The sequence below is a fragment of the Nuphar pumila genome, chromosome 6, assembly GCF_984573655.1.
Source record: "Nuphar pumila chromosome 6, dmNupPumi1.hap1.1, whole genome shotgun sequence".
NCBI classification, from domain to species: Eukaryota; Viridiplantae; Streptophyta; class Magnoliopsida; order Nymphaeales; family Nymphaeaceae; genus Nuphar; species Nuphar pumila.
Genome location: NC_143254.1, coordinates 19,740,945 through 19,813,033, shown reverse-complemented (window position 1 = coordinate 19,813,033; position 72,089 = coordinate 19,740,945). Strand labels below are relative to the sequence as shown.

Here is a 72,089-nt window from a genome sequence, read left to right as displayed (position 1 = left end):
GTTAGGAGAAATGGGCTACAAAAAGTAGCTTCAGGCACTTCTACATAAGTTGGATGTATTCATAGGCCATTTATGCCTTTGGAGATTTACTCTCTTGGTCACCGACCGTACTCTTAGGAGCGGACTCAGCTAGCTACTCGGGGTATCTAAAATACATGGCATAATAAACTCCCGGATTAGTCTCAGTTGTTTTTACGTGTCGGGCTTTGTGCATACCCGCAAGGTCAGTTAATATCGAAACAATAAATATCCTATTCAAAATACTTGTTGACTCAAGTCTTTTATGATTAATGTAATTGTTTATAATTTGTAATCTATGAACTGTTTACAACTTATGATTAATGTAACTACTTGTCTTATAGGCTACTTACATTTGTATGATTAATAGAACTGCTTGTGCAATTGCTTGCACCTTATGATTGATGCATCAACTTAATGTGAAATTGCGTATATCTTGTGATAAATGAACTCTTATCTTGTGATAGTTGATAACTCACTTGATTTTATAATTAATTGCTCACATTGAAAACCTTTATTTTGGTTTTATGCCTGAAAGATCAACTATGAAAGCTATACATCTTCTTAGACAACTTATTGAGAGATATAGAGAGGGGAACAAAGATTTGCATATGGTTTTTATTGATTTGGAGAAGGCATACGATAGAGTACTTAGGGATGTTCTCTGGTGGACAATAATGAACAAAGGTATCTCTCTCAAGTACATTAGTATAATTAAAGATATGTACGAAGGAGTAGTAACCAATGTCCGCACTTGTGGAGGGGTGATAACCAACTTTCCTATAACGGTTGGGTTACATCAAGGATCTGCATTAAGCCCTTTCCTTTTTGCTATAGTGATAGATGAACTTACGAGATCAATTCAAGAAAATGTGTCGTGGTGTATGTTGTTTGCTGATGATATTGTTTTGATTGATGAGTCTAGAGCTGGGGTTAATGTTAAGTTAGAATTATGGAGACAAACTTTGGAAGCAAGAGGTTTTACGTTGAGTAAGCGCAAGACAAAATATATGGAATGTCGGTTTAGTAAGCAACGAAGTAGTGATGAGAGTGTAGTGAAGCTTGGTGAGCAACAAATAGCGGTGGATGACTGTTTCAAATATTTGGGATCTATCATTCAAAAGAATGGAGAAATTGATGGTGATGTAAATCATAGGATTAAGGTTGGGTGGATGAAATGGAAAAGTGCAACTGGAGTGTTGTGCGATCGTAGAATGCCATTGCGGTTGAAGGGAAAGTTTTATAGGGCGACAATTAGACCCACTTTACTATATGGTACGGAATGTTGAGCTGCCAAGAGACATCATTTGCAAAAAATGAGTGTAACTGAGATGCGTATGCTTCGATGAATGTGTGGAAATACACTAAAAGATAAGATTCGGAACGAGGAAATACGTAAGAAGGTAGGCGTTGCATCCATTGAAAATAAGATGAGTGAGAATCGTTTACGATGGTTTGGGCATATTCGGCGAAGGCCTAATGATGCTCCGGTTAGAAGGATGGAGAAATGGGAAAATCTATTAACTTAAAGAGGTCGGGGTAGGCCTAAGAAGACTTGGATGGAGCTGATAAGAAAGAATATGAATGTTTTGAACCTCACCGAGGACATGACATTGGATAGAAATGATTGGAGGAGAAGGATTCATGTGGAGGACCCAAAATGATTTTCTTTTTGGTTCATATCGCCGACCCCAATTGTTTGGGATGAAGGCATTGTTGTTGTTGTTGTTGATTGAAAACCTTTATTTTGTATATTCAATTGTTCATGCTAGAAATACTTATTCATTTGCTTAATGCTAGACATAACTTATTACTTATTATAATTGTTTATTTCAGTTTCATATTGTCTCACTTGTGCACTTACTAGTTTTTCGTAAAACTAACTCATTTTATGGGCACATGTGATAATATATGGAGTGCGATGACACGATGACGTGATGAGATCAAAACGAGACTCTTTCTCTGATGTTTCGTTCTTGAGGACATTTCGGTAAATTTGCATAAAGTTTTTTTTGAAAATCTCTCCTTTGTAAAAGTCATAAATTATTAAAAATTGCATCGTCATAATCTATTTGATTTCTCAAATGTATGGAGTTTTAAATCTGTTTGTGAAGGAAAGTTTGCGCTGTAATGCGTCCAAGGTCCTTTGACTTGTTATTTTAAATATTATTTTTCGCTGAATTACCATTTAAAAACTCTGATAAACGAATGGTTATAAAGTTTTCAAACTTTTCAATTCTACATACAAGCCTTCATGCATGAATGGTACATATGCACCTTCATGCAATAACGTACATGTGAAGCACATGGTACATATGCACCTTCATGCAATAACGTACATGTGAAGCACACGTTAAGTTTCTAGTAAGCACATGGAACAACTTTGGAATAACACCATAAACAAGCATGTCGTAATAATTAGGCATGTGAAACCCATATAAATTTATACATGTATAGATGTTTTGTGAACTGGAGACATAGCACCCAAATTTCTAACATACGGGCTGGTCCTATTGAACCCAGCCTGCTGCACCTAAATAGCTGCAGCAGCCGCTGCCACCCTATTCAACAGGGCACACTGCATCTGCTGCGTTCAGCAGGGTGCAGCGCCCCACTGTCCAACCATAAGATGGTAACTGGCTGGGGGTTGGCAGACCCCAGTAGCCCCCTTATGTTGGCATGCTGCCAGGTGCAACAATAGCATCCAGCAAGAGTGCTATGCCTCCCACTACGTCCAGGTCATAGCCAAAAGAAAAAAAAATAGATTATAAAATTTCTGTTTTAACACCCCTGTTTTTTTTTTGAAGAATAAGATGCAGCCCCAGCCGAGCCCACTTGGCTGGGACCTGCAGGCCTAAGCCAGGTGTGGTAAAGAAGCATTTGAGCATTCAAAGTTATTTTTTTGACTGAGTCATTGTTTTCCCCTTGTCATTAATGCTTATAACATTGCTGCGTGTGTGTTTTATATACTCACCCGCATCCAATCTTTTCAGAAATTCTTGTGTCATACCTCTTACCAATAACCGTACCTATGTGCCATTGCAAACACATGTATACAGACAAACGCATGCAAGCACACCCATATGTTGTTTTTGATAAAACAAAATCAGATTTATATTATCACCTGCACCAGACCTTACAGAAGTGATTAATCATGGTCTGTATACACCAGACGGAATTTCACATCAAGTAATTTGGATGTTAACTATGAATCTATACAACATAGCCACATCAACCAACTGTCGGTTCTCATAAAGGCTTTGTAATAAAACGAATATCTTGATCTAAAGCATGTCTTGTATCAAATGGACCATGACTATCACACTTGTTACATAGAATCAAGGCAACATAACATATAGAAACACAAATATATATATACCATGCATCCAAAACAAAGCATAGACCTAGATGCCATGCACCTTTTGGCTCAATCAATAGAACATCCATATAGATAAAAAACTAACAAAGAAACCTTAAAAAAAATACTTTTACCACTAATAAAAATTCGGTTTTAACATGTACGAAATTTTATTTCATAGAAAGAATAGAAAAATTCAAGAATACCATCATGGAGGAAGATCTATGTATCATTCTTCGTGTGTATTTACAAAAACATGGTTTTAAACACCTTTTTCATAGATTTTCATCAAATTATTGCATGAAAATCCAATCTATATCAATTTCTCACTTGATTCAAGAGAGAAAACCCATACCTTGAATAAAAAAAATGAAGAAAAATAAGGGTGAAGGTTGAAAAACGTGGGTGGAGGGCTGGAGCAGCTCTCCTCCTCCTCTCCTTCCTCCTTCCGTGCGTAGTAAGTGATTGGGGTTTGTCCTGCATCCTTCCATTCTTCGCTCTTTACTGCACGCCTCTTAGTTGGATCAACAGATTGAGACACACAAAAAAAAATTCTTTTGATGTGATTTATGTGGAATGTAACTAGCCAACGCATAGGTTGATACTACTAGCAGTATTTGCAGATCACCAACACGAGTAATGGAGACCTGTACCTTCTCTGATAATTATACTCCATCCTTTGTAAGGTTTATTAGTGGAGAATCTTACATTGTCTGTGACGTGGTTATATTGCTCTTGAATCATCCTTTACAGTTTGATTTCTAATAACATTCACCGTTTTGCTTTTTATTATTTTGAGGAAGCAGTAGCAATCTTCATCCTCCCATAACATTGTTTATGCTGCGACCTTTTCCTCCATGCCATGTGTTCATCATCCCACTTCCTGACCATGTTGTTCCTTCTTCCTGCTACTAACTTGAGGTGCTACGTGATGTAATGGAATTGATTGCATAGCTTCTAAATTCAGGGAATTGAGGATGGAGCTGTAAGCGAGACCACTAGCACTTGGTAATTTGTACCCAAATTGGCCAAATTCTGCCAACGTGATCCTTCTCAGGAATTGACTAACTAATCAATGATGGCTTTCACTTGGTTCAAGTATTCCATAATGGAATATACATGGCACAAAATTCAGATAGACGCTTTGTTATTTGATTGTGGTTCTCTAGCCACCAATCTGTCCTTTACACCCACCAAGATCTTTTGAGAATGTATATAGAATATATGCGACCAACATCTTATATTTGTCTGATCAAAGTTCAGTTGGATGGATGGTCGTTGTCTCATCTCCTGCCTTGTTGACATTCTCCTCAATATATTGTAGCGGGCTAGTGTTATATCCATCAGAATGTCCCATTGACTTCATGCTTCTAGAAAGGCACAGGTTTGGCGCTTCCAAATTAAGGTAACTAGGAGTAAGATTTTCATAAACCAATTTGTTAGAATTTGCCACGAGTATTGAGGAGTTAAAGAATGTTTAGGAAATTAAAGAATAAAGAAAGAACACAAATGAAGACAAGAAACGAATTTGTAAAGGGAATCTTAGATATTCTTTCCATTGCTGATGACAATTGTTTCTTTGCAGATGATAAAGCTGATTAAGATGCGGGCTTGCAAGTGAAATAACTAATATGGGATCTTGGAGTCTTTTGTGGTTTTTTGCAAAGAGGACTGCCACAGGTGCATTAATAGGACTAACCATTTCAGACCGATTTGCAAGCATTGTCACAATCCATGGCCATTCGATGCACCCCACCTTGAACCCAGGCTCAAAAGCTTTTCCTGGGTCATTAACTGGTGACCTTGTTTTAGTGGAGAAACTGTGCCTCACCAAGTATAAGTTTTCACATGGTGATGTAGTGGTATTTAGGTATGGTTGTTGTTTTTATGGTGGTTCCATTTGCTTTCTTCAACTGATCACTTAATTTTCATAATAGAAGTGGTCTATATTGTTGTTTCACAATTCTGGGTTCAAACCCAAGGGAACCAGCTCTGTCTCCTAAAAAATATCAAAACATTTAGAAACGATAAAATGGATAGTGTCATTACTTTATTTACTCTTCTTTTATGCTTGAGATTAATGTTCTTGTTTTTTGGTTGTTGTTAAACTGACAATTACAGTAACCCAAGTAGCCACAAGCAGTCACTTATAAAGAGAATAATAGCTTTGCCTGGAGATTGGATCAGAATACCTGAGACATATGAAATATTGAAGGTTCCTGAAGGTCATTGCTGGGTCGAAGGAGATAATTCTGCAAATAGCACTGATTCAAGGTCTTTTGGGCCGGTATGCAGTTCTTGCTCTAGATGTTTTTCCTCCATATGCATTTACAATAGCAATTATCAAAGAACTTCACATCTTCTTTTGAATGATGAAAAAAATTTAAAAATGATTTCTTGACCAGCTGTATGTTTCAGAAAACAGCTCTTAACAACTGTTATGAAAGTTTTCCCCAAAATTTATCACAGCTTTTCTGTTAATACCAAAAGTGTTGCAGAATTTTGTATGATTGATGGGATGAAATGGTGGAGACTGATCATTTGAATTTGGCCTAGGTCATGGCTATTTCAGAATTCTCTGAAAATTTATGTTTGCTTTATATAATGTTCTATTTAACCCCTCTAGGAAACTTGTGGTATCAAGATTATCCCACTTATGATGAAAATCAACCAGTAGTTGCTATTATGGATGTTCAGAACATTATAGAAATGCACAAGCTGATTTGGCCTGTTTAATAACCACAAACTCATGAACCTTTGTGCAACTAACCTTATGTTCCTCAGTGAATCAGTCATTTCATTTTGAAATTTGTACTTCCAACAGTTTCCTTAGCATTTGAAGCATGTGATTGCAGTTCCACAAAGTCATCGACCTTTGTGCAGCTAACCGTATATTTCTTAGTGAATCAGCCATTTCATTTTGAAACTAGTAATTCCAAGAGTTTCCTTAACATTTGAAGCATGTGATTCCAGATCCCACTCGGGCTTGTCAAAGGGAGGGCAACTCATGTCATCTGGCCTCCACAAAGGATTCACGAAATAGACAGAAGAATGCCGGCTGGTAGGATTTCATCCCTTTGATATGGTCAAAATTTAAAGTCTGGACACATTTCTGCTCTTCAAATTCCTTGCTCGTGCTGATGTTGCGGTGCTTGTCTTGTATTTTCGTCTGGGTGACCAATGCATATGCATTTAATTTGAGATTGCAGACCAACCAACTTGCAGAAAGGATAATAATAATAGAGGATTTAGTCTCTCAAAAGAAATAGAGGATTTTGTTTGGTGACAGGTAGTGCCTTTTGTTCTTTATTGATGTAAAAAGTAGCTCCGGTCTGTGGAGAATGCTTTGTTGAACTCCCTTGGATTATATTCAACTTAAGTTGACAATGATTTTTGGATATTGCCTTTGTATCTCTTGATCTGTTTAGTCATGGTTCCATCTACTTTTCTATTGAAACCATTTTAACGGCGTATTCAACACATTCAGATGGATTATGAAGCTATTGATGGTGCCACGTTGTGGTTAGTAGCTGCCGTTGTTATTATTTATTATTAGTGATGATGGTGGTGCATGAATGATAGCTTTTGAATAGTAGAGGAGCAAAGTGTATCGGATGAACAAAAATCATTTTACCTTTTGTCTACTCTCATTGTACAGAATGAGACTACAACCAGGTTGACTATTCTCCTGAGTCAGCTTTAGTGTTATTCTATAGCTTCCTAATTTCAGATCATGATATTAAGTTTATCATTGAAAAGCATGTTATTAGTCTGTGCCTACAGCCCTATTTTGAGTTCCTGCTATCATTATTCGAGCTATTATTTCCTTATTGGCGTGATTTTATTAAGAGCTGATTTACATCCATCATGTCTAGTATAAAGGTATCGCAGCAGCCAACAGGGGTTGGTCATTTGATGGAAATTGGGGGGTCTTTATGACTTTTGGCATTCATCTTGATGTGGTTTGAGTTTTAGAAATTGTGGTTTTGATTACATGTTTCTTTTCCAAAGAAACATTTTACATGTTTTAACTAAAATTCTATTAACAATAATATAGTCGAGTAACGTGATATTTAATCACCTTTTTTTTTGAAAGGCAAGCTGGGATTAAGCAGACCCCTACCAGATATCATTAAAATGTGAATGTGAAAAAATACAGTGAAGCTATAATTCACCCTCAAAGGGGGTGATCCTTCCATGATTTTAGAACCCCCTCCTTTGCTAACTTAGCGAGACTTCTCGTAGTGAAATTGGAGTAATACTTAGATTTCTGAACATCAAAGCTGACAAAACTATAAAAAATTCGACCAATATGCTAACGAGAATTCTTGTTACTGTCTGCCATCCAGTAAACAAGTATTGACCATTATATCTGCCCTTTCTGACTCTAATACAATCTTCTTGTGGACTGATTAGAGTGAGTACCCGACCCACCGCCAGCGATATTTAATCACCTTTGCATACCCACATAGTGCACCGAGATTTCTTGTTTAATGTGAAAATTACTATCAAAGTAGGATGTCATGGTCAACACATGGTGCGGATTGTATAGAATCCTGAAATTTCCATTGGGATAAGCACATCCAGCCTGTGTTTTCCAATTTTTGGAATTCCTACCGAGTGTGAATGTTAAAAGCTACAAAGTTCTATAATTTTTCTCCTAACGACCCGTTTGGTTTGAAGATTTCGATCAAGGATTATATGAATCTTAGATTTTAAAGAGTCCTATGTTGTTGAACAATCCCTCAGCTCATTCATTCTAAGACTATTCAAAATCATTTAATTTTTGAAACTTTCACATTTAAAAATTGAATTCTTGAAATCAATGTTGTGAAAACCTTTGAGGTGAAGCAAGGAGCTAAGGTCCCCATGTGGCAATCCGTAGGCTTCAAAGTGCTGGGCTTATATATATATTGACTACACACGTGGGTAGGGAACCCCGAGTTGAAAACTATAATATTTGTTATTTTTTAATTTTTTTTCACATCTGACCCTCCAAATGTGATCTACATGTTTAGGTTAACAGAAATTGGTGTTTGGATCATGTTATTCCACTCCCATGTAAGACTTTGCAGGGATTGAAAAATCAACGGACTACACTGTACCAAACTTTCAACCCTCATAAATGTATATTTTTATGTCAATTCCTACTACTTTGGCCATGCTGAACACATCCATGGGGTTCCTTACCCACGAGTGTAGCAATGTTATCCCTATATATATCACAAATAATAAAAATCAAAATCAAATTTGATGTATAAGCTAATCAACAATTTATAAGTTATAAGCATAATAAATATTTATATCTGTCATGGTTATATCTTATTTTGTGATCCATATCTGAAAAAATTGTGTTGAATTGATGTCGGAGGTTTCAGTATAACGGATCTGTTTGCATCTCTCTCTCTTGTTTTTCTTTTTCTTTTCACCATCCTCAACTTTTCTTTTTCGAAAATTTCTTTTATGATCATTATCATTTTCTTATTTTTTTATATGAAAAACGATGTCTGATGTCACTATTTTAAAATGGACTAAGGCATTTATGTCTGCAATTCATCTTGTGGAAGACGAAAGGTTCCCAATCGGCAGCTTGATGAATTCATGTGGTCTGACTCATCATAAACGCCCTGAGCCAATCTAATCCTAATGTCTTTTCCTTTTTTTCTATGACGAAGAACCCTAGATGGGGCCAACGTCCACCCTGCCTTAAATGGCCCACCTCTAAACTGATGCCAGCAAGTTGACGCATGGAACCTGCCTAAAACATTGAAACAGAGGTAATTAACATGTAAATTGGTGTTAACTATGTTGCTGACTATACATTGTAAGAGTAACACTACGTGCTCCAGGAGCACCTACCACCACCTACTAAAAATCATAGTTGTATGTTGCAACTTCTCAATTAGACCTCATAGATGTACTTGACATAATTTATTTGATAGGAATCAAGTTAGTCCTACTCTCCCTTCTGTTAGGTGTAAGAAGGAAGGGAAGAGAGAATTCAAATATGAAACTGGGTTGTTTTAGAGAAAGTGGTTTTGATGACGTGGAATAGTCCCATATTGATTGTGTTTGAGTTTGTTGTGGGCTTTATAAGCCACATGTAAACTCTTACATTTGTTACTAAGAACAAGAGGTTGGGATGACTACCACACGCACGTGCGTGCGCCCGCCGTGCCGGTTCGGGTTCGGGTATTTGGGGTTCATTCCACTCTTTGTAGCCGTTCGTGGGTTATAAAAGCGTGGTTAGGTTTGAGGTTACGACAGATCTGAGACAAAGTAATCTCTGAAGAAGGGCTCTGCGATTTTCCATTTCTCTGTTGCTCTCTCTCTTTTTCCTGAGTTATCCCGAAAGGGGTTTTCTGCAACTTCAGTTCATGGAGGTTGTTTTCGAAGGACGATCCATCGGAGTGCACCGGTCTGATCGTCGAGGCTATTATATCCTGGGGGAAGGACGCTGGACCCTGTTTGCACTATATGTGGGGGCGAATCTTCTCTAAGGGGAGTACTTTCGTACGCCTTAGCCGTTTATACAGTATTAACATGCTTCTGTTGTTTATATTATGTTCTATGCATCTGCTTGTTCATATGTTGCTGTCTGGATTTTGGTATATGGTGGAACCTGACATGTTTGCTCCATGTTTATGTTTCGATCTGCTGAAAATCATGATTTGTATTCTGCTGCATATTATGATTTATATCATGTTTTATATCATAATTATGATTGTGAAACTGTGTGATCTGAAAATCGATCCAACAGTCTTAGAGAATATTCTAAGCATGTCGACCTCTTCCGCTTTTGTACCAAAAGTGGACATGTCCAGTATGCCGGAAAAGTTTGTTGGTCAGAATTTCAAGCGTTGGCAGCAACGCATGAAAATCTGGTTCACTACGATAGGGCTGTTGTCTATTCTGGAACTCGACTGCCCTTCAGTTTCTGATACTGAACCTGAACCTGATGCGGTCACTACGACAGTAGAGTGGAAAGAAAAGGATAGTATATGTCGTGGTTGCATACTGTTGGCTCTATCCAACACGTTGTTCGATGTATACTGTTCCTCGTCTACCACTGCTAAGGTTCTATGGGATCAACTTGACAAGAAGTACAATACCGAAGACCAAGGTCTTGAAAAGTACTCTGTTGCCAAGTTTCTGAAATATCAGATGGTAGAGGGCAAGTCGGTCACTGAGCAGGCACACGAGTTTCTGCTGTTGCTCTATAGTTTGGCTGAGGCTGAGATGAAACTTTTTGAGAAGTTTCAAGTTATGACCATCGTTGAGAAATTTCCTAAGTCTTGGGTAGACTTTGGTATGTCTCTCAAGCACCGTAGATGGAAGATTTTTCTGGATGATCTTATGATAGCCATAGCCATTGAAGAAGAGCATAGAAGCCAGAAACAGATCGTGATGCAAACTGAAAAGCCTAAGGTGAACATGATGACCAGATCTTTTAAGGGCAAGGGACAAAAACCGAAATCTACAATGAAAAACCAGTTTAAACCTAAGGCCAAAATCCAGAAAAAGACAAAGAACAAACTGTGCTGGAACTGTGGGTAGGTTGGGCACTGGGCTAATGTATGTCCTTCCAAGAAGGTCAAAGCTCATGGAACCACAGATGAAACGCCTCAAGTCAACATGGTGACTGAGGTCGTTGGGACCAGTACTGGGTATGTTTCTGTTAACCCGTAAATCTATCACGTTTATGAGCCAACTGAGTGACTGGTTGAAACTGGGGCTAATGTGCATGTTTGTGATGATAAGTCTGTCTTTGTCTCATACCAGGCTGCTGCAGGCAGATCCGTGACTATGGGCAATTCAACGGCTGCAAAAGTGTTAGGGATTGGATGCGTGGATCTGAAGTTTCCTTCAGGACAAGTTCTGTCTTTACACAGAGTGCACCATGTGCCTGTAGTTAGAAGGAACATTCTAAGTGGTTCATGTCTTGTTAGAGAGGGTTATGAATTTAACTTTAAATGTAATAAAGTTGTTATTTTACATTCTGGAACCTTTATTGGCAATGGGTATTTAGATGATGGTTTGTTTAAACTTAATGTTGAATATGTTTGCAGTGATAAATTAGAAAATGATATTTCTTTTGATTCATTATCTAATGTTGCATATAACATAGAATCATTTGATTTGTGGTATAATAGATTAGGTCATGTGAATTTCAATTCTGCGAAACACATGATGAACTTGAAAATGATTCCTGAGTATTCCATTGATAAAACAAAAAAATGTGAAATTTGTGTGCAAGCAAAACAATATAAGAAACCTTTTCATACGATTGTTAGAGATTCTGAAATATTGGATCTGGTGCACACATATATTTGTGAGTTTAATGGAGTGTTAACCAAAAATCATAAAAAGTATTTTATCACTTTTATAGATGATGACACTAAATACTGTTATGTGTATCTGCTAAAATCAAAAGATGAAACTTTTAATAAGTTTCTTATTTTTAAGAATGAAGCAGAAACATAAACTGGTAGAAAACTTAAAAGATTGAGGTCTGATAGAGGAAGAGAATATACCTCTAATAAACTCGATGAATATTGCAAGTCTGTTGGCATAGTTCATGAGTTTACTACTCCATATTCTCCTCAATCTAATGGGATTGCAGAAAGAAAGAATAAAACCCTAACTGACATGATAAATGCTCTACTTGGGAGTTCTGGATTACCTACCTATATGTGGGAGGATGCTCTGAATACGGCTTGCCATATTCTGTATAGAATTCCTCAAAAGCATAAGGATAGTAGCCCGTTTGAACTCTGAAAAAATAGGAAAGCTAGCTTGAAATACCTTAAAGTGTGGGGGTGCCTTACAAAAGTACTTGTCCCAAAGCACAATAGGAAAAAACTGGGTCCTAAAACAGTAGATGTTGTCTTTTTGGGTTATGTAGAGAACAACTATGCCTATAAATTTTTAGTAATTAAGTCTGAGATATCTGGCATAGATGTAAACTCTATTGTTGAGCTTCGAGAAGCTACATTCTTTGAGGATGTATTTCCCATGAAAGTTGGTATACCTCAGAATCTTCGTTCTTTAGATATACCTTCAACTTCTGGTTCTATTCCCGAACATGTGGAAAGGATGACAGATCTGGGAGTAGAACCATCTTGTTCTCATCCTAGACCCATTGAGTCTGAGGAAGTGGCTGAACCTAGAAGGAGCAAGAGACCACAGATTACCAAGGATTTGGAAAGTGATTTTATCACTTACCTTATCGAGGATGATCCTCCCATTTTCCGAGATGCAATGGCTTCACCTAAAGCAAGGCATTAGAAAGACGCCATCAAGAGTGAAATGAACTCCATTGTCTCTAATGATACTTGGGAACTGGTTGACCTCACTTGTGGTAGTTCCACAATTGGGTGCAAATGAATCTTTAAGAAGAAGTTGAAACCAGATGGATCCATTGACAAGTATAAGGCGAGACTGGTTGCCAAGGGGTTCAAACAAAATGAGGGAATAGACTATTTTGATACCTATTCTCCGGTTACCCGGATGACCATAATTAGAGTGCTTATTGCACTGGCTTCCATTTATGATCTCTCAGTCCATCAAATGGATGTGAAGACTGCCTTTTGCATGGCAATCTTGAAGAAGAGATCTATATGGATCAACCTAAGGGTTATGTGGCTCCTGGAAATGAATATAAAGTTTGTAGACTTGTTAAGTCATTATATGGACTAAAACAAGCCCCTAAACAATGGCATGAGAAGTTTGATAATGTTATTTTATCATTTGGCTTTATTGTCAATGAATATGATAAATGTGTTTATTGCAAAGTTAAAAGTGATGGTTGTATTATTTTATGCCTGTATGTAGATGATATTCTATTATTTGGTTCCAATATGAGAATTATGAATGAGACAAAGTCGTTTCTTAGTAGTAAGTTTGATATGAAGGATATGAGTGTTGCAAATGTGATCTTAGGCTTAAAACTGACTCGTTCGGCTGAGGGGATAGCTATTTCTCAATCTCACTTTGTTGAGAAAGTACTTGAGAAATTTGGCTATAACAAAGGGAGATCTGTAGCAACTCCATATGACCCTTCTATTCCTCTTCATAAGAATACGACTGGTGTTTCTGTGTCTCAATTAAGGCATTCTCAGATTATTGGAAGTTTGATGTATCTTGCAAACTGCACGAGACCAGATATTTCGTTCTCCGTGACAAAATTAAGTAGATACACAAGTTGTCCAAATCGCACTCATTGGAAGGCATTGGACAGGGTACTTAGATACCTGAAAGGAACTATTTCCTTGAGTTTGCATTACGAGAAATTCACTGCAGTTCTTGAGAGATATAGTGATGCGAGCTGGATAGCCATGAACTCTGAGAGTTATGGCGTGATAGGGTATGTATTTACCTTGGGTGGCGGCGCAGTCGCCTGGAGATCAGTAAAGCAGACCATCTTGTCTCAGTCTACTTTTAAGGCTGAACTCTATGCTTTAGATGTCACATGATTGAAAGTTGAATGGTTAAGGGGACTTCTTGAGGAACTTCCTTTAATGTGCAAACCAATTCCTGCGATATATGTGCATTATGACAATATGACCACAATAACAAAGATTAAAAGCACAAAATATAACCAAAAGTAGAGGAGACACATCCAAGTCAGAATAAAATCTGTAAGGGAACTAGTGTCTCAGTTAGTGGTTGCTGTAGACTATGTTGGATCCAAAGAGAACACAACTGATCCATTAACGAAAGGACTAGATAAGTCATTAGTCCTAAAATCTAGAGAGGGGATGGGACTGAAACCCATCAGTAGTTCATCTGCAGTAGCAACCCAACCTATCTGAGTGGAGATCCCACAAAGTAGGTTCAATGTGGTAATAACAAGCTGTAGGGTGAACTGGATAACACCTTATTTATGAGATACTATGTATCATTGTCTGTTCCCCTGATTACTCTGGAAAGGTGTTGTAGCTGCTAGTTAAGGAAGAGTTAAAACTCTGAATGGGTTCAAAGCCTTCTAGACGAGATGTTAGCAGTGCATCTCTGGAGAAACCCACCTATGTGAGTGTGACTGTGTGGCCGCAGTATAAGGAATTGGGTTATTCCTGAAGTCACTCATGAAACAAGATTCAGGCGCATGGTCTTTAACGCGCCGCCTCTAAAGATTACAACCAGAACCTTTATCATGTTGTTGCTAATGGACACTCCTACACCTAAGGTACAAGTTTAAGACTTCAGTTCACTTCGTTCCTGTGGGGGTAAAGTTAATCAACTAAGGTAGTGGTTCAAACCGGAATGTACCATTGCTGAAAGCATGATATGTCCTGTTGCAGATTGTCTTATCTTGCATCTTGGTTTCCTCCCGTTTCATTCTTTGAATTTGTGGGAGAATGTTAGGTGTAAGAAGGAAGGGAAAAGAGAATTCAAATATGAAACTGGGCTGTTTTTGAGAAAGTGGTTTTGATGACGTGAAATAGTCCCATATTGATTGTGTTTGAGTTTGTTGTGGGCTTTATAAGCCACATGTAAACTTTTACATTTGTTCCTGAGAATAAGAGGTTGGGATGACTACCACACACACGCGCGCGCGCCCGCCCGCCGTGCCGTGCCGAGCCGAGCTGTGCCGGGCTCGGGTTCGGGTAATTGGCCCTTTAGGGCCATATCCAATCATGACCAAAGTACCTTTTTGCCCAAAGTTTCTGTGGATATTTAGATTTTTCAAGGGGTATGAGAAATGATAACGTATCACGACTCCTCGAAGTTCGTGCCCGTTATGACTCTTCAGATTTCGTAACAGATCTCGACTCTTTGAAGTTCGTTAACGGGTCACGTCTCCTCGGATTTCGTAACAGGTTCCTTCCACGCTTTGTAACCGTTCGTAGGTTATAAAAGCGTGGTTAGGGCTGGGGTTACGACAGATCTGAGACGAACTAATCTCTAAAGAAAGACTCTGCGATTTTCCATTTCTCTGTTGCTCTCTCTCTTTTTTCTGAGTTATCCTGAAAGGGGTTTTCTGCAACTTCGGTTCATGGAGGTTGTTTTCGAAGGACGATCCGTCAGAGTGCACCGGTTTGATCGTCGAGGCTATTGTATCCTGGGGGAAGGACGCCGAACTTTGTTTGCACTGTATGTGGGGGCGAATTTTCTCTAAGGGAAGTACTTTCGTACGCCTTAGCCGTTTATACAGTATTAACATGCTTCTGTTGTTTATATTATGTTCTATGCATCTGCTTGTTCATATGCTGTTGTTTGCATTTTGGTATATGGTGGAACCCGACATGTTTGCTCCCTGTTTATGTTTCGATCTGCTGAAAATCATGATTTGTATTCTGCTGCATATTATGATTTATATCATGTTTTATATCATGATTATGATTGTGAAACTGTGTGATCCGAAAATCGATCCAACACCTTCCTGTATACTGGATGTGTTGTTTTCGTCTTCTCAGTAATACCATTTAAGAAATAGATAGAGAAATTAATAAGTTCTTATACTAGAAAAATGAGTCTTATAGTTGTTCACACCTTTTAAACTAGAATCAAGTATGCAAACCCAAGGATGAAGAAGGCTTGGGCATTCATAGCATTGAAGAGACCAACATTGCAGCTCTTACTAAGTTAGCATGGGTGATATGTCAACAAGTTACTCCATGGACTTCTCTACTCAAGAATAAATATCTGTTAGAGTTCATGTGGGTGCAGCCATATCACATCCTATGGAGTATGTTCTGACGCCTTGTCATTGAAAGAAGGGATAAGATGGGTTGTTGGAGAAAAGTGAACTATTGAAATTTGGTTTGATCCATGGATGTCGTGGGGTCCTTTGATTCTACAGTTGCCTTTCAACTTTCAACAAGTATTATACCATATTTTACGTAACATTCAACTCATGGATGTCATTCTCACCCCCACCAAGTTGATGTGAGATCTCAATTAATATACATGAGAGCAATAGAGCATCAACAATGGCAACTTGGGAAAGAATACAAGCTTCAATGGATGCTGACGAAAGAATACTCAATGAGAAGTGATGAAAACTCTTCAGAGAAAAATGTCTACAAGATCAAGTATTCAATAAAGTCTGGAACAACAATTACCTTATGCTTTGCTATCAAAGGAAAGTTGTTCACTCATAACCACCTACAAAAGTTGGGTTTTCAAATGCGAATTAGGTGTGAATTATGCAAAAGAGAAGAATAAACCAGACCTATTCCTAAGATGTTCTTGGGCAACTCACATCTGAGAATAAGTATTTAACATGTTTTGGAGGGATTAAAAACCAGGTGTCAATTTAAAGGACAACTTGACCAGGTAGGAAATTCAAGAAAAGAAATGTTCAAGCAAGTTGGGACATAGCTTAACATATGGTGATTTGGATGACATGGAAGAAAATAAATGAGGTAATCTTTAAAAGGGTTGCCAAGACCATGCTATATGTAATGAAGGATGTGATTAAGGAGTGCGAGAATAGGTGATGTGTATCCTTAAGCACTCTGAACACCCAGTGACAACTTCATGGAGGCACCTACGATACTGGGATCTCCTTTTTATAGAATGGATAAAAGTTAACTTTCAAGACAAATGATATATGGGGTATACGGTGTGCACTTGTGGAGGTCATATAGAGGTTGCAGGGTATTTTTTTCATAATGAAAATTTGGAAGATAGAGAATGGTCAGCATGGTGTAAAATCCTAAGCAATGCAAAAGTGAAAGAAGGTCATCATAGAAACAAGCATAATGAAAGTCTACCATAGAGTATCATAAGCCTTAGAAGGTGGGGGTCTAACAACGGAGTTACCTATAGAGTTACATACTTTGTATTCTTTTGATAGGGTTAACATAAGCTATAGATACTGTAAAGCTAATTTTTTTGGTTAAAAACCTAGGACAGTTAGCGAGAGCGAGAGAGGGAATGACAGACTTGGAAAGATCACCCTCGGACTGTCACCCATTGACAGAAGGATGATTTTTTGTTTAAAAATCAAAACAAATATTGGTTTAATGAAGATGCAGTGGTCTGCCTAACCCCAACTTGACTATAAAAAAAAAAGAAATAGAGAGTTTTGTCTATAACCCTTTTTCTGTTGCAATTATGCATTATATGATTGCTTGGTGTGCGGTCGTTATTGTGTGTTTTTTTGTTTCATGTGTTCATTGCAACTTGTCTAGTTTTTTCGATAGTTAAATTGAGGGATGACTCTCGTGGGATTCGAGCCCAAGACCACATTATGCAGCATAATCGTAACACTGTCTCATTCAACCCTTTTGAAGAGCCATTCTAGAAAGAACAGACACGAAGCAAGAAATGATGGAATTTCATTGGGCAAACAATGACATTGGGGGTGTATCCAGATTCAAAGTGACTAGCTCAGGGCACATTTTTTTTGGTCACAGATGTGATTCCCCAGCTCCTGATTCTCAACTGTGATTTCATAGCCTATGATTGTTGGTCACAGATTCACACTTGTGACCGACATTCACAGGAAAGGTTTCAACTTCACAATTGAGATTTCTACAGTGGCTGGCAACACTTTTTCATGGTTTTATAGCTTGTGATTGTTCTGGTGATCAAGAATCATGCTCTAGAAGCATGTGTGTTTTGGTCATAGGTGAGAAAATAGAAGCTTGAGAAAGTAGAAGATGAGAAAGTAGGTCACAAGGTCAACCTTGTCATCTACTTTCACTTGTTTAAAGACAAAAAAGAGGCTAAAAATCACAATCACAACTTTTAAGTTTTTCATATTCCACTAACCTTGAGAAAGTATGGTGAGCAATCACAGGAACCAAAAATCAAAGGGCATTGCAAACATGCCTCAAATGTGAAATCCTAGTGGCATGAGCTGCAAAATTAAAAAGACAAAATACAAAAATAAAAAATTATGGACTTACGGGTCTCACAAGTTTTCAGAATTGCAATTATCATATTTGTGTGGTAATTTGAACTCCAACAGTTGAGGGCCTGCTGTTTGTCTTGTTTTAGTGAAGTTGAGAGAAAATGTAAAGTAGAATTCTCGTGAACTAAACTCCCAAACAAGGAAAAAAAAAATAAGACGCCCAATGCGAGTTCTCAATTTTGAGGATTCTTACCTACATTTCCAAAATGCACCCTAAATCAAACAGGATGTATTTCTTGTTTTGTGTCATATTCCACAGAATATATACCAAAAGCACCCAAATTCACAAAGCAGAGGCAAAGGAAAAGATGCCCTTGAGAATTCTGCTTACACATGACGCAATTTTTTAATATTTTTATATTAGAAAATGTATTTTTATAATATTAAAAGGCATTAAAGATTATTACAAATATTAAAACAATAACTACATGTTGGTGTCCAATCATCTTGTCCACGCGTGTCTGAAGATGCAACCAGTGTCTAATGATAACCTTGAGTATCTTTTTCTCTCGTTTAGCAAGGATTTGATATTTAAATATTTTGTGCAACCTGGAAATAAAATCCTCAATTCCCAGAAATAGTATTCCCCAATCCACACCACCTTCACAAAGCAGCAGCGTATTCCAAAACATCTACGCCGCATAGACATGGGCACGAGGAGGACGCGTGACATGGGTTCGAGTCTTTTGACTCTTAAGATCGAGGTTTTTTGTTTTTGGAAAATAGGACACAAGGATAAGATTTTTTTAAAATTTTGTTAATCAATGAAAAATATTTTTTGATATTTTAATGTTAAAAATATATTTTTATTAAAATAAAATCTTATAATATTAAAATAGTATCTCAGTGTTTGTGTCCACGTGTCCGAGAGTCTCCTCTGGTGCCACCGAGGAGACTCCACCAAAATGGAGTGACCTAGCATAGCAAACCATCTATTCACTAATATTGATGATGAAGATAAGTTCCACAACATTGATTCCATTGAACTTATGACCAAAGTTCAAGAGGGTGTTTGATTCGTGGGTGAACTAGACAAAGACACCATATCCTTGTAGAGAAATGAAGATAACAAAAAATATTCGCGCGTAAGCAATATAGGATCTAACAAAAGCACAATCAAATCACAACACAAGGGTTTACGTGGTTTGGTCAACACGACCTACATTCAAGATGCACAGAGAGAAATAATCAACTATAATAAAAGTAGAGAGTACAATGTAGAGAGTATAACGTTCAATAGCTTGCCCAAAGCTAAAGAGAATAACAACAAATGAATCACAGGAAAAGATGAATACAAGATTACCTCTCGGGTGCACAACCCGAGTCAAATACCACACCACAACCAACACCTCTATCTGAGGATCAATACATGGTGACGAACTTTCTTCCTTCCTTTTCTTCTCTCTACTCTCTCTCTTACTTCTTTTCTCTCTGCACACTGTCACTCTACTCACAACACTCTGCCCTCCTACACATAGCACACAACCTTTGCACCCCGATTTATAGATGACATAAAGCCTTCTAGATGTGAGCCTTCTAGACTCATTACAAAAACTGAAAGGGTTTTATCCCTTCAACTTCTCCTGCATTAATGAGAGTATTGGGAGGTTATTTCACTTCCCTATATCATTAATGAGAGATAGAGCTGGACTCAACAATCCTATGCTATCCTATTCCAAGATAGTCTTGGACAAGGACACCAAAAGACACTTTTTTTTCAAGTGTCAAGGGTGTCATGTCCTCCAGTGTTCCAGGAGGGAGGGTGGAACTCCCTCAAACATGAAAAAGTGTCCCAAACAAATGTTTTTTTAAGGTGTCCCACCCATCTGTGTTTGCATGGGTGTGTGGAACCCACACATTGCACAAACAGTGGATACCACCGTCTGTTCAATCAAACGCGCCACAACATACCAATTCGTACTACTGATGTTCATATCGATGGGGATTGGATCCTACATGCATGGATCCAATGTGGATTTTACCTATAAGCCAGAGAAGAAATGCAGAATGGGATCCACATGACATTCATCTATATATTTAAAAAAAAATGCACCTTGCACTGCGTTCCCATCACAAGCTGGATTGATGCACCTTCCTGGACCCATCAAAGTTTCACAAACTTACTCCTAGTTGGTCAAACTTGGATATGGTTAGGTTCTTTGTAATAGGCATGAACTAGATCCAAGATCCAACTAAGATCTGGCCTATCCAGGTGCTATTGCATACCCAGCTGAGCATTGATCCAGACTCTGAGATGCCTAACCTAAGACAGTCCTGATCAGACTTGACCCAAATCCTGATCACGGTCCATCCAGCCGAAGCATTTGGATGGACACAATAAGTCTACATCTAGGTGAAAATGCGGGCAAATCCTAGCCATTGATTGGACGACTAGGATTCAATGTAGGATTAAACACATCCTATGTCATAGGACTGAATCCATCTTGATGACAAAACCACACGATGAGAACTGAGAAGGTTGCATTGGTGGCATTATAGATGTACTTGGACCTAATTTCTGTAATTCGAACTTGATCCAAGATCAGATATCGATATATCTAAATGGTGAAAAAGGGAATCTGGAATTAAACCATCCCAAGTGGACAATAAGCTCGCCGACTCATCATGGCATGGTCCAAGTGTTACTTGGGCCTGGATCTACTTTCTACATTCCTAAACTTGATCCATAAATGATCCAATATCCAATTCAGATCCAAACCATTTTTATAAACCAGAGAGAGAGAGAGAGAGAGAGAGAGATTTAACAAGGTCTGTTTCTGTTTACACCCTGATATGGACTGCTAGGATCCAGGAGTATGGGAGATGAGAAACGCCATATCCATATGTACCCTGCCTGGATCCAGAACCGAACCATCATCATCACTTGATAGGTCAGCTTACCCAGCCAGAGCCGGACCCTGTATTGGATCTGGGTTGGATCCGATCCGTTATCAGCCCAAAAAAAAAATGCCATTGTCGTTCGTGGGGCCCGCGTGCCACCATTCCCTGAACCCTGCCCTCAAAACTAGTCTGCATGTTTGTCGTCCTCCTGAAATCTCTCAGGCACGTGCGAGCTAACACCCGTTCACTACTCTCCTAGTCGCTCTCTCAGAGCGGAGAAAGGAAACCCTGATTTTTTTGGGGTGGGGTGTCTGGCATCGGGAGTTTTTCCTGCCTGGAGTAGAGAGTTTTCAACGGGATGAGTGGTGGGGATGGAGGTCGGAGCACAAGAGACCTCCTCTGCCACGCCAGCGCCGGAGCAGCGGCAGGTTCGTTCCCACAAACCCCTTCAAATTTCCCCTTATTTCCCCTCTTTCGATCCGTGTGTAGTAAGTGATTTCAGTGTTTTTGGGAGACCATGGATAGCAACATGCAACTGAGGTAAAAATTCTTCATGGGGTTTGTCATGCATCCTTCCATTCTTCGCTCTTTACTGCACGCCTCTTAGTTGGATCAACAGATTGAGACACAAAAACAAAGTATTTTTTCTTTTGATACGATTGGTGTGGAATGTAACTACTAGCAGTATTTGCAGATCACCAACACGAGTAATGGAGGCCTGTACCTTCTCTGATAATTATAATCCATCCTTTATAAGGTTTATTAGTGGAGAATCTTATATTGTCTGCGACGTGGTTATATTGCTCTTGAATCTTCCTTTACAGTTTGATTTCTAATAACATTCACATTTTTGCTTTTTATTATTTTGAGGAAGCAGTAGCAATCTTCATCCTCCCATAACATTATTTATGCTGCGACCTTTTCCTCCATGCCATGTATTCATCATCTCACTTCCTGACCATGTTGTTCCTTCTTCCTGCTACTAACTTGAGGTGCTTGGTACCTTAATGGAATTGATTGCATAGCTTCTAAATTCAGGGAATTAAGGATGGAGCTGTAAGCGAGACCACTAGCACTTGGTAATTTGTACCCAAATTGGCCAAATTCTGCCCAACGTGATCCTTCTCAGGAATTGACTAACTAATCAATGATGGCTTTCACTTGGTTCAAGTATTCCATAATGGAATATACATGGCACAAAATTCAAATAGACGCTTTGTTATTTGATTGTGGTTCTCTAGCCACCAATCTGTCCTTTACACCCACCAAGATCTTTTGAGAGTGTATATAGAATATATGCGACCAACATCTTATATTTGTCTGATCAAAGTTCAGTTGGATGGATGGTCGTTGTCTCATCTCCTGCCTTGTTGACATTCTCCTCAATATATTGTAGCGGGCTAGTGTTATATCCATCAGAATGTCCCATTGTCTTCATGCTTCTAGAAGGGTGACTATGAGTAAGTTTTTCAGAAACCAATTTGCTAGAATTTTCCATGAGTATTGAGGAATTAAAGAATGTTTAGGAAATTAATGAAAAAAGAGAGAACACAAATGGAAGACAGAAAATGAATGTGTAAAAGGAAGGAAAAGAGATATAATATTAAAAAGAAACTAAAATGGAAGGAAAATGATATTGGAAAGAGACTGGATTGGATAAGAAAGGAAACAAGTAGGATATCTTGGGAAAGTGGATCGACTGATAAGGAATCAAAAGTTGATAATGGCATCACCAGCCAGAAGACCAAGTTGGTGATGATGTTAGCATATGCTGACTCCAGCCGTGGATTTTCAGATGAACAGCACAACTAGATCTGATTTGATTTGACTGTTTGAATGTCAAATACACTCATAGATACTTCAAAGTACTCTAGATCAGAGTTACCGGAAGCGCCATAAGGAGTGGAGAAGCACGCTTCCCCGAAGCACAAAACGTCGTGCTTCCGAAACATGCTGGGAAGCGCACAAAAAAAATGGAAAGCTCGTTTCCCCCTTTTTTTCCATTTTTTATATTTATATTTATATTTTTTATTTTTTTTTGCTTTTTTTGCTTCCCCCTCGCTTCCTAGGTCGCTTTCGGTTCGCTTCCTACGTCGCTTCCGCGACGATTCTTGGTTCGCTTCTAAGTCGTCCCACGCTTCTCGCTTCCTAAAATTTTGAAAGTTCCTCGCTTTCCGTTTTCGCTTCCCGAATTGCTTCCTGCTCCCGCTTCCTCTTCCTTGACTGGCAACTCTGCTCTAGATAGAAGCATATCTAATGATTTGATATGTAATAAACAAGAGAATCAATAAGTTCCAGGCAGATCTAAATTTTGGAGATATGTTGGGCGATTAAATCTGATTACCAGATTTATTTTAGGATGAAAGCCATCTCAACTGAACAGATCTGATTTTAATATATCTGATAATCAGTTGACATGGGAATGGAGATGGAGGCAAGAGATGCAGTCACAGATCAAGAGAAATGATGGTTCTAGAAGTTAAAGAAATAGAGAGATGAAAAAGGAGAATGGAAAGAAAGAAGATAGAGAGATAAAGGATAGGACTCCCTGGACTCAAACTGGCAGATACGCTGGATTATATGGGACAGAGGAAAAGCACCTGGAACACACACAAAGGAGATGAGAGAGAAAACAACAGCCCAATGCAATGGCTCGGGAAGGCCCTTATGGAAGAATCCTAGTCAGGGTTAATAATAAATGTGCAATATTTAAAAACGTTTTAGAACACTGCCACCTGAAGGTGACATCACATTGTGCTTAAATATTGCAAAATTGCCGCTGATAGGTGGCTTGAAAAACAATGCGCTAATTACAATATGGCTTGCATATATACAAGTATTGACATTGGTCTATAAACAGCAGTCATGCTTCATTCTTGTAGATTTTGAGTCTAAATTAAAATAGTGCAATCATGCACCTTGTGAATGAGGCTAAACTGAATAAGATATTACTTTGATCTTTGAGTGAACTTGTGGACTGCAATACCAGAAATTAGGGATGGCAGTGGACCCGGGGCAGGGGCGGGGGACAAGGTCTCCACCCCCACTCTGTCTCAAAATTCTGCCCTCCATCCCTGCTTCCATCTCCGCACGGGTTTTGATTTTAACCTCCATCCCCATTTCATGTCCTCCATGGCGGGCCCCCCGTTTTCCCTCGATTCACTGCCATTCCTAAAGAAGGAGAGGAAAGTTTACTAACGGAGATCGGGAACGGGGTGGGGCGGGAGAAAATGTAAGTCCATCTCTGCCTCCATCCCCGCATGGGTTTTGATTTTAACCTCCATCCCCGGTCCAAACGGGGCGAGGCGGGCCGGAGCCCCGTTCCCCCCCGGTCCACTGCCATCCTTACCAGAAATTAATCAAAATTTATACTGTCCTATTTTTTTATTTATGTGATTATCTGGATGTTGAGTTTTTCCAAATTCTTATTTATAATTGAATTTGATTTTAAGATTGCCCTTACATTGAAAAGTTTTTTAAGAGAGAATTGTCTTAAACAGTGTTGTGAAAAGCGTTGAGGCGTAGCGAGGTGCTCCACCAAAATCTGAGGCGAGGCGTAAGCCTCGAGGCGCAAAGCGTAAGCCTCAAATTTTTTTTTTTTTTAAACTTGAAAAAAATATAAAATTATCTAAAATTATAAATAAATAAGAAATGCATTATTGATGAAGCACCAACCAACATGAAATAAAAAATCTCAAATAAATACGGAAAAAATATGAGATTAACATGTAAAAGTAACAACAAAATGCATATTAGCACTAACAATCTTGGTTTGGAAGAAAGTCTGATCCTTGTAAAAATTAAAATTCATTATGTAAAAAACCATACTAGTTGGAGCATTGACATGGTAAATGAATTGGATGCTGGACTGAAAAATGGAGTGGATGCCTTGAGACACTTGTTGCGTAGATTGGGTAAGACTAAATGCAGCCCTAGTTGGAGTGATGTTCAGTAAAGGTTTGAAATACTTAGATATCACTATTTTCTTAATCAAGTGCTACTTGGAGAACAATGTGCACAGTCGTGCTTAGTGAAGGTGACGCAGGTACGTATGAAGGTCCTATGAAATGTTAAGAAATGCATACGGCGAATGCATTGTGTAAATAACCATATTAATCGGAGCATTGATAACAGTACTCTGGACTGAACAATGGAGTGGATGCACTTTGTTACTTGTTGCATGAATTCGGTAAGACTAAACCCAGACCTAGTTGGAGCGATCGTCCGATGAAGGTTTGAATATTTAAGAATCACCATTTCCTTCATTCATTGCTACTTGGAGCTATTTGCAAAGCTTAGCGAAGGTGTGAAAGCATCATTCTCAATATCGATAACAAAAATTCAAGGGTATATGAAACTCATATGTGATATTGTAATGTTGTTTGTGCAAGTGGAAATTCGGAGATGCTTCATTTAGTTAAGAATCATTTGCCACATGCCCCATGAACCATATTTCTTGCTGTTTTTAGCAAGGTTCCTGCACAGCAGAAGGCCAAACACAATATTTTTTGAACAAAAGGAGGACGCAAAAGGAACTTGATTCAGCTTCCTAAAACACTATCCAATTTCAATAGAACAGAAATTAAAGAACTGTATCAATCAACAACTGTGGCCGTGAATTTATCGAACTACATCAATTCTCAAAAATTCAAGCGTGTAGAAGCTCGCCAACGATCAAAGAAGCTGGTACAAATCATAAAATCATCGTTACGTCGATCAACCACTAAAATTCCGAAACGAACTAGTCAATTAGATCAATTCAACCACAGGAAGTTCCTGTCAGGAACTCGTATTTCGATGCGCAATCACGCCAAAATTCAAGATTTATCAAAAAGAAATAATGTGTGAATCTGAAACCACCAAAAACCCCACGAAAAACGAACCAGAACGCGCTACGCTCCTTGCCGAGGACGATATCGAAGGTTTTGGGGGAGCGAATGCGACCGTGAGCGGCGTGAAGAATGGTGCTGCCCTTGAGGACGATCTTGGCGAGATAGTGGGTGCGCTTCGCAGGCTGAGGTTGAGTTCCCAATTCTTCCTCAGACACCGCAATATCTCTTCACTCAATGGAATTCATAAACGCCCCAAAAGAAATGAAGGATACTGATTCTGTTTGTGGGAGCGATGAATCTGACGGGAAGATTGGAGAAAAGAAGATGGTGGTGGCCGGCGATGGGTGGTGGAAAGAAGAAGGTGGAAGAGGCGATGGCCGGTGGTGGCGGGGGACGAGAGGGGACGGAGTGGAGAGAGACGGTTCGAGAGAGGCGCCTGTGTCTTTTTTAAAGACACAGGTTCTCTTGAACCTTCGAGCATATGGGTCCGGGTCCAGGCCGGACTCGGGTCCGGGCCCATCCGATTTTCAATTGCGCGCCTCACGGTGAGGCGCGCCTCGCCTCAAGGCGTACGCCTCAAGGCGCATGAGGCATGCGCCTTGAGGGTTTTACGCCTTTTAAGTGCGCCTCAAGGCGAAAAGGCCCTCACCTCAAGGCGAGGTGCACTTTTTGCGCCTTGAGGCGCGTTTTTAATAACACTGGTCTTAAAGCTTGATTTTTCTGTATGCTTGTGTCCTTGGGTTTTCTTGAATTTCTTTACTTCTCCCACTAGATATAATTGTTACATTCGATTTTATTTACTTTCTTCCTTGGTTAAATTAGTATAATGATGTATTGTTGCATTTATGCCAAAATGAGGATTGCCTTTGCTTTCATTCAGGCTGGATCAACTGAATCCTTCTCAAGTTTAACTGGTACCAAAAATTCTTTGGTTTATGTTCTATGCTTAATTCATAACATTATTGGTTAGTCAAGCTTCAAAGACTCACTGGTTAACTATATTCTCATGCTGTCTTTTCTTTGTTGGCTGTTGACTCCAGTTAAGACTCTTATAAGTTTATGTGCAAGCAGATGCATGACTCTGAAGGATCTAGGAATCCTCCAGTTTATGATTACCACATTTGAGTATTCGAGTCCTGATTAGTGAGAAATTGGTGACTGGACTTGGTCCTCTTTTACATAGTTCAGATCAAAATACACATAGGCTCAGAAATTCCTGGCATCTTTTCTATTTAAATAATTGACAACCATAGCTAGCGATCAAATTGGACTGCATGTGCTTAATACTGGACTTAGGTCATGGGTTTTTGTTGTAGCATGTTAGTGACCTGAAGAAAATATCTTTACATTAGTAAGGGATTCTCTAGTTGAACCCTTTGATGTGTGGGTGAGAGAGCAAAGTTTCAAGTTCTTTGGTAATGCATTGTACTAAGAAAAATGTTTTGTATTGATTTTGATTAATTCCAAAGTTTCCAATTTGGATCTTAAATCCATTTTAGGTTTTGGATTTCATACCTAATCCAAACCCAATTAGTTTTCAACCTAATTTGGATCCAAACTCATATACCAAATCCAAATTTAATTGAAATTAAATCTAAACCCAAATTCATGTTAAATTCTATTTAAATTCCAATTTACATGAAATTAACCCTGAGTTAAATTCGAATTCCATTTTAATTTTTGTTAAAATTCCATCTCACTTGGGATTAAAGTTTGAATTAATGTACACAATCAATTCTAACTCCCATGCAAATTTAAATAAATAAAAATCCATATTTAAGACAAAATCCATTTTTATTTATTTAAATAATTGCTGAAAAATTTATGGGTATTACAGTTGGCAAATTCTTGAAAAGTTGCAATATTTTTTAATTTATTTGGTGGCAAAATCTAGCTGAAACTTCCATATGATATTTAAAATTGGTAATGTTGCTGAAAGAGGTCTATAATTTGAATTCCAGGAATGTATGCTAGCATTCACAATGCGAGAACAGTTTCACGAAGCCAATATGTTAAGCATTGCTAATTATGTTTCATTTTCATGAGCATTAAGACATCCTGTCCTTCAATGCAGCATTTTTATTCTAGATCACATGAAATTGTTTATCCTGTTTCCCTTGTTAATGGATTGGATTATCATATGTTGTTGGGCATTCAGGATGCAAAATGTTTATCCTGTTTTTTACCTGTGTTTGAGATGCTTTAAGTTAAATAACTATCTTCAGGTGAACAATAATCTTATTTGAATGCAGGTGTACTTCACTGTTTATGAAAAGCTCAAAGCCTTGCTTCGGTCACATGTTTAGTTTGCAAGCATTTGTTTTACAAAGAATACAATTAGGTGCTTTGGTGAAGTTATTAAATATTTGGGACCCTTTTTGTTGTAATATGTGGTTTTATGTTAATGCAGTGTTGCATACAGTCAGTCATTTTGGAAGGGTGTAAGATACAGTTTTTTCGTACCATATAGTAATATTGAAGAAAAAAAAAAGAAAACCCACAAAATAAAAATGAAAAATTCTAAGCATTAAAACTGTAACCTCAAGCAAATATAGATATAGAACATAACTAATCTTTTATATAAGATATGTATGTTTTTTTTTCTTTTTTTTTGAGAGAAAGATATGGTATGAACTATTCTGCATTCTGTGGTATTATACTATGATTAAATCCTGCTGTTGTATCACATATGCCATTTTTACAACATTGGTTAATTCTTCCCTGTAACATGTTCTTTTCTTTTTAAATTTAATATTGTACTTGATGCAGACAACCAGCTTTCGATTGGTGCTAATATGTTAGCTGCTTCTGGTGCTGCAACAGCTGTCACTACCAATCCATTATGGGTAGTTAAAACAAGACTTCAAGTATGTACTTAAGTTTCCCTTCACAAAGAATCATATGATTCTTTATTTTATTCCTCACAGATTTATATTCAAATTTTCTTGACTCTATTTAAGAATCTGAGTTATGATGTTACTTTTCTACCATCCCATTTACATCAACATGGACATATCCTGTTCGCTACCATGGTGCATCATTCTGCATTTTTTTTATGGTCTATGATGCTGAACTATTGTGTTTTGTATCACAATTCTCCATGAATGTAATCAATGTTATCTACGGCATTTATTGATCAAGCTTTTGCTGCTTTGTATTCTTGAGTACCTGAGGTGTAAAACCTTTGGCCAATGTATTCACTGTATTTTTGTACTTTACAATCATCTGCATTTTGCAAAAATCCAATGTTTCTTAACCACTGTTTTATAAGTGGCTTTTCACTCAGTACAATATATGTTGTTGGCAATTCTTCAATTCTTGAAGTTGGGTTGTAACTGACCTGTTCATTGACCAGTTGATGCTACTTTATTCGTTCAATCAGGCATATGGCTTGCCATGATTAATTTTCTTATATATCAGGATGTGAATATTTTTGTTTCTTCTTCCAGACACAGGGAACCGATTCAGGTGTTGTTCCATATCGCAGCATACTTTCTGCATTAAAAAGGATTATGAATGAAAAAGGCATTTGTGGACTATAAGGTATATGTAATTGAAATTTATATTCTTCAGCTTCTTATATACCTTTTCAGTTGGATTTTTGGCTCAAAAGCTTCGATTGGTGCGAACTTGTGGTGAACAGTGGCCTTCTTCCTTCTTTAGCTGGTGTCAGCCATGCTGCAATCCAGTTTCCAGCCTATGAAAATATAAAATCATACCTAGCCAGGAGAAGTAATACCTATGTCACATGGGTGCGGGTGCGGGGATGCGGCACTTCCAAAAAACCCGGGTGCGGGGGTGCGGCAGTGGCAAAAATGTAAATATATATATATATATATATATAATTTTGAAGTTTTAATAGTTTAACATTTAACATTGTCAGAATATCATTCATCATGCATGCAATATATCAACCTAAATATCAAATTATCAATCAAATAAGTAAAGCAATTACATAAATCAACCTGAATATCAATCAAATAAGTAAAGCATAAAAGAATTAAATTACATACCAAAGTATATCCTGATGAAGTAATGGATGTTAATAATTTTCTTCTTCATCATCAAATGCATCATTAGAAGAAATACTGGGCTCAGCTAAATCCATGTTTGTTATGTTGAAATCATGCTCTCTCTCGAAGTCACACTCTTCTGGGTTTACATTCCAAAATTTAGATGTTCCTTGTCTGCGTTACAAACCCAATTTGAAAAAATTAAATACAATACAAGTATATTTAAATGAAAAACTAAGAAATAATCAAATAACTAAGATAGCAAATTAGTACCTGTATTCATCATTGGTTCACGAAAGTAGTCGAAGATTTGAATGAACATATACTAAATTCTCTGCACGCTTGCTGGTGAGTTTGTTTCTCTTCATGTTGTGGATTTGAGAATATGTGCTCCAATTTCTTTCACAATAAGATGAACTAGCAGACTGCGATAACAATCTTAATGCAAGACGTTGGAAAAGAGGTGTTTCTGATCAAAATGTTGACCACCATGTGATAGGATCTATATTATCTTCTTCTCTCGCGAATAATACCGGTCTATATAATCTCGAAGATGAAAATTTTTCAAACTCTTGTGTGACTTGATGTAGAAGATATGCTTCTGAAAAAAGTCTTGTCATACACATATTTCTATGTTTTGATAGCTCTAGGTCTAAATTTGGAGGGATACGACCAATACCACCAGCCCGTCACTTATTTGCATAGTATTTTGGATTAAGAGAATGCGTCATGCAATGTAAAGGAGTGTTGCTCTTATCCCATCTTCTGACTAAAATTGAATGAATATGATTAAAAAAATCTGAATCATCCAATGCAGGATTTTTTTTTTCATGCTTGAAAATTATAACTTGTATTTTTTCAATCATATTATCCCACATTTCATAAACTCTGTGAAGCATGGGCTCATCCTTATCAACTTCTCTTAACATTTCCCAAATAGGTTGCATAAATTGAAGGAAGTATACCATTCTGTCCCAAAACTCATCAACAAGAATGAATTTTTTAATTTCTTGAGCCTTGATATCATCATCGGCACGATATAATGTCCAATTTTCATCAGTCACCATGTTAATCAAAGCATTCTTGACTTTTTTAATTCTCTTCACCATCACAATGATTGACGTAAAACGTATTTCAACGACCTTCAACAATTTCAAGTCAGAATGCCTATTAAATATAGCATTAGCACGATGGTGGTTAACAACAAAATTCCTAATGCTTTTGACATTTCTTTCTAAATCTTAAATCCATGAACATAAAACATATGCTTGTGAATTTTCTTCTTCTTTGGGGTTGCAGATGCTCTTTAGGGCTAGATTTAAGCCCTGTGCTACACAGGGAGTCCAAAAAATATGAGGGTACTCACTCTCCAAACTCAACGCTGCACTTTTATAAACTGGAGCGTTGTCTGTAATGATTTGTACCACTTTCTGATCACCCACTTCTTTTATCACTTCTATAAACAATCTCTTCAAATACTCTGCATTTTTATATTCCCCAGATGCATCAACTGCTTTCAAGAATATTGGGCCACTAAGCGAACAAGTAATGAAATAGATCAATGGACGCCTTTGAATATCTGTCCATCCATCAGACACAATAGAAACTCCATTTTGCTCTCATGAATATTTTTTAATCTCCAGCAACCTCTCCACATTTGCCCTCTCTTCTGCAAGAAGTGTGGTTCGTATTTTTTCTGAACTTGGAGGCACATAACCACTCAAATTACAATTTGCCAAGGATGTTACTAAATCCTTCCAATAAGGATTTCTAGCTGCATTAAATGGGAGTGAACCAGAATAAAAATACCTCGCAACTTTTCTATCCAATTCTTCTTTTCCATATGTATTAAATGATGCTTGTATCGTTCCTCTACCTCTTATATTGACTTTTCTTTTTTTTTTTTCAGCATCTTCTTGGTGGCTTGCAAATGACACACTAACTGTACAAGAATCGACCATTGCCTTTCTCTTCTCATATTCTTCTTGTATTTTCTTATATTGTCTTCGCATTGCCTCATCAACTTTTCTGCAAGCTGAAATGTCATGTCCTGGTATCTTCAACAAATGAACCTTCACTCTTGTGCAAGACCCAACAAAATCTCTTTCGCAGAGCTTGCATCGAAATCTCTTGTTTTCACCACCGCTTTCTCCAGTTTTTGCAAGTTTATCTACATGTACCCATAGTGGCCCCACATCATCAATCCCACTACAACTAGCAACAAAACTCACATGTTGGGATGAGGATGACGCAAGTTCTTTCCCTTTATCCGTCATTTTTATTTTGAAAACATAAAAAAAATACATTCAAAATTTTAAATTAATTATACAGCATTATCTTGATATAAAATCACTAAGGAGGGGGGATCTGCCCCTCCCCTGCCAAAAACAAGGAGCAGAGACGAGGGCTCGACCCCCTCCCCTGCCGAAAACAGAGGGAGCAGGGGGGGCTTAGCCCCTCCCCTGCCGACCCAACAAGAGAGCGAGAGGGGGGGGGGGGGGGCTCGGCTCCTCCCCTGCCGAAAATAGAGGGAGCAGGGGGCTCAACCCCTCCCCTGTCGAAAACAGAGGGAGCAAGGGGGGATCAGCCCCTCCCCTGCCAACCCAACAAGAGAGCAAGAGGGGGGGCTCGGCCCCTCCCCTGCCGAAAACAAAGGGAGCGGGGGGGGGGGGGCTCGACCCCTCCCCTGTCGACCCAACAAGAGAGCGAGAGGGGGGGCTCGGCCCCTCCCTGCCGAAATCAGAAGGAGCAGGGGGGGGGGCTCGACACCTCCCCTGCCGAAATCAGAGGGAGCAGGGGGGGGCTCGGCCCCTCCCCTACCGACACAAGCAGAGAGCGACAGGGACGTACCTGCGACAAGGGAGAGGAGGAGCTCAGGAGGTGGCGTCGGGAGGAGAAGGCTCGAGCTGAGCTGCGCGGGAGTGGAGAGGAGTGATTTGGGCAAAAAAAAAAATTTGCCCTAATCACTCCTTTTCATCGGGATTTTTTTTAACGTTCGAAATCTGGATGAAAATGACCCTGGGTGCGTTGACCGCACCCAGGGTCGTGTTGACCGCACCCGGTGCCGCACCCGCACGCTCACCCGCATCGACGCGGGTGCGGCACCTGCTTTGCCGAGTCCCTGTTACTTAGAGTAATACATATTCTTAATCTGTTCTTATATTGAACTTTAAACAGGTTTAGTTTTTCTGCTGCTAACTAGATGATGATTTTCAGGAAATACGACTACTGATAAGCTCAGGGCATGGGATCTTGCTCTTGCTTCTTCGGTATCCAAACTAATTGCTTCAATTGTGAGTCTGTGACATACCCCCATGAGATAAAATATCAGTCACGAAAGTAACATATTTTATGCTTCTCCATCTGTTTCCAACTTGTTAGGTTATGTTATACTCTACTCTGAAGGTGTATGCTTGAAATTGGAAATCAAGTTTTATATACACTTTTAGAGGAATTTTGGGGTCTTGTCTTTCTACTTAGGTTGTTACTTCAGAGAATTACCTCTAATATTAAAATCAGTTAAATGTTTTTTTCTGAAAGAGTTCTGACATTCTGTAACAAAGAAGTTGAACTGCTTTCTGTGTGACAGAATCAGGCAGATATTACCTGCCCATTAATGTTTTAGCAATATAATGATGCACAAACTTCTTAATTCATTTGAAATGCTCTTTTCCTTTTAAATGCTATATGATAGGTTGTGAGTTCCAGGCTACAAGGGCAAGGGTTTTTGCATGAATCTGGAAAACAATACGAAGGCGGTGTTGATTGCATTAAGAAAGTTTGTCAAAAAGGTGTTCCTAGATTTTAGCATGGGTGTGCCACCAACCTCTTAAGGACAACACCATCTGCTGTTATCACTTTCACAAGTTATGAGATGATTCAAAGGCTATTGCGCCAGATGCTCCCTTCCCAGTAGCACTTGAAAGTGAATGCCAACTTAAAACCAAAATGTTCACATTTGAAGACTTCATAAATTGTGTTAGAGTGCTAGTGCACTCCTTTTGGTGGCATGGACGGGGGGTCGGTGGCAACACGGAAAAATAGGAAATCTTCTGTTTCATGTAGGGGATTTGACTGCATCTTCTTTCTTTCGCTAGATTTCAGATGTGCAAAAGATAACTCAATGAGGGGTGGTTGTATTGTAAGATTACAACTTTGTCTGCTTACAGGGAAGACAGTACATGCTTATAAATCAAAATTTGGAGATTTGAGATGCAAAGCCAAGGCCACCACAAGGAACATCCTCATCTGCAATCAATTGGTCACACTAAAGATCCCTTCAACAATATCTGCTCTTCCAGAACTGAATAAAAGATTCTGATTGTACTACCAACTGCCAGTAAGGTTGCTGTCATACCAAGTTTCTTGGTATAGAAATGTTGTCTCTAAAATTTATTGATGCCAGAGAACTCTCTGTGCACACATTTGGTGTTTGCCTTTGAGTTTGTATTCTGATTATTTTCATATGTAATACGGCTGAAACATTTTTGAAGGATAAGTGATTTTCATTTAAATGAATAAAAGACCAGCTGCGGTATTGTCAGGTTGTATAAATGTCCTTTTCAACTTCTTTTCCTCTTCTGGCTACCAACTAAAATGTTCCAGCACACATTGCTTATCACATTTTTGTCAGAATGATTTTGAAGAACAGAAATAGGATTCATTGATCAGGATTGACCTTGGCAAAAAGTGTTAGAATGACATGGATATCAGCTCCATGTATTGAGCCTGGCATGGGGCTTACACCAGAGACATATTTCCTGGCCCCATTGAAAATCCTTGTTTCACATTGTGTGTGTGTGTGTGTGTGAGAGAGAGAGAGAGAGAGAGAGAGAGAGAGAGAGAGAGAGAGAGAGTTGCAATTTTATCGTGAAGAGTTAAGAAACGAGAATTTCTGATAAAATGACACTAACTTCAAAGTATCACCTTCTCCAATGTGTTGCAAATTTTCATGAATTTAATGATTTTTTCTATAATATTTCATGTTTTTCTTTGTTTTTTATCCTTTGATTAACTTGTTTTACTTTTGTGTATACCAATTTTTCTTTTAAACCTTGGTAGTTTTACCCTCTTTGAGAAAAACTTGAAACCAAGAATCGTGACACCGAAGATCCACTACTATTACCTCCAAGATTTTGTCAGGTTCCCAAACAGTGCAATTTTTTTTCCGATAGGGCTGACCCGCACCCGTACCATTGGATTGTGAACTTGCAACATCCCAACACAAAGTGATGTACACTACCAGCTCCTACCAAACAAGCAGAGCCCCCACTAGTCCCGAATAATGCAAATTATACATACCAATTCTAGTAAGTTGCTCCACTTAAGTTTCTTTAACCTAATTATTCAGGGGATTAATATTTGGTGCTAGTGAAGGCACCAAATTAATCAATTCAATCTGACCACATGGATGTGTTAAAAAAAGTAAGGATCAAACTTAGGGAATCTGTTATTAGGATCCAAAAATATGATTTTTTGAGTCATGAAATTTTAGTGCATTATATACCTTAATTTTTGAAGCTCTTAAAAAACCTGCTTATGTGTCACAATCATATGACTTAAACTCATTTCCCACTAAACAAACGTTATAAATCACATCTTTAAGATTTAATTTACAAAAAATACTAGAATGTATGATTTTCTGCTCAATAGTTTCATATAATTCAGGGTTCAATTTCATCCTTCATTACTCCAAGGTGTGTTTGGATTTTGGTAAACAATTATGATGGGCTTGTCTTTGTACTCTTCAAGGTATCGTACTCCCTAGTAGTCCCGTTGATTTTTAAAAGATTGATCTGAAATGTGATCTTCACCATCTTTTCAATAAAAAGACTTGTTTTAAAACTGATCTGATGTGTTCTGGAGAACCTAAAAGTTAATCGCTCAAGGACAGACCAAGTTTCATAATAAAAACGAAAAATGAATCAAACTATACATAGAAGGTTAATCTAAAACGTGTTCCTTCCTAAACAAACACATATGAGGCTGATGATACCTGCATCCTTTGGTTTGCTGGTGCAAACGGGTCGGATTAGGAACAGCTAAATACATGGAGAGTCGGATCCGCATCAGATCCAAAACAGCTAAAAATCGTAAAATATCCATCCTGGATTGCAATCACTACTTGCTAGTTGCTAGTACAGGGCAGAGTATGGTCAATAGTACCAATGATGATCTGGTTTCCTACAACTGGCACGGGTTCTTCTACTTTGGATCAACATATGAGTACCCCTTGGGAAAGGATACAAACGGTTGGATTCGGTTGGTATGTATGCCTCGCACAAGCGAACCTTGTCAGAAGAAGATCCCAGCTACTAAGCAGATTCAGATTCAAACGAACAAATGCTGGAACCGAATCTGGATCCAACTAGCTTAGAAATAACTAATTGGGTACAGATTAACGCATAATAGGATTCGTGTTGTGGTTTGGCTTGGATTCGAATTCGGATGTAGAGATCTATACCAAATCCAATATCTGATTGCTATTCGGAATATCTGATTGCTATTCGGTATCTCGGATACTCCTGGTTTTACCGAGTCCCACTGGACGGGTCCGGACCCCAGGACCCCATACATGGTCTCTTCTCTCTCTCTCTCTCTCTCTCTCTCTCTCCGTCGGTTCGAAACGGTTTGGCATTATGAGTCGACTCGAGGTTCAAAGACGATTTAGTGAAAATCGGAACGGATTGATCTCCTATTCAGAGTCGAACCGATTCTCCCGTGCACTCTGGCTCTTTCATTCCTTCTTGTTGCGACGATGAACGAGCGTGGTAGCGTCTCCCTGACCCTGTAAGATGAGAAATATGGCCGTTAAATGGCATAACAAGTTAGGGAAGACTACCTTGAGAGATATGGCGAGAATGGGTGCGCAAAGGAACCGTGAAGAGAGGGGAAGGCCGAAACCAACTCCAGGGAAAGTGCCCATCAATCCATCGACGGGTAAGTCGCTCCACAATCCGTCCCAGCATGGTGATTCTATTGTCAACAGCACCGGTTTTGATTTGTTTTACGATACACTCGATAACGAAGGTTTTTCACCGAGAAATCATGATCCTCGTATTGGTTCTGTAGGAATTCTTGATTCAAAACGCGATTTTGGTGGCACCCAGTTGTTGTCTATTGATAAGGAGAAAGAACCGGCAATAGATTCATCTAGAAACCATGATTGTTGTGTTGGTTCTGTAGGAATTCTTGATTCAAAACGAGATTTTGGCGATACCCGGTCGATGTCTGTCGGTAAGAAGGAAGAAACTGCAATACCCGCAAAACCCTTGGGTTCTTTTAGCAAAACAACGAGTGGAACATTTGATAGATCAAATGGTGGTGTTATAACAGATATTCTTGAGAGGAAGGACTGGTTTACTGTGCTAAATGAAGAATTCAAAGACAATTTAGGCATTATGACTCCACATTTTGCTATTAAAGTGCTGAGGAGTCAGGAGAAGCCTTTGCTGGCATTGAAGTTCTTTATATGGGTTGCCCATATTAATGGTGGTATCATGAAAGATCGTTCGATTAGGGGAGTCATAGGCGATGTGCTTTTTACGAAAGGTCCGGTGGTTTTATCGGTCGAATTGTTGCGGGAGCTTAAGACTATGGGCTGTAGAGTCACAGAGGATTTGTTCTGTGTGCTGGTAAATAGCTGGGGAAGATTAGGGCTTGCAAAGTATTCAAGCGAGGTTTTTGGTCAGACGTCTTTTTTGGGTTTGAGGCCAAGTACCCGCATGTATAATTCTGTGATTGATTCTTTGGTGAGATCAAATTGCCTTGATTTAGCGTACTTTAGGTTTCAGCAAATGGAAAATGATGGGTGCTCACCTGATCGATTCACGTATAATATCCTCATTCATGGAGTGTGCAAGATTGGGATAGTTGAAGAAGCTCTACGGCTTTTGAAGCAAATGGAAAGTTCTGGCATCTCCCCTAATGTGTTCACCTATACTATGCTCATTGATGGGTTCTCCAATGCGCGTAATGTTGAAAGGTTGTTTGGAGTGGTAGAGATGATGAAGAAGAGAAATGTGGCTCCTAATGAGGCCACTGTTAGATCTTTGGTTCATGGTGTCTTCAAATGCGAAAATCCTCAACATGCATACGAAATGTTGTCTGTCTTCTTCCAAAAGGAATCTGGTTTATGCAAATATGCCATCAGTGCTATGTTATACTGCCTTTCTAGAAATGATATGGCAGGGCAAGCTGTTGAGTTTTTAAATGAGGTGCATGTAAAGGACCATTTTCCTGATATGATTACCTTCAGCGTCGTAATAGCTTCTCTTATTAAATGTTCTCTTCTTGACGAGTCATGCACGCTGATGAATGACCTTCACGAGCGAGGAGGAAAACCAGGACTTGATGTGTATCTCATGTTGATTTCTGCATTGCACAAAGCAGGGAGAATTGAGGATGTAGAACAGTATCTCCACAGGATGGATGAGAAGGGGCTGCTATGCAATGTCTTTGCATATAATTTATTGATTGACGTCTTATCTAAAGCACATGATATGGAGAAGGCATCAAAAATATTCAGTGACATGCAAGGAAGGGGTTGCACTCCGAATCTTGTATCTTTCAATACACTTATCAGTGGGTACTGCAGGGCAGGGCAGGTTCGTAAAGCCCATGAGCTGTTGCAATTACTCCTAGAGCATGGGTTGAAGCCTGATATTTTCACATTTAGTTCAATAATAGACGGCCTTTGTAGGACCCATCAGTTAGAAGATGCTTTAGACTGTTTTGATGAGATGATTGAATGGGGTATTTCTCCTAATGAGGTCACTTACAATATAATTATTCGGTCTTTGTGTAATGTTGGGCAAGTTGGTACATCCTTGAAACTACTGAAAAAGCAGCTCTCTGATGGGATTGCTCCAGATGCACTTTCTTTTAATGCTCTCATATTGAGTCTCTGTAAGATGAAAAACCTTGAAAAGGCAAAGGATCTGTTCCATTCCATGTCAAAATATGGTGTTACTCCAGATTGTTACACGTACAATGCCTTTATTAAAGCATTATGTGATTCACAAAAGACACATGAAGCCAAAGAGGTTCTGCTTATGATGGAACAGAATGGTTGCAGCCCAAACTCCTATTCATACTGTCCAATTATCGATGCTCTATCCAGTAAGGGGTGCTTTGAGGAGGCCCAAGAATTGGTCCGTATATGTAAAAGGAGAGGTATTTTTGTGAATTAAAGGTGAAGCTGAATATGTTCTTGACCATAAAACATCAAATATTGTTGGGAATGGAGATGGACCAAGCTTTTGAGTTATAAATTCAGGTATGTTAAGCAATTCTCTGAATGCTGAAATTGTAAAAAGACCGAAAAAAGAAAAATGATACTGAGCTATTCCAGAAGAATTGGTTTCATTCCACAGTTTACTTGTTTTGAGCTTTTTACAGCATTCTTGCTGAAAGTGCCATTGCTTTTCTGTTGTCATGATTGGATCAACCCTTTCAGTGTCCAAGAGAAGGATTTTTTTAATTCCATGATGGTTTTAATTGTGTTTTCTCAAACAGAAATGGCAGAAATTGGCCGGGATCCCCTCTTCAATCGGATTTGGATTGCCAACAAACCATATGGTCCTTGTAAAATAGATTGCTCTGTTATCTGTCAAAGCTTATAATTTGGTGATGTGAAGTCAAGATTCCAAATCCAGAGAGCTGACATGCTGTTCTTCCTGGATGCAAGGTGCAACTATGGACATCATGGTGCCAGTTGGATATGCTTCACTTCTTTGTACTTTTATGTTTTTATATTCTGCAGATATTCTTTTTTTCATAAATAACACTACAATAGCCTGATTCATAATATCTCTTTCACCTGTAGCCACCTCAGATGCATTGCCTACTGGTAAGCTTATGCCAGTTTCTGCCGGAGCAAGATTTTCTGCTTCAAAGTATGGGAACATTAGTTATGTTCATGTTACTGATGAAGAAATTGTCAAAGATAGGTAAAAGGATCATGTTCTTGTACCTGCGTCCTAGTCTAATTTTATGTGTGCAATTGAAATATTGAGGTGATGAGCTACATGGTCATGACTAAATTAATATTTGTTAATTTTCATGTAATCATTTTCATGTCAGTTTGCATTAAGACAAAAGTTTAGGTGTCAGTTTCGACTTTCAAATGACTGTTGTCACTACTCATAACTTATTGTGATTGGGAAACTTCATATGCAGGTTTGACATTCTTTCCTTTTTTAGAAAATCGAGTTTTGTTTCATGTAGTTCAACTGCCATCATTCTGAGTACCTGCTGGGATGCTTTTGTCAGTTTCTGCTGGATTGGGATTTTCTACTTCAAAGTTGGGAAGATTGATTCCTTTCATATCACTGATGAAAAATTGTCAAAAGACAGGGAAAAACTGTTCATCCTGTTGTGTTCACATTCTGGTCTAATTTTATGCATCAATTGAAATATTGAGATGATGAGCTATATGGTCATGACAAAATTAATGCTTGTTGGGATTTTCACGTGACCATTTTCATGTCAGTTTGCATTAAGAGGTTAGTTCAGGTGTCAGTTTTGATGATAAATTTTTGTTTTTTGCCTTCCCATTGAGAAGCCTCATCTGTAGGTTTGGCATTCTTTTCCCTTCTTTATAAAATAAGTTTAATTTCAGGCAGTTCAACCACTATCATTCTCCCTTAGAACATGAAGGAATCTTTTCCGCTCGCTGATCTTCATAATTTTGTTAATTCTTAACCTCAACTAGATTAAGTTATTCTTTTTCTGGATTAGGTGGTGCTTCTTTAATACTACTAACTATTATAAAGAAGGACATACAGGTGGTATTTTTCTTGAATGATTGATCATTAGATCCTGCACTAAGAACAATTGGAGCAGGATACATATCGAACTTGTTTGCATGGATCTACCCACCAAAAGTTGGATCTGACCTTACAGATGTGTTTAGCATAACCTATTTACCATGTTAATGAATTAAATCATCTATAATTTTTCTTTGGATTCAATTTTCAAGTAATGAACAATCAAAAGCTCACAACTCGTTAAGATGAAGAATCATTTTGGGGTCAATTTGAACACATGAAGGGTGTAATGAAATGAGCGGAAGATAAATATAAGCCAACTAAGGGCGTACAAAAAGCACAATTCAATGTGCACAACCACAAGTCCACTAGGGACAACACAAAAAGCCCACTAGGGCTTTCAACAAATATAAAAAATAGAGGATTTTCTTGTAGCTAGAAGCATAGAATAAATGGGGACAATGTGTCCCTATTTATACACAAAAACACAAGGGGCAAGGAGCCTTGGGAGTCCCATAGAGTCGTTGGGAGCTCCCAACGGCTATATTTATAGCCGTTTGGAGCAATCCCAATGTCTCTATGGGTATTTCCCATAGAGCCCCTCAAGGCTATCTTAATTACATTATTAACAAAAAAAACTAACTAACTAACCTATCCCTATTGGACCGACCTAGTTACATGATGTGAAATGATCAAAATGCCCCTATTGGGCATTATATATATTCTTTTATATTTAAGAATATATACATATAAATACATACTTGAACACCCCTCCTCAAACTTACGGTGTATACGTTAAAAGTTTGTTAAGTAAAAATATGAGACGAGGTGCAGCAAGAGCTTTGGTGAAGAAGTCAGCAAGTTGATACTCAAAAGTAACTCAATAACTCCTTTTAGATATTCATCTCGTACATAATGGCGGTCCATTTCAATATGCTTAGTGCACTTATCATATGTGTGATTGCTAGTAATGTAGATGACACTTTTCTTGTCGCAACACATTTTCGAAGGTCTAAAGATGTCTATTCTCATATCTCTGAGAAGATTTCTTAGCCATACAAGTTTCATAGTTGTCGTAGCCATAGCCCTATATTCAACTTCGGTAGATGATAGTGGAACCTTCTGCTGCTTCTTACACTTCCACGAAATCAAGGAGTCCCCTAAAAAAAAAGCCCAATAGTTGAGACCCTATCATTTGAATTTTTTACCCAATCAGTATCAATATAAGCAAGTAAATCTAAAGATGAGGATTAGGATAAGAAAAAACCTTTATTTATGGAATTCTTTATACATCTCACAATCTGTAACACAACACTCAATGTGTACGATGATTGAAATATGTTGGAACTGACTAGCAGAGTGAACAACATGAGCTATGTCTGGTCTGGTGATAGTCAAATAAGTGAGTGACCCAATCAACTGTGTATACAGAGTAGGATCTTTCAAAAGTTTCTCATCTTCAAGTTTTAGCTTTGCATTGACAACTTTAGGAGTCTCTACTTTCTTATCATCTGTAATCCCAGTTAGCACAAATATCAGTAGAAAGCTTCATCTGAGAGAAAATATAGCCCCTTGGAGAGTAGGCGACTTCAATACCTAAAAAATATCTTAAAAATCTCAAATCTGCATATAAAAATTTTCTTTTAAAACACTTTTAATTTCATTAACTCCTTGTTTATCATTCCCTGTTATTATAATGTCATCCACATATAGTAGAAGAATAACAATATTGGTACTTGTACTTTTGACAAAAAGAGCAATGTCAGTATAAAAAGAATGAAAACCCAAATGAGTCATGACATTACTAAATCTATCGTACAAGGTTTTAGGAGCCCGCTTGAGACCATACAAGCTCTTTCTAAGTCTAAGGATTTTTCCTTTATCAAACCAAATCCCGATGGAGGATCCATATAAACTTTCTTATTTAATTCTCCATTGAGAAAAACATTTTTGACATCAAGTTGATAGATAGACTATTTTTGTATAGAAGCAATGACTAAGAGGGTTCTAACACTAGTCATCCTAACTACATGTATAAATGTTTCTTCAGTCAATCCCGTATTCTTGGAAATAACCTTTGGCAACTAACCTTGCTTTATATCTCTCTAGACTTTTATCACTCTTAGTTTTAACCTGTAACACCCATCTACAACCTATGGTTTTCTTTCCTAGAGGTAGACTAGTTATTTCTTGGCTTTTATAAGGACATCTAATTCCACTTTCATAGCCTCAATCTAATGAGAGAAGTTTTTAGCTTTATTATAATTAGATGGTTCATGATAATAGTGTAATGCTATTAGGCGATTTCTATAGTTTGGAGATAAGGAGTCATACAACACAAACCTATTGGGTAGAATGAAAGTACAACTAGATCTTCTAAGACCAAATTCTTCTATAGAAGAATTATTATCAATTTCTAAATTTCCATCTAAGGTCTCTTCTTCGGGAGAAGAATACTATTCCAATGCATTTTGAGGGTTGCTTTGCTCACGCTGGGTATAAACACGTATATCTTTAGTATGACTATCACAAGGTTCTATACTCTCATTACTAGGATGATCATCATCAACATCTTGATTATTCAAAGACTTATCATAATTAGAATTATCATTTCTTAGAGCGAGATCAAATAAAAAAGTATAGTCTACTTCCTCTTTTTCATTGATTTTATCAAAACCATTCTCATTTTCTAAGAAAGTCACATCTTTAGAAACATAAAGTTTGTTATTTTTGAAATCAAAACATGTATATCCCTTTTGACTTTCTCACTATCCAGTGAAAACTCATTTAATGACTTTTGAAGATAACTTATCTCTTTTGTATAGGAGTACAAAACATTTACACCAAAAAATCCGTAATCTTTTGAAGTCGGGTGTCATCTTAAACGATTTTTTACAAGAAAAAATATTTTGCAAGGATGATGATGGCATTCGATTTATCAAATATGTTGAAGTTAGTGCGGCTTCGGCCCAAAAAGATTTTGGAATATCTTTAGAAATAAGAAGGGTCCTAGTGGTTTGCATAATATGTCTATGCTTTCTTTCTGCTAGCCCATTTTTTGGGGGAGTTCTAGGACAAGTCCTCTGATGGAAAATTTCATTTTGTTTTTGTTTTAAATAGTTTTGAAATTTATTTGACAAATATTCTCTACCCAAATCGGATCTAAGTATAAAATTGTTGCTTTGAAATTATTTTTTGACTATCATATGAAATTCTTTAAAAAAAGAAAATACATCGGATTTTAAATTGAGAAAGTAGAGACATACATGTCTAGTAAAATCATCAATAAATGTAACATAATATGAATAACCTCCTTTCGATACAACCGGAGAAGGGTTCCAAACATTCAAATGCACTAATTCAAAGGGTTTTTTAGAAATGAAAGTTCTATTTGGAAAAAGAATATATTTCATTTTGCCAAGTATACAAATCTTTGCACACTACATCTTTTTCATTATAATTTTTTTTCTTAAAAGGAAAAAGATACATTTTTGAATAGCTTGGATGTCCAAGTCTTTTATGTCAAGTTTCAATATCATTATCTTGGATATAGTTACAAAAAGATTTTGATGGAAGAGATAAACTGTCCATGAAATAGAGATCTCTCCTCCTATGGCGTTGCCCAATCCATTTCTCGAACCAGAGATCTTGCACAAAGAAACCTTTAGATGAAAAGAAAATTTTGCATCCATGGTCGAAAATTTGAGATACATAAAAAAGATTCAAATTTAACTTAGGAATAACTCTAATTTTTGGAACAATTTTTTTTTAAGAATTTTTAGAATCTAAATTTCTAATACTTTTAATTTTTAAAGATGTTCCATCGACAGTAGAAACACAAGGCAAACTTGGGTTAATATATATATATATATCGAACAAGGCAATCTCATGTGGGGTCATATAAAAGGAAGCTCTCGAGTCAAGAATCTATGAGCACTCATTGGAATAAGAAGAGGAGGCAATGACGACATTCGATGTAGAAGATTTGAGCATTTGTTGAAGCGTCATAGTTAGTTGACAAAGAGTGTCTTTTAGTTCACCTCCACTTTTGCCTTCTTCCTCTTTCTTCGGTGTGGATTCTTCTACACAAGCCACTTTATTTCTAAGCTTTGGACAAAACAGTACTCATTACAAAAATGATAAATTGACTTTTTTGATCTTCCATAGTTATTGTTCTATGAGCCATTTTGCCTCCCGAATTAGAGGTCTATATGCTCTAACATTATTCCCAGGCCTAGATACGGCCAATACTTCATCTTCTCTTTTAGCCATGCCAAGACGAGTTTCCCCTTGACATACTTTGGCAATCACAATTTTCTAAGGAAGTGAAGATGTCCTACGAAGGAGAGATGATCTTGTTCAAACTCCGGGCTAATGTATACAAAAATTAGAAAAATTGTTCTTTTTTCTATTTGTTCCTGCCTAAGTTTCACATCTTCGGTGGCCACCCATTTAGGCTCTAAAAGTGTCAATTCATCCCAAAGAGAGGACAATGCACTAAAAATCATGGATACTCATGTCTCCTTGCTTGGTTGTTCTAATTTTCTTTTGCAAGATCTTTTTTTAATGTACATGCCTTTCATGAACAACTAAGCTTTATTTGCTTTCCTAAATTTGACAATATTAACACAAATTTTTATTTCAATATTATTTATTAACCATGCAAGTATCTTTGCATGATTACTCTCCCAATCTTTTATTTTTGATTGATGATCTTCAATAATTTTAGATCGAATATCTCCTTCAAGAGCTTTTTTTTAACCTCCTTCAAGTTTGATGAGCTTGAGTTGAGGTTCGGGAATCGTGTCCATCACATATCTCCAAAGCTTCTTTCCTTTGAAGTTGTTGCACGTAGTGAAGGCCCACATCATGTAGTTGGTACCATTGAGTTTTAAGGAGAGATTAATTTTGTGGTCATGCTCCATTTTGAATGATAGAGAGGGAGAAAGAGAAAAGTGTGAAAGAATATGTCCACTTGCAAGCACCACGAACACAAATATTTTTGGATGCTTCTTCACGAACACAAACACTTTTTATCACTTTCCACAAGATCAAGAGCACTATGGCTTTGATACCATGTAATGAAATGAGGGAAAGATAAATACAAGCCAACTAAGGGCATACAAAAGCACAATTCAATGTGCACAACCACAAGTCCACTAGGGACAAAAGCCAACTAGGGCTTGCAACAAATACAAAAAATAGAGGATTTTATTGATAATATGCTTAGCTAGACGCATAGAATAAATGGGGACAATGTGTCTTTATTTATACACAAAAACACAAGGGGCAAGGAGCCTTGGGAGCTCCCATAGAGTCGTTGGGATTGCTCCCAACGGCTATAAACATAGCCATTGGGAGCTTCCAATGACTCTATGGGTATTTCCCATAAAGCCCCTCAAGGTTATCTTAATTACATTATTAGAAAAAATAAAAACAACTAACTAACCTATTCCTATTGGACCGACTTAGTTACATGATATGAAATGACCAAAATGGTCATGTTGGGTATTATATATATATATATTCTTTTATATTTAAGAATATATATATAAATACATACTTTAACAAAGGGTAGGTTTGGTTGTGTTTTTGAAAAGTGAAAATACAGTTCAAAAGAGATTTACTTTCAAAATCTCATGAGACTTCATGAGAAAGTGAATCTCAAATAAATGTGACTCACTTTTTAAATCTCACTTTTGGGTTCCGTGCGAACTCACTTTTTTTTAGGTTTACTTTTAGGGTTTTGTGCCAAAAAAGTTTTATGTTTGATTGCTTTTGGGATACTGTTCAAGTGAGATTCACTTTCTAAAGTGTATTAGGACATGAATCTCATGTGATCGAACAAGACATACCCGAAAATAATAAATAGATTATGCTAAGCATGATCCAGAGGTTAGTTTGTGCTTTTGGAGATATGATCTATATAAATCAAGGGTGTACCACCATAAGTTATGGTGGTTGGGTGACACAATAGACACACATATATATATATATATATATATATATATATATATATATATATATATATATATATATATATATATATATATATATATATATATATATATATATATATATATATATGTGTGTGTGTGTGTGTGTGTGTGTGTGTGTGTGTGAGAGAGAGAGAGAGAGAGAGAGAGAGAGAGAGAGAGAGAGAGAGGTTCTTTCTGGTATTCTAGCCCCTTAAAGCTTTCAAAGGAGGAAGGTTATTAGGAAAGCTGTAAAATACTTATGGGTGTTCAAGTTTGGCTTGTTCTTGTGGTGAGCTGAGCCAAGCTCGAGCTCATGGTGAGGCCCATGCAGATAGGACTGGTAAAGGATCCAAACAAACTGAGCAGAGGGTGTTCAAGTTTGGCTTGTTCTTGTGGTGAGCTGAGCCAAGCTCGAGCTCATGGTGAGCCCGAGTTAAACGAACTGAGCTCGAGCTGGCTCATTTACAAAAAAAAACATTTTTCAAAATTGAAAATAATAGAATTTGGACTCTAAACTTATTGAACGAAGCTTAAACTGGCTCATTCACAAAATAGTACATTTTCTTCAAAGCTGTAATCAATAGAATTTGAACTTTAAACTTATTGCTTGCAAGCCAAACACTTCAACCATCTACACTATGATATAAAATGCACGTAAAATATATTTATTATTAGTTAATGACATATACGGGCTGAGCTGAGCCGAACACCCATCGTTCATGTTCAACTTGCCGAGTATAATTCACAAGTTTGAATGAGCTCCTTACAGGCCAAACACAAGCTGAACCATGAGTGGCTTGTCTCATTTTCCAGCCTGCATGGGAACCAAACTATTTTGGAGTTTTAGTTTGGCTTGAAATTTTCATTGTCTCCAAATATCTCCTGGTTTATTTTATGTTCAAATTATGTTTGAATTGAACAAATAGCATTTGCATTAGGTACTATGATGTCATCATAAAATAAAGCATAAAAGATAGCTAGATAAAAATAAAATGTTAAGTATATAATGAATAATTGGATAAGTCTACAACCTTTTCTTTTTGTAGAAATGATCATAATTAGTTACATTTTTCCAACGCTACACTGTTTCTCAGGAATGTTAATGCTTGATAATGTTGCAATACCTTAAGTGTCACCACCAGAGGCATGTAAGTAGTTTTATAACGAGTAAAAGGCACATATATCAGTTACAGTTTGGGAACGTGTGACATCTTTTAATATGCTCTCCTTAAAAATGCACGAGAATATGTTTAGTGATAACAATATATGAAGCAAACATCATATTTCTAAATGTATTAGGTGAAAAAATTTTGTGGGCAACTTCTTATCCTTAAAGGAGGGCCTTGGACAGTAACAGCATCATACATAAATTAGTCATGATAGAAAGGACCTGAACTATACACCGCCAAGAAGAATTGAATAGGTCATTCTCCTTGTCTCATAAAGTTGTCATCATTTTGTGATAATTGAACCACTGTTATATTCTTAATACCAGTGAAAACTCTTCATGCTTTCTACATACTTTAATGTTACAATACAGACGAAATTGTACATGAAAAATAATTAGATTTGAGTTTTTTGGTTAGATGGTTAAGCTAATCAACTTACTAGAGTGCCCTCTATTGTGCAGATTTGAATTATTTAAGCACACCCTTTTTTCGTCTAAATTTTCCTACCAGTTCAGCACCAGCCCATGATGCGTCTCTTCTGTCACTGCTTCTTCTTGATTTATCCTGCTGATTATTCATGTTTTTCAAGTTTTCTGGATTTTCTGAGCCTGCTGCTTGCACATCCTTTTCTGTCACAACGTTACTACTTTTTGCATGCTCTGACTTTGTGATTGTGCCTTTTGGGCTGTTTCTTTTGGCCTTTGATTTTCCAACAGTTGCCACAAACTTCTTCAAATGTTTTATGTATTCTGGGTAATGCTCAAGGTTACAATGGCCACCACCCTCTAACCACAAGGGTTTGAACTTTTCTTTGCTCAGTTCCCAAAGTTGCTTCCCATGTGAGAAGTTGACTACTTCATCTTCTGTTCCCTGAAATTCAGCATTACTCTTGGATGAAATGCAAAGAACTGAATGCTTTAATGTGCAAATATTTCACAAATACATGAGTGAAGATTACTCACATGAATTACTGAAACTGGACAATTGACAAGGCCAATTTTATCAATATTCTGGAAGAAACAGAAAAAACATTAAGCAATCATTGCTCGCCTATAATTAGAAAATGATATAAATGTTCATAAGCTACCTTATATATGTCAAACCAGTATGTGTGCTTCACTGGATACAATACTCTTAGACCTGAGAGTATGGGGCTGTGTAAAACCACTGCTCTCAGCTCTGACAGTTGGGAGGCCAGCTCTAGTGTTGGTCCGCTGCCCACTGACTGACCATACAAGATTAAATCTTCATCTTTAACCCCATATTTCTCTTTGAGGCACTTATATGCAGCCTCAATGTCTGCATAAGTATTGTACTCGTTTGGCTGTTGGATGGAAAATTTAGAGTCAGAAAAGCATGGAGCTAACTACATCATTACACTGTAAATACAAAAGACCAGTAGAATTTGCAAAATCACCAGGATTATGCAATTGCAGGATCTCAAAATGTTGTTGATTTTATAAATGTCAATGACCCACCTTGCCAGTAGAATGCCCATAGCCAGAATAGTCATACCTGCAAAAGATGAATACTACTGATTACCAGCATCTAGAAAATCTCGGGGAAAAGAACTTCAAGGACTTCAGCAACTTGGATGAATACAGATGATGTCCCATATCTAAATTGCACCAAGATGTGGGTGACCTCAACTGCCAACTTGATCTGAATAATCTTAGTTACATTCCAACTTTATCGTCCAAATCAAGTTTGGACAACAGTTTGACGTGGATCATAATTGCACTTGATGAATGAGCTTGACATTAGCTAAAGTCAACCAAAGTTTACATTATGTTTGTTTACACACTACTTTTCATCAACTCCAAGGATTTACTAAGTGGTTTTGAAATGTATTTGATCCGGGTCAGTTCATCATTTCAAACTCGACAGCAAAATCCTCAAGTTCTGATGCTAATAAAAAATAAGAGCATAGTTAAGTGCTGAGATGATTTACAGGAACTTGCACAATATCAATCAGATTCTAAGTTTGTGTCTTTTTATGGGATGGAAATAATGTCACATCCAATCTTGAGTCCCAGAAAGTAGTCTCTATGCAGAATATCAATCTGCTATCTGGATCATCAGTTCCCAAAACTGGTGCTTCAAACAAGAATGGAGGCAAATTGCATAAGGATGCAAAAATGGTTAAAGCTCCTGCCACCTACTGAAAGAGAGATGAAGCAGAATACTAGCAGTTGGGACATAAAGTAAGAAACATGATGATTCATCAACAACAGAGTGCATTTTCCATGTCTATCTTATTCAAGCAAAGAGCACGAATATCTTATTTTTCTGAATTGGAATGAAATGAATACGGCATGCTTTGCATAAAAATTTACTTGCACTTTTGACTGGATAGTTCTCATACCTACATATTGCCAAACCTCTATTTTGATGAAATCCATCCATCTTGAAAATGGAAACCAACTCCTCGAGATTAGGTATCATTGTCTGTGTCACCGAGAGCTTTCTAATTTAGGAGCTATTTATTTGTCATAGTACAAAGCTCAGTAGTCGAAAGCGCTAGGTGGAGCCTAGTTGAACGCCTAAGCACACTTAGAGACCCAAAAAGAAAACAATTATTTAAAATAAACATCTAAACAACGGAATATTTTAAATGTCAAAATGCAGAATAAAAACCTGCTTATAATATTTTAAACAATATAAAAAATCAATTTTAAAATACCAATCTTGGTCCCCCTCTGTCCAAATACTTGCCTAATCATTTAGGTGCTCTTAATAAGTAGGCTTGCACTTAGGTTACCTAGGTAGCATAGGCAAAATTTTAACAAGAGATAACATTAGCAATTATTTTGTTGGGTATTTTGATTCATCATTTCAATCAAGGTAGAAGTGGGGTTTGGCATGTTGAGGCTTCCCTAACCATTTGTTAGTTGCAGCCTGCCAGGCATCTGAAGGGTTTTTTTATTTTTCTCAAATCTGACCATAGAATGTGTTCTACATACTTGATTTTATAAGAATGGACTTTTATATCATCAGATCCCGACACATGGGTAGTTCTTGTAAGGTTTGAAAATCGACTGTATATAATTTTTAAAAACATTTTAGCCAAAAAATTCATGTTTTTAATAAAAAAATAGGATCCAAGTTTTGTTTTCTAGCAAATCATCCATGAACACATCAAGAGGGTTAGATTTGCAAAAAATACCTCAAAACCCTGTTTAATCACAGTAAGCTCCTAACTTTAGTAGGCATCTAATATATATATATATATATATATATATATAAAGAGAGAGAGAGAGAGAGAGAGGTCAATTTTCAAATTAAGATGCCACAGATCTTGTTAAAGAGGCTATTTGAAAAACTCCATATAGATGTGAGAAAGTAACAAGTTGCTTTACTTTTGCCATATTTGAGTAACCGATATAAATTATGTAGCTGGAAATCCACTGTGGATGCAGACAAGTGCTTAGTGGATGGGTCCAGCATGCAACCCATTATAGTAGCAGGTTCTGCCAAACATGTGGCAATCAAATGACGGTTGCGCTGCACACTGCTAAAGGTATCTTTTTTTGTAAAATATGAAAAAGGAGATTATATGAGTGACCAGTGGCATATGCGTAATCACCAACATGTCACATTTTGATTGTGGTCACAAAAGCAAAAGAAGAAAGCAGTCAAGGACAAAGGAAGCAAAATACAAACAAGGAACCAACTTGCATACATAGAACCACTGAAACTGCAGAGGGGGAAGTCCAGTCCACTAAAGTTGGATAAGCTGCAGAGTTGTATGAACCTCAAAATTGGGTGATTTTTTTCTTCACAAGTTTGACGGTCTGTCTTCGGACGTGAGCAGGTAAAAGACAAGCATGTCAGTCTAATTCCGATGGTGGCAATTGGTGCCATTAGAAACCATCTACTAATGTATGCTTAATGAGCATTACCTTGCTTACTGAAAATCATGCAGCTCATTTCAGGCTTAGAAACAATAACTCACTGTTAACCCACAAAGCTGTGTCAACCTTCTCTCTCTCTCTCTCTAGAGAGGAATTATATGGTGAGTGGTGGTTTAGCATGATACAATACGGCTGTACGCATTCTTGTTTGTATGGGTCCAGCCACCAAATGTTAGACCTAACCATACACATGCGTTTAGCATGATTTGTGGGTGTCAACGAGTCGGATCTGGTTCGAAACCAAGGTGAGTCCTAACCCAGATCTGTTTTGAGACACGGGTACCAGCTCTGGACCTGAATCCTGTCGGGTCTGCTATAAGAAAAACCATACCCGGACCCTATAAGGATTACATGAACCAGACCCGGTTCATACCTGATAAAATAATATTTTTTATCACCTGGGTTTGGTATGAAATTTCATAAACCATACCCAGCTCCATATACTAATTGGACCTTTTGGGTCCAACCCGGTTTCTAATCTAACCTCTTTTTTTCATCACCAAACCCTGAGCCTATAGGTTTTGGTACGGATTGGGTCCGAGTCAAACCCGACCCATTGACACCCCTAGCATGATTTAATTATTATGTTAGGTCTTATCATGTTTAATACATCACCACTATAAAAGCACCCTATATATATTGTATATAATCATTGAGAGACTATAAAAAAAGACTATCATATATATATATATATATATATATATAATGGTTGAGTACCATGATACTGTAAGTTGGTACATACTCTTGTTTGTATCAATCTAGGCACCAAATTTTACATCTAACCATACATATATGATTAACATGGTTTATTTATTATCTTAAGAGGCTTTATCATGTCTAATACACCACAAGATTTGATTTCTGAGAAGGTGAAGAATCAACGGCTACGAAGATTGGCTTGGCTTATATGACCTGAACCCACTTTTGCTCACCTCATTAATGCCTGCGTCACATAACACTATGAGATGGACATCTCCAACATCTCAATGTGTTTGATCCTATATAATATCTGCAGCTCATGGCTACCACACTTGATCTGTGTTCTATCCAATATAACCACAATGGGCTTCTTGAAAATGAGTGTTATTCTACTCTCTGTCATTTGATAACTAGTTAACCTTAAGATTTCATTTTGATGTAATGATATAAAAAGAGCTTTTCCTGGGTTTTTGTGTTTCTTAATACTGGAAAGCTAGGTTCTTTTTTTTTTTTTTTTGATGCTCAGAAAGCTAGGTTCTTGGTAGAAACTAAACATGCACTTCCTGAAATTTCTTTTTGTCCTCAGCTTTCCAACAAATTGTAAGAAATCAAAACCTGAAGGCACTTTGAAATTTACTATAGCATCAAAGTTATAACCCTAGTGCGTCTAGACATGGGGAAAACGCCCCATTCAAAGAACATGTCTAGTTGTGGGGATGTGTATGGCTCTAACTCTCGGCAGTTTGGTAGGCCATAATTATTGAACCCCGTCATCCCCTGGTTATCTAGTAAAATAAGATGATTAATAAATAAGAATCTAATAATACGGATGTTTAAAAATTATAAAAACTAGGCAAGTTGTGTTCACATAACTAAAGATAATCCAATTGATCATTTCTTCTAAGCACGAACTTCCTGTGCTTTGCTAGAAACAAAAAATGTACATTCCTTCGTTCCTTTTTTTAATATGGCCGTGACATGTTAGTGTACAATCACAACATGCTCAACCAATCCCTAAGGGTGTGCTTGAATGCTCAGATCTCAAACTAGGGTTTGGGATCCAAGAATTAGAGATAGGTGTATTACTGACCCAACATCTCCCCCCTCCCCCAACCGACAACACGAGGGACGTGAATTATAACTGAAATATGAATCAGATCTCCAACTTTAATGGGATGCTATTTTTGGTATTTTTTTTTTTATTTATAACCTGAAGAAACTGCACCTAGCACAGAGACTTGGTCGCGCTGGCTCAGCTTGCCATACCTGCAGTTGTCAAGCCAACAGCTTAAAACTCCGAAGCTAGGACCCCCTCCCCTAGAGACCTATGCTGGGCATCGGCTGACATAAAGGGGTGACACCCATGAGAATCAAATCTTGACTGCCTGTCTAGCGGTCAAGGCCCCACCCCACTACTCCAACCCCCCTTGAGGCTTTTGGTGCTTGTTTATTGTTGGTATTAGCATGGATCCCATGCCAGATGCAATGCATGGATATGAGGTCCATGACACTTGAATGCATGTTAAAAGCTAATAATCAAAATTAAGGCACCCGCCTGGGTCGCCCCAGTGGCAGCGGACTTGGGGAGAAGGTGCTGACTTTTTTGTCCTATGTTCGACTTCCACCGGGTGCATATGTGCCTTTAACTGGTAGGCTCCTTAGTGTCAGTGACCCGACCTGGGTTTTACCTCACAGGGGGCAGGCCCATTAAGTGACCCGGTTCTCGGCGAGGGTTCCTTGTCATAAAAAAAACAATCAAAATTAAGAGTATGAATGCCATATTAGACTGCTTCAAAATACAAACACTGAAACAAAGCCGCAGTCAGGGTGGCACTTCTAAGCACATAACAGGATCTCCAACCAAAGTGGTGGTTTCGAATGAGATAGCTGTAAGGCTATTAGATAGTCGGAGCATTAGTAGCTTCAAAGAAGCCCATAATTAACAAAACTAATATTCAGCTTAAATAGATTGAATGGGGATCGATCGAGATAGCTGTATGGTTAAGTAGAACTGTCATAACCAAGGGGTCTCAGGTTCAAATCCCCCAGCTTGCCTATCCGAAGAAGAAAAAAAGACTTGAAATAGATAAAGAGTGCTAGATACAGTTGGATTTAGCGTTATACCTGTATTTTAGTGTCTTAAACTTTAACAGCCTCGGATAAACAATGTCTAAAATTTTACTTCTAATGATCTTAAAGTTGGCTGGAATAGACTCTTAGAACCTTTGCTGAAATAATGCAATCCCGTCCTACCCTACCCAATTCCGTGATATTTTTTCCCCGCAGGACCACCCAAATTCACAGTGCAAGAATGCCTTATGGTCTCACCACACCAACTAACCAGTCACACACTTACATTGTATAGGGAGAGGTAAAACAAAAAGTAAGAGCACTATGATGGTGTGGCCGCTGCTACATGAAAACTCAATCAAAATCATCCACGGCAACTGCCCATCTTCAAGATAGATGGTGCTAAACAAATGCAACGCCATCCATCTCAAAGATGAATGGTGTTCTCTGAAAGTGCAGCACTTTTCAGAATGTCCCCATAGCATGGACATATGAACAGTGCATGTGGTGCACAGACAAAGTGGTCAGGGTGATGGGCCCGTAGTTGGTCAGAGGGTGGTACGCTGGGTTTGGATCATTCTGAACTATGGACAAACAAGTACAAACTTACTGGACCATGTTGGTATGACTACCATGGTCAAAAAACGGAGTGCAGCTTTATTCTCCTTTGAATTGCGCCATGGACCAATCAGAAGGTATACATGGTTCTTGTAGGGCCTACCACCCAGTTTGGTTAGATGAGTCCACGTATTTGACCATGAACCATTCAAACAACAGACATGGTGCTAATGGGTAGCACGTCGTTATAGGTGAATGACTATTGTACACTAGGTTAGGACTTGAGGTCATGTGAGCAATATGGACCCAGTATATCTGTACCCTGATAGTCGTGCCTCCCATGATTCATGGTTGAGAAGCTGCATCTTGTTGCACTATGAATCAATCAAATCGGGGTACATGGTGGTTGTGGTCCCAAACCAGCTCCACTAAGGGACCCTGGTCCATGGATGGTCATAGATCGAGGGCTTGTACATGGGTTGGTGTCATTTGCATAGACTTTGGTTGGCGGTGCCGTGGTACCACCCTACGTGCATATATATGCAGGCCATGGTTGAAATATTGCATCTAGTTGCACCATGAATTCATCACATTAGGGAATACGGCGATTGTGGTTGATGCACCAGGTCCACTAAATGAGTTTAGACTGTGGGTGGTCGTAGGTCAAGGGCTGGTACATAAAATTTATGATAATTTGAACTAAATATAGACTGCGGTGGGCTATACCCTATCCGGGCATGCCGACCGTGTGGTTGAAAGACTGGACCTTGTTGAAACATGGATTCAATCACATTGGGGTATATGGTGCTTGTAAGTAGGGATGCACATGAGCCGAGCTCAAGCTTGGCATGTTCAAGCTCAGCTTGCCCACGTAAAATGGTGCTCAGGCTCGGCTTGTGTCGAGCCCGGGATGAGCTTGGTTCGGTTCATGAGGCTGAGCTCTATACTGGTTCAGGCATTGGTGATTCGTGAACCGGTGTACAGGCTCGGCTCAAGTTCGGCCCAAGCCTGAACCAAGCCGAGCCTTAACCAGGCTGAGCCCGAGCCAAGCCCGGGTCACTCAGTGTTTCACACTTTTGACGATAACAGACAGAGCTGGCCCAGGCTTGGTCCGGATTGAGAGAGAGAGAGAGGCGGGGTGGGGGCTCGAGGCTGGGCAGGGGTGATTTTTTAATATATATATGATATATTATATAAAATATAATACGAGCCGAACCTTATTGAGCCTACTGAGCCTTATCGAGCTCGGTAGGCCAATCAAGCTTGGCTCGTTTGCTCGGCTGAGCCTCAGAGCTCAATTCAAGCTTGGCTCATTTATGGGATGAGCCGAGCCCGAGCCAAGCCTGAGCTAGCTGGGCTTGTTGTGTATCCCTACTTGTAAGTCCCATGCCAGCTTCATTAAGAGACCCTAGGTTGTGGATGTTCATGGGCCAAGGCCTGGCATAAGAGTACCGCCTTGGCCTTCATGGTTCGGAAGCAGATCAGGTCATGCTGAAAATGAGCGGTTTTGCTCATGCGGACATCGTGGCCGTCTGTTTGCATTTTGGATGAATGCCACGTGGTTTTGTTGACTTTTGAGCTTGTTAAAACGCAAATTGGATGGCCACGATGTCCGCATGAGCAAAAACGCTCATTTTCAGCATGACCTGATCTGCTTCCGAACCATGAAGGCCAAGGCGGTACTCTTATGCCAGCCATCGCTACCACGGTCCAAAGGCTGCACTACATTGAAACTTGGCATTAGGGTGCTTGTGTAGGCTATCTTTGGTCATGGGTCAAGGCCTGGTGCATGGCTTAGGGTCATTTGAACCATACAGAGGTTAGTGTGTGGTTGGTTACCCTTATGCCAATAAAGGCGGGGTAGTCCTACCATAGCCAAAGACCACACATCTAGTTAGTTGCACCATCAATCCGTCACAATGAAGTAACAATGGCTCCCGTGGGCCCCCGCACCAACGCAACCCTACGCTATGGTTGTTTGGTCATGAATCATGATGCAAATGTTAGGTACATAGATCAGCATCATTCTGACTGTACAGACCTTTGACAATCATGGCAATTGGCAGAAGCCCACAGCATGACCAAAAAAAAAAAACAACAACCACATCTTAGTTGCAGCACGGATCAACCATACATTGGTTCATGTGGGACCCACACTAAAAGCTCGACTAAGCGAACCTAAGCCATGATTGGCCATGGCTCAGTGTCATAGTTCATGGCTAGGATTCATTTGGAGTCATAGAAGGCTAAATGTTTCAATGGTGCAAGGATCTAAAAAACAAGTTTAACTTTTGATTTCAAAGCCGAAATAATAATAATTGTTGCTATTATTATTATTGTATAACAGTATGAAAAAAAACGCTATACTAAGCGGTACCATACTCTTTTCAAAAACCGCTTGCTTTTGTACTTTCTTTGCTTTTCGGATCTTGCCATTGTGTTGTTAAGCAGGTTTTCCTAAGAGCTTAAAAAATCAGCTACCCACAATGTACAATAAAAGGATTTGCATTTTTATGTCAAAACCAATCGAGATACGATTCTTAGCAAACGAAATGTATCGAATATGCATCCTTTGGATCAAATTGATCATATAAAGTTCGTGCAGATGGGACCGTAAGGTCGCATTATCGTAATTAAGGGGTTTCGAGTTGGAATTTCCCGAGGTTATCACTCAGCCTGCCCATCAAAAAAGAAAAAAGAAAAAAAAAACGCGCAAGTTTCTGCCCAACATGTGATCCTAGCCGTTGAAATGCATCGGTTGGACGATGAGATAGGATACAATTTATTTTTCAACATTTTCTCATGAATAATAATAATGATGATGAAAAAGGAGGGGAATAGAAAGTACCCCATGAGGTTGACGCGAAGGTGGACGCTGAGCTCGATGAAGAGGTCGAGCATCTGGCCGAGGTCGGCGGCGTTGCCGTGGGAGTAGAGCAGCGTGGCGCTGGCTGCCGGATTGTGCAGGTAGACGGCCACGATCTCCTGACCCCTCTTCGTCCTCAGCATGTGCACGTCGACGTCGTCCCTCCGCCCGATCTCCGACAGGTACAGCCTCCCCGACTCGCCGTCCGACTCCACCCTGTACGACGGCGGGCTCGGCGGGAAGAACGCCAGCCTCGACGCGATCGTCGACGTCACTGCCCCCATCCTCTCATTCCCTCCTTACCAGAGCATTACTCGATTTTTTATTTTATTTTTTCTTCATCGTTAAAGGAAAACTCATCCAAAAATTCAAAATCTGTGTTGCAGCTGAGAAGAACAAGAAGAGAATTGTTGGAAAAAAGAAATATGACTAATTAACTAATTTTCGGAGAGAGAGAGAGAGAGAGAGAGAGAGAGAGAGAGAGAGAGAGAGATTCGACTTAGTCTACTTCTCCACCGAGATGGCCGTGAAGAAGGGACGAGTTTTTATTTATAGGGAAGCGAGATAGGGTGGGGGGAATGGGGATGTCTAAATTTTTTGTTCTCGGATTTGCCCTTAAAGTATTTAAAAAATAACAGATGAGTTCTTGGTGTCGAAATCCACGGCCACAGAAAACCGTTCAAGGAACCTTAAATACCATCCATCATCAAGATGAACGACAACGGAGAACATTTACAGGTGGATGCTCCATCGTCCTTTCCCGGATGGGCCTCGCATGTCTTTGTTATGCTGTCCACACATCCGATGGATGGCATCGACAGCTATGAAATGAACAGAGATGATGGACGGTATCTTCAGTCTCCCGGATTATTCCTGTCCAAGATCCTTCCAACCAAGAACAATGCTGATTTCTCATCTAGATTAGCACAAACAATGACTGCTCTGCTTAATTTGTTTGTTATAGCAGCATTCGATCATTGAAATGATAATGTTATTGACAACTTCATATGTATACATATAACTGCTTTTAGAAATAAAATATGTATTTTGTTTTGTAAAAAAAATTAAGTACACTGTATACTTGATTTATCAAGTGAAAGTAACATTTTCATTCTAAAAAATTTAACTTTTACTTTTAATAATGTCCCTATTGTAATGAATTTCCTAAAACAAATCAGCTCAGGCTTTTACCAAATTAACTCATCTGTCAGCCTTCCTTGAAAGTTGTTTTATACCTTATGGTACCCTTTAATTTTCGGAAGTTTTCTCTTCCAAATATTCTTCAACTTGATTAGCTTAGAAAATACCATTAATTTATGCAACTGGGAGCATCACGTGAATAACTTGGCCTCGAGCTTCTTCTGGCTTCTATATGGTTTGGCCTTGGAACTTTTTTTATTTGATAAAGATGATACATGAGAGTGCTCGGGATGTTTTTCTCTTTTCCATGATTGCTTCCTTTTCAGTGTTGAAATGGTCACATGGGTCCATGCATTATGGGCTCTACTCCAACTTTTTCAGCCATTATGTCTTCCTTTGGCCTTTTCTTTATCTTGACCAAAGGATTGTGCATATCTTTTTTTTTTTTAGGGGAAAGTAAACTCAAATTTTATTAATATAAAAATAATAAGAATCTGAAAGCTAAGCTCAGGACAATGAGGAATCGAACCCAGCTTTACAAGGAGAGCTGGACAACCTGCAAAAAGAGGGTGAAGCCACTTTTGTTAAGAAGATTGGGTTATCAGAACTCTAATCAAATTAGAGTTTCACTTCTATCATTTCAGAGTATCGATTATCGTTTCTATCAGAATCTTCTAGACCTCTCAGAATATCTAATTCTATCAGAAGTTCTTGGTTATCAGAAGCTCTCATTCGGTTAAGAGTCCTGACTGTATGTGCTTTAGCTGTACATGCAGGTTCTAGCGCGTTTTACGTTTCCTCTTGTATAAATATCTGTGTATACCTACCATATGAATCAATGGAAAAATAGCTTTTCCTTTCACCTTCTATTTCCTCTACTAGCCGAATTTCACATGGTATCAGAGCTATAGATACCTGGACAGCTCGTGTGCATCTAGGCTGATCCGGTTGGTGTTCTCTGCGCTACTTGTCTTCTTCAACCGTTCAACTGAAATTCGTCCTTCCAGCAGATTGGTGTTTCAACCTTGTCGTCCATGGTGCTAGAAGAAGGGCATTCGAAGGATATGTCTCTCTCAGGTCAGGATATTTATAGTCCTTTTTTTATTCATACTCTGATAATCCCGGCAATGTTTTGGTCTTTCAACAGTTGACCTGAGATAACTATGCCACTTAGAGTAAAGCCATGATGATGGCCCTTAGTGCAAAAAATAAACTTGGTTTTATTGACGGTTCTATTACCAAACTTGAAAAAGGAATGTTCGATTATCCATCTTGGGTCCATTGTAATAACATGGTATTATCCTGTATTTTAAATTCGGTAAGTAAGGATATTATTGATAGTGTAATCTACTCCACTACTGCTCACGAGGTGTGGAGAGATCTACAGGAAATGTACACTTAAAGTCTGGCACCACGGATCTATCAGATCCAAAGCTGTATTTGTAGCCTGCAACAAGAAACAATGTCAGTTGCCACTTATTTTACCAAAATAAAATCTCTATGAGATGAGCTAAGTTCTTACTCTAAGTGCCAACGTGCAAATATGGCTCAATGAAAGTTTTTTCTGATCAAATACAAAGAAAAAAGGTTACTCAATTCTTGATGGGGCTAAATGATTCTTATAATGTAATAAGAGGACAAATTCTCTTACTAGAACCCTTGCCTAATGTAACTAGGGCATATGCACTGGTGCTCTAAAAAGAAAAACAATGTGAAGTCAGGTTCATGACATTGGTTAACGGTCAATCAGGTACGACCTTAGCCGTGCCCTATGATAATATCCTCAGTTGAGAATCGACAACATGAGTTCAGAAATATAGAAATAGTTGGCAAAACTGACATGTGTATAGTCATTGCAATGGATTCGGTCACTTCAAAGAAAAGTATTTCAAGTTGATAGGCTATCCTCTAGGTCATCGGCTATATGACTTGAATTTTAAATCTTGCGCTGCTGCAACATATGTTTGCAATAACCTCCAGACCACTCCAACGGATACACATAGCATTACTGGTAAGGGTGATGAGTTAAGTATCATAAAATCCTGTCATTTGTAAAAAATCAGCCCGCGTCGGTCAACTTTGCAGGTATAACTTCTCCATTCACAATTTCCTCTAATCATGTTTGGGTAACTGACTTCCGTGCCAGTTAACATATGAGAACCAAGTCTCTTGATTTTCATAATGTGGCTTCATGCAATATACCTATTTCATTACTTAACGGTAAACATATTCATGTGTCACATCAAGGTTCAATTTCCCTTCCTCAGTTTAGCATGGATCATGTTCTCTATATTCCTTCCTTCAAAATGAATTTGCTATCAGTAAGTCAATTGACTAAATCTCTAAATTGTTTAATAACTTTTTATCCTAATTCTTGTGATATTTAGGACATGAAATCGAAGATGATGATTAGACAAGGTGAAGAAAGAAACAGGTTGTACTTCCTACGACTAAACAATAATATCCAAGCCTGTCTCACTATAGGAACCAATCATGTATTGTGGCATAGGCGATTTGGACATACTTCATCTTCAAGAATGAAATTAGTAAAATCACACTTGAATTTAGCTTTTGATTTTGATGAATCTCATTATTGTGACACCTGTCATAAAGCCAAACAAACTAGATTAAATTTTTTTTGAGTGAGATTAATACAAAAAATACTTTTGATATGATTCATTTTGATATATGGGGACCCTATTCGAAGTCCACTTTTTTTGGTGTACACTATTTTTTAAGCATCGTAGACAATTTTTACAAGAACAACCTGGGTTTTTCTTATGAGACATAAGTATGAAACATTTACTCTTATAAACAATTTTTTTGAACTTGTAAAGACTCAATTTCTTAAACAGATCAAGATCATCCGTTTCGATAATGGGTCAGAATTCTTTTCACATGAGATTCAAGATTTTTTCAAAGATAATGGTGTGATACATCAACATAGTTGTGTTACACTCTCCAACAAAATGGGGTAGTTGAATGTAAACATCATCATCTTATTAAAGTAGCTTGGGCTCTCTGCTTTCAATCAAATTTACCTATATGTTTTTAGGGTGAGTATGTTCTATCCACAACCTATCTAATTAATAGAACATCAACACCCAAACTTGAAGAAAAAATGCCTTTTGAAAAACTGTATCATAAAAAACCAAGTTACAAACATTTTCGCGTCTTTGGTTCATTATGCTATGTAACCAACACAGGGCAAAATAAAAGCAAATTTGACTCAAGAGCCCAATGTTGTATATTTCTTGGCTATTCAGAAGTGCAAAAGGCATATAAGGTATACGATTTAGAAAATCATCAAAGTTTTACCAGTGGAAATGTTATTTTTCATGAAAACATATTTTCTTATAAATCTATTAAAGAAAAGAAGGATATAACCATGTTGCTTAAGCTTATAGATCATGTCAAAGATCAAGGAACCATTACCATGTCACACCCATTATAGGATTCAGTTCTTAAAGTACCAACCCGTGAAACTCTAGATTCTTCCATGGAGCCTCAATTAGAAATCGTGAGTTCCAATGGCATAGAATCTACATCTTCTATACCTCCTTTCAAAAGTGATCTTATAAGACCATCTCAACCAAGAAAACCCAATGTGTGGTTAAAGGATTTCTATTGCTCATTGATTTTTTCACCAAGTTTGAATACATCTTCAAAATAAAGGTTCAAGCTACGTACTCAATTTTCATTGCCAATGTTTGTCTCTTTCAAAAATTTTTCTAGTAAAAACACTTCTTTTCTAGCCTCTATTGCTTCTATTCATGAACCTGATACTTTTGAAGAAGCGGTTCAATATAAAGTTTGGCAGGATGCTATGCACTCAGAAATATGTGCTTTGCAAGAAAATAATACTTGGACTATCACTATTTTACCTGACAACATGAAACCTATCGATTGCAAGTGGTTGTATAAAGTGAAACATAAATCTGATGAGTCGATCAAACGATATAAGGCACGGTTGGTCGCCAAAGGATACTCACAATAAGAGGGGCTTGACCATAATGAGACCTTTGCCCCGGTTGCGAAAATGGTCACGGTAGTTACGACCGCTTGTAATTGGGTACTTTGTCAAATGGATGTTCAAAACACATTTCTACATGAAGATTTGCATGAGGATGTTTATATGGAGATCCTTCCGAAATATGCCCAACAGAGGGAGAATCGTGTGTGCTAACTACAGAAATCCCTATATGGCTTGAAGTAGTCACCATAAAATTGTTACCACAAACTTTCTAATGCTCTTGAAAGTTTCAGGTTTAAACAGTCCCACGCAGATTATTCACTCTTTACATATAATAAGTGTCATGTTTTTGTGGTGGTTTTAATCTACGTGGATGATCTAGTCATTGTTGGCAACAATCCAGGAGAAATTGATAAATTGAAATTACATCTCTCACAGTTATTTCACATAAAAGATTTGGAAGTCCTTAAATATTTTTTGGGTATTAAGGTCACCTGTTTAGATAAAGGAATCTATTTATCTCAATATAAGTATGCCTTGGATATCATAACTGAAATGGGCCTTCTTGGTGCCAAACCCGTCTCTTTTCCTATAGAACAAAAACACAGATTGAGTCCAGAACAAGGGGACCCTGTACATGATCCTCATCACTATCGTTGTCTAGTTGGACAATTGATATATTTAAGTGTTACATGATCGGACATCCAATTTGTAGTACATGTCCTGAATCAATTCATGCAGTAATCAAGACTCTCGCATTTACAAGCCGCTCTTCGAGTAGTTCAATATTTGAAGTCACAACCTGGACAAGGAATATTGTTGCAAAGCAACAATCCTCTTCTTCTTATGTATAGCGCGTTTTGTGATTCAGATTGGTCAGCTTGTCCCCAGACGTGACACTCTATAACCGGGTATTGTATATTTTTTGGGTTCTTCTTCTATCTCTTGGAAAACAAAGAAGCAAGCTGCCATCTCTCGTTCGTAAGCCAAGTCGGAGTATCGTGCCATGGAAAATGTTGTGTGTGAGATTGTATGGCTTAAATTATTATTAACTGACTTATGCGTTGAACACACATAGTCAGTCAAGGTATTCTGTGATAATCAAGCAGCTATGCACATTGCTACAAACCCGGTGTTTCATGAGCGCACCAAACACATACACACTGATTAATTGTCATATTGTGAGAGAAAAGTTGGCACACAGTGTTATTCAAACCTATTATATTCGTAGTCAAGATCAAGTGGCTGACCTCTTTACCAAGGCCTTGGGAAAGAAAGCATGTATTCATCTTCTTGACAAACTCGATGTGTGCAATCTCCACACACCGGTTTGAGGGGGAGTGTTAAGAAGATCGGGTTATCAAAACTCTAATTTGATCAGGTTATCAGAACTCTAATCACTGTATTGTGTTACAGCGATCGTTGGGAGGCTGCTGAAAGGGAACAATGCGCCTAATAAAAAAAATCCTAGAGATGATACACGGTGAGCTCGTTCAAGACCAAAACTCAGGACCCGCTCAAGAGGACGATCTCATGGCGAAACCAGACAGAATCCAAATTGGGGAAAAACCCTGAGCCCAGGCCAGAGACATCATCACCTACCAGGGCAAGAAACTCCCAGATGATGAGCGAGCAGTTAGAATTTGACTCGCACCACAAGTAGATGAGGCTGAAAGAGGTTGCAATGGAGATGGCCGAGAAAACCCCCCTTTGTTGGGCTATTATGGCAGAATCAGCAGTAGTTGATGGAGTAGGGGAGGCTGAGGATCTATAGGGTGCCAGACTACATCTGTTGGAGGTCAGACACATTCAACGCCAGAGAGGAGATAAAAAATGTTGAAGTAGATATGTAGGAGAGCAGCATGACCCTTCAGAGCTGCTCAAGCTGAAGATAGACCTGACTGGTCAATGATAATCGAAGGGCAGTGACGCTATCGATGAGTGGAGGAGATCCCCCAGGAGGCCAAATATTGTCGGATCTGTCGGCGAGGGCGACAGTCGTCGCCCTCATCCATTATTTTCCCTTTTGTAAAAAGGGGAAACCCTTTTCAGTAAGAGTTTCCCCTTTTTTCGAAAAGGGTGAAAAAAAGATATTTAAAATACCACCCAAGCCCTTTTCTACATATTATGCATGTGTCATGATTTTCAAAACAAGGGCTCTGCTTTCTGGGTAATTCCAGAAACAAGTTATTCTCTGAATATTATCCAAAGCAGAGTTGTTGTGTTCAATTTTTCCAGAATAGCCCTAATTTTTGTAAAATTACTGAAAACCAACTGAGTTTTCTGTTTTAACTCAAGAAGTTTCAAAGTTTGATCTTAATATTCTTATTTATTGTTGTTATCTAGAAAAGTTTCTGACTTTTCTGATTTTGCAAAAAAGTTGATTCTGGTTAGCGAAATACCTCAGACAGGTTTGAATCTGGATTGGGTCAAGCTGTTTAGGTAGCTTCTTATAGACATTGATTGGATCTGCTAAAACTTTATGGACCCAATTATGATTTGGTTTATAGCTTTACATTGATATTTTTTTATCTAAAAATATTATGTCTGCATATGTTTTTATTATATGTATTAATATTTTGTTCATGTTAATATCTGGATCTAGTATGGTTTGATTCGATTTTCTTTTATATAGATCAAGTTTAATTGTAAGATCTATTAAATATACTGTTTGGGTCAAGATTGGATCTGATCAGTATTAGATAAGACATTTGAGTCTAGTAAGGTGACATAGGCCTTGATCCAATAAAATATTATGGATATAGCTAAATATGCATGGATCTAGATAGTTTAAATTATTTAGATATAGATCCAATTGAATTAGTTTTTTGGATCTGCATTTGATCCATGTTTTGGATTCATTTAAGTATATATGAATATGGATCTAGAATTAATCTAGAGACAAATCTAAATAGATATACATATACTATAAAGATCTAGATTTGATCTAAGTTTTATGTTGAATCTTGATAATATCAGGCCACATATTTGGATCTAATAATGATATATATTTTTGTATGGATTTGGGATTTACACGGTTAGATTTAGAGAAGTAAAATACTGGATGCATAATATAGATCCATTAGCATTTGAAATATATGATTTTGGATATGGATTTGGATTATGGTCAAATCCTGAGTGATCCATTGTTTCATGTAAGCTTGTATGGAGATCTATTTTAATATGGATCATGTTGGACTTGATAGATAATATCTCAAGTCAGTTTTGAATATAGTATCTTACAAATCTAATAAATTTGGATATATATATAGACTTGGTACTGGATCTGAACTTAAATGTTCAAACTTATGGTTTGATTAAAGCTTGATAATTGACTTATTATATTTGGCATATCCAAATGATATAATGGATCTGAAGCATATTCAAATTAGATTTGGGTATGACATTTATGACTTACTTCATGATGAAAAAACAACCTAGTTTGTGAATAACCTCATGATAGGAATATATCATGAAGGAGAAATCCAACTAGTATATGTAAAACCACATGATGTTATGACTTAATGCAAATATTGCTTAAATGCCCTTTTTTTTCTCACCCAGGAACCAAACTCATGCACAGACAAATCAAACTCACCAAATGATTTTTAATTTCTCAGGAAGAATTTGCCGAGAATTGCCGTCCTCATATTGTGTTTATTGATCAATTTCTATACTAGTGAAAACTCATACTCCGTCCACTTTCCCATAGTGAGATACAAACATAAGAGAGGACCGACATCACGTGGTTCACCTTCACGTAATTTCATTTTCCATTGAAAGTGACTCGCGAAAATGAGATCCCATGCACAAACATGGTCCAGTACTAAGATATGCAGTCATTATGAACAAGCTGGGGCTGTGTCTAACCTTACCTATTCGATAAAATCAGCTCCAGACTAGACCTCTATTCTGAACAAGCCATCACAATCTGACACAGGGAAATGGTGAGACAGCTCGGTTAAGTTGACCTGCCAACCGGTCTATGTTCTTCAATATTGAAAGCAGATTGAGCACAGTTATCTCTAACCTTTGTGTGTAATCAGGTGCTTAAATAATTATGTGTTTATCCATTCCTCTCCTTTCCAAAAGGGAACCATCATTTAACCTATACTTGAAAAACAGGACATAAAAAAGAAGATAAAAGTTATTGTAGGGAAAGAATTTTGACCCACATATTTGTATACAAGTAGAGCAGTTATAGTAGTTTTGGGTAACTCATGGTTAACATAAGTTAGTCAGATTTAGTTCTTATTTTGCATATATTTCTTTGAAAAATATGGTTCTTAGAATATTATTATTATTATTATTTTTGTAAATATGGGCGCTTTGTGGGATATAATTGAGTAACAATATGAACATATTTATGTATACAGGTTTATTTTGGCTGTAACTGTATAAAACAAGTTAAAAGAAAAACCACATATATGATGTTTTCATTAAAAATCAAGTTAGGATATAAGGACTATCGGATTCAAATTCAGGACTCAATGTGATTCAAACCCAAGATCCAACAAAATTAGACCCATATTTGAGTTCTTTTAGTAAGTACTTTTCTAAATATAACTTTTCATGTTCAAACCTTTTTAATCAAAGGAATGAGTTTTTTTGCAGATTTCTTTTTAAATTACAGGATTCTTCCTTCGTTACAAAGCTTCACTGAAAAAGGTGTGTTTTTAGATGGAGTTGTACATCAAGCCTAGCTAGGCATGGCCCAAACATTTTTTTTATTATTTTATATATATATATATATATATATATATATATATATATATATATATATATATATATATATATATATATATATATATATATATATATTTGAGGAGAGCCCAAACAGATAATTAGGTTGGCCTCCAATTTAACTTGCAAATTTTTCAAGAAAACATACGTGCATTAAGAAAACAATTGTATATCAATACACTACTGCAGGTAGGCTTTTAAGTCAGCTCAAGACTCCGCAGACAATGAAATGTCCACTACAGGCGGATCATGCTACGAAAGAACAAAGAAGGAATTGACATTGTATTTACAAGACCCAAAGGTCCAATGAGCCCGCACGACACTTGCCCGTTAAAAAATTGGTGATATTGCAAAAGGGGTCAAGTGGAACTTGCTCTCCAGCTTAAGTTGGTGTTGTCTTCTGCTCTATCTGCTGGTGGTAGTCTTCAATCTGTTGTTGAAATTGGCGGATATTACAGGGAGTCTCCCAACTAGTGCCACTCTCTAGCAAACCCTTCTACTTCATGAGGTATTTTTTCACTTCTCTGAATTAATTATTGATATGATCCATTATAAACTTGACTTCTCGAAAGGCTGGTGTTGGTGCTGATGAAGGTGCTCGCTGTAGAATGGGGGCTTGCCGAGGCTGGGTCTTTCTTCATCTTCATTGAAGGGCTTTAGGTAGAACACATGAAAAACTAGATGGACTTGGAAACCGGTGGAGAGATCTAACTTATACTCCATGTTACCGATCCATTGAGTGATAAAAAGGGCCATCATACTTCTGAATGAGCCCACGATGATGTCCACCAAAGATTATCTTTTCAGGGTATAACTTAACTAGCACCTTGTAACTCAACTGGCTGATGGTTTTGGTCTACCCACTTCTTTATGAGTTGGTGGCTTTATATAGAAATGCCTCATTAATTCAGTTTGGTCATGCTAGTTCTTAACAAATTGGTAGGCAAAGGGTGCTTTACCTTGACACTAGGCGGCTATGAAATGAGGTGCCTATGGTTGTTGCCTAGTTGCAATCTCGAAGGGGCTGTGACCCGAGACTTTACTCCTCTGAAGGTTATAGCAAAATTGAACGATATCAAGCATCTTTGTCCAGTTCTTCTAATTGGCACTGATGAAGTGATGTAGATATTCTTTCAACATCTCATTAATGTGCTCAGTTTGGCCATTTGGTTGAGGATGGAAGCTGGTAGAGAACTACAGTTTAAATCCTGGTAGTTGAAACACTTCTCTCCAAAACTTGGTTGTGAAACGAGCATCCTGGTCGCTAATAATGCTTTCTAAGATGCTTCAATACTTGACTACATAATTTACATATAGTCAGGCAGTGTCTTTGTCTCAACAATTGACAAGAGCGGGTGAAAGTGTATTGATATGCTCTCCCAAGGTCTACTTCAGATGGGGAGAGGCTCTAGTAGTCCTGCAGGCTTTTAATCCATATAATCCTGCATTTGTGGCCAATAGTATACTCTATTGATGAATGCCATGGTGCTCTCCTAACCTAGGTAACCTGCCCATGAAGAGTCATGGCAGTCCTTCAGTACCTCTCATCACAAATATCTCCATCGCGGTACGTATACTCGACTTCATGTTGTCATCAGCAATCCATTTTGTTGTCAAAATTGTCTCGGCTTTCCATTCTTCATAAGTGAAAGGAGGTGTTATGTCGTTGGACCCTCACAAATCTTGTAGAGGAGGTCACTGTGAGGTTCCATGATCATGGTATCTCCTTGAACTAAAACTGACAACTTGGCCTTTCTACTCAAGGAATCTATCACTACATAGTTCTACTAGGCTTGTACTCTAAGATTATATTAAAATCCGCTAAGAACTCTTTCCACCGAGCTTGTTTAGGACTGAGTTATTTTTTTCTGAAAGTAGCTTGTGGCGACGTTGTCCATGTAGATGATGAACGAGGATCCCAAAAGATAGTGCTGTCAAGTGCATAGGCAATGAACAATAGTAGTCATTTTCGTTTCATGCACTGTATACCACCACTCAACACTGTCTAACTTTTAACTCTCGTAGGTGATGGGATGTTCATCTTGCATCAACACACCCTCGATTGCATAGTCAAAGGCATCCATATACACTTGAAAGAGCTTCCTATGGTCAAGCAACTATAATACTGGTTCTTTCATCATGGCTCTTTCAATGTCTCGAATGCCTCTTGACTCTCTCCTTGCCACTCTCACTTTTTATCATTCTTTAACAATTCGATTAGTGGTGCCACAATAGTATCCTGCAATGAATCAATGATAGTAGTTAGCTAGTATAAAAAAAAGAGCAGAGTTCAAGAACCTTGGTCAGTGTCTCCCAATCCTAAATGACTTTCATTTTCTAGTGGTCCATCCTTAGGCGACCATCTCCCACTATGTGGCCCAAGAAGTTAATCTATTTTTTATATAATAAACACTTTTTTTGCTTCATATATAAAACATTGTCCTTCAAGTTCTGGAATACCACATGTAGATGTTGCACATGGTCCTCCAAGATATCGCTGTAAACAACAATGTCATCCAAGTAAACACTAGAAAATTAATCTAGATACTGGTAGAAGATCTAATTTATCAAAGTTGAGAAGGTTGCAAAAGTATTGGTTAAGACAAAAGACATTACTAAGAACTCAAAGACACCATATTTCGTGACACGATGGTCTTTGCCTCATCTCCCTCTACAATTCTGACTTGCCAATGCCCCAACCACATGTCCAATTTTGAGAAAACTCGTGTCTTTCCCAATTGATCAAACAAATTGACAATTATGGGCAAAGAGTAATTGTTCTTTAGAGTCAACTTGTTGAGTGCCCAATAATCCATACCCAACCACTTGGACCCATCATGTTTGGTCTGAAATAATACAGAAACATTGAAAGGCACTTTTGATAGTCAAATGATTCTAGCTTCTATAATCTCATCAAGCTGTTTTTGAAGTTTCTCAAACTCGGATGATGCCATTCTTTATGGTACCATTGCAGGAGACCTTACCCCTCGCACAAATTCTATTTGATAGTCAACTTCCCTACGGGGTGTCAACTTCCATGGCAATTCTAGGGGCATCACTTCTAGAAACTCCACTAACACAGTTGTGACTATCAATGGGGTATCCTTGGGAGACCTTATCTTTTCTTCCTCTCGTGGCACTACTAAAAGTGTTTGATCGCTTTATTAGAGGCATCTCTTGATTTGTAGAGTAGAAACCATGTGGGTGTATGATTGTGGAGATGTCGATACAACAATCATGCATAGGGATTCTCCACCCATAAAACTAACAACATTCAAATGTGGCATTGACACAACTTTGTTTGGCTATAAAAACTACATGCCTAGGATTACATTGAAATTGTTGAGCAATTGAGAAATCATTTTGCCAATCCAATTCTTGACCCTAACTACTAGGTCACGAGATACTCCCAAGATAGGTCATGTGGTAGAGTTTATTGTCTTCATGTGACTTGTCTTCTTATCCCATTGTATGCCAAGCCTTTTTGCCTCTTTTTGGGTGATGAAGTTGTGCATAGCTCCGGTGTCGACCATTGCTTGAGCAGCCCTTCAATTGATGATCAATTCCAAAGTACATTAACTCTTTATTGACTGTGGGCATCGTATAGAGGTAGACCCATCTAATATGTTCATTCTCTGCAAGGCCTCCATCTTGATTTCTTTCCTGTGGGTTCATCCTCAACTTCAACGACATTAGTGGCCTTGTTCTCTGCAATTTTTAGGTTCTGAGTGGGGCATTCTCTAGTGAAGTGGTTTTCATTATAGTACGAACATTGACTATTTTGATTTCTCTGATATTGATTCTGCGGTGTCGATCGATCTCCTTGTAAACTTTTGGGTTGCGCATAATTTTGATTCCTTTGATATTGCGGGGGTGCTCGATATTGATTTCCTTCCTGACCACTTGTTGTATTGCCACAGTCATCCCTGTTGAATGCCCTTGCATGAGGTGCCCCACGTAGATTGTGTTCAACCATTTGTTCCACCATGGCCAGAGCACTCGCCAAATCAGTCGGCTTCAACCTAGTTAACTCCTGTTGAGCCCAAAAGTTTAATCATTTATTGAAGAAGTAGACATGGTCCATTTTGACCATGTCTTCAATACTGATCATCAAGGACAAATATGTTATGACATATTCTTAAATGGTCCTGATATGTTTCAATGACATCAACTTATCTCTAGCCATTTTCTTAGCATTATGTGGAAGAAAATATTCTCGCACTTCCCTCTTAAAATCGTCCCACTAATCAGTCATCAATTTTTCCTATTCCATGTCCCTGCA

General features: G+C 38.1%; 4 protein-coding genes across 5 annotated transcripts in view; 3 read left to right on the top strand and 1 right to left on the bottom strand.

Moving 5' to 3' along the window:
- The window catches only part of LOC149834224 (uncharacterized), a 9,668-nt gene extending 2,894 nt beyond the window's left edge, over nucleotides 1-6,774 (top strand). For both annotated transcript variants that reach the window (XM_090010032.1, XM_090010031.1), the window contains exons 3-6: nucleotides 4,962-5,246; nucleotides 5,498-5,663; nucleotides 6,350-6,437; nucleotides 6,586-6,774. In XM_090010032.1, the coding sequence (XP_089866158.1) occupies nucleotides 5,008-5,246; nucleotides 5,498-5,663; nucleotides 6,350-6,437; nucleotides 6,586-6,662 (570 nt within the window). In that variant the 5' untranslated portion in view covers nucleotides 4,962-5,007 and the 3' untranslated portion in view covers nucleotides 6,663-6,774. The remainder of the gene's footprint in view (nucleotides 1-4,961; nucleotides 5,247-5,497; nucleotides 5,664-6,349; nucleotides 6,438-6,585) is intronic.
- A 14,629-nt stretch (nucleotides 6,775-21,403) lies between these two features.
- LOC149834223 (nicotinamide adenine dinucleotide transporter 1, chloroplastic-like) lies at nucleotides 21,404-34,482 on the top strand. The gene is made up of 4 exons (XM_090011283.1): nucleotides 21,404-21,511; nucleotides 28,685-28,782; nucleotides 29,365-29,458; nucleotides 34,098-34,482. The coding sequence occupies exons 1-3, from the start codon at nucleotides 21,442-21,444 to the stop codon at nucleotides 29,455-29,457; spliced, it is 261 nt and encodes an 86-aa protein (XP_089867409.1). The 5' UTR covers nucleotides 21,404-21,441; the 3' UTR covers nucleotide 29,458; nucleotides 34,098-34,482.
- Nucleotides 34,483-36,788: 2,306 nt separating this feature from the next.
- On the top strand, nucleotides 36,789-39,529 carry PPR40 (pentatricopeptide (PPR) domain protein 40). The gene is made up of 2 exons (XM_090009313.1): nucleotides 36,789-39,205; nucleotides 39,445-39,529. Exon 1 carries the CDS (start codon nucleotides 36,789-36,791, stop codon nucleotides 39,117-39,119), a length of 2,331 nt encoding a protein of 776 aa, XP_089865439.1. The 3' UTR covers nucleotides 39,120-39,205; nucleotides 39,445-39,529.
- An 8,510-nt stretch (nucleotides 39,530-48,039) lies between these two features.
- Nucleotides 48,040-58,458, bottom strand: LOC149834221 (uncharacterized). Its single transcript, XM_090011282.1, has 5 exons — nucleotides 57,934-58,458; nucleotides 49,323-49,359; nucleotides 48,932-49,168; nucleotides 48,807-48,854; nucleotides 48,040-48,714 (listed from the first exon to the last, which is right to left on the bottom strand). The coding sequence occupies exons 1-5, from the start codon at nucleotides 58,233-58,235 to the stop codon at nucleotides 48,313-48,315; spliced, it is 1,026 nt and encodes a 341-aa protein (XP_089867408.1). The 5' UTR covers nucleotides 58,236-58,458; the 3' UTR covers nucleotides 48,040-48,312.
- Between the last annotated feature and the right edge of the window lie 13,631 nt (nucleotides 58,459-72,089).

Coding starts and splice junctions, on each gene's coding strand:
- LOC149834223 (XM_090011283.1), top strand. CDS start 21,442: ATGAGTGGTGGGGATGGAGGTCGGAGCACAAGAGACCTCCTCTGCCAC. Junction 21,512..28,684: donor CAGCGCCGGAGCAGCGGCAG/GTTCGTTCCCAC, acceptor TACTTGATGCAG/ACAACCAGCTTTCGATTGGT. Junction 28,783..29,364: donor TAGTTAAAACAAGACTTCAA/GTATGTACTTAA, acceptor TTCTTCTTCCAG/ACACAGGGAACCGATTCAGG.
- PPR40 (XM_090009313.1), top strand. CDS start 36,789: ATGGGTGCGCAAAGGAACCGTGAAGAGAGGGGAAGGCCGAAACCAACT.
- LOC149834221 (XM_090011282.1), bottom strand. CDS start 58,235: ATGGGGGCAGTGACGTCGACGATCGCGTCGAGGCTGGCGTTCTTCCCG. Junction 49,360..57,933: donor CTTCGCGTCAACCTCATGGG/GTACTTTCTATT, acceptor CATCTTTTGCAG/GTATGACTATTCTGGCTATG. Junction 49,169..49,322: donor ATGGGCATTCTACTGGCAAG/GTGGGTCATTGA, acceptor TCCATCCAACAG/CCAAACGAGTACAATACTTA.